This window comes from Camarhynchus parvulus, chromosome 9 (genome assembly GCF_901933205.1).
Source record: "Camarhynchus parvulus chromosome 9, STF_HiC, whole genome shotgun sequence".
NCBI lineage: Eukaryota > Metazoa > Chordata > Aves > Passeriformes > Thraupidae > Camarhynchus > Camarhynchus parvulus.
The window spans coordinates 7,115,240-7,187,328 of record NC_044579.1 but is presented as its reverse complement, the minus strand read 5'-3'; positions in this window follow the sequence as shown (position 1 = coordinate 7,187,328).

The following is a 72,089-nucleotide window of genomic DNA, read 5'->3' as shown; positions in this document are numbered from 1 at the left end:
ATGCAACCCATCTCTATGAAAGGAGGACTTCTTTTGGACTCCCTCATACCACTGGTGGCCTCTCTGCTGGAGATCTTCTCCTGGCCTTTCACCTCACTCAGTAACTGATTATGCATCTGGCACAGGTTCCTCCCTAATTGTCCTTCACAGCATGAACTATTGTCCTATTCTGCCTCTCTCTGCTGCCCATCTTTTCCCACTATTAAAAAACATGCAAGTGTAGGCAGGACTAGACAATTATTTTCCTCATGCTTCTGGGAAAAAAAAAGGAAATTTTAATCGAAAAACTGAAAGAAGAAAATAATTGATAGCTTTTAAACAATTTTTCTAGAAATGTGATATTTTCTGCAGTATATTTTACTTTGGCCAGAGTCCAATTTTCTGTTTGGGCAGGTTAGGGAGAAATCAACCAGGTATTGTCCCATAACATTTATAACCTATAATAACTATCTGTCCTTTTTCTACTCTTTTCTACATGGCTTTTTAAAATAGATGCAGAAATAAAGTTTACTAGACTGCCTAATGGGGTTTTTTAAGTTTAAAACAGGTAGCCTGCTGAAGTCCCAGGCTGAACACCTCTTTGTTCCTTTTGACCTGTCACACTGAGATTAACAAATCTGTGACCCATAAAACAAGGTTGCTTGAACCCAGATAGGGAAAACCAATTGCAACCTCTTCTTTCAGTCCCCAGAGAAAAGACTATTGGAAGACAGCCAAAGGTCCACTGAGCAACAAAATAGTAAAAGAAAATGTATTACTAGTTTTTGATACTCCTTATCTTTCTTTTCTGCTAGAAGCAGGTAAAGAAGCCACCCTCAGTTAAACACAGCTTTACAAAGGTATATGTAAAAACAAGACCTGTAAAAAGCTTCTGGGCAAAATATTTTGTTAACTTAGGTTCTGATCACCAACAGGACACAATAAATAAAATATTCTATTTTATTTTCAGGGATTTTTTTTCCTATTATTTCCCTTGTCAGCCTTGTTCACTGCAAGAAACGAATAGCATAAGAAAACCAGGTGAAGTAAGGGCTGGGAGCCAGCAAGAGAATATTCAGAGAATTTGGAAAAGCAGACAAAAGTTCAGGAGAGCCTCCTGGAAGTGCCTCCAACCTGCCACATGACAGACACAGATGTCAGAAGTACTGTCATTCAGCCACTGACAATTACCAAAACTGTGAGACAACTGACAGTATGACCATCTTTGATAACATGTGATAATTAACAGTATAACAGTTTCCTAAAGGTTTATGAACAAGTAGATTTCCTTTTAAGATTCACATTTTTTCTTGACGGATGGGAATTTTATAACTCAAAAAAGCAATTAGGCTCCTTCCAATCACCCACTGATATAATCTATCCCTTTTCACCTGAACACCTCTTCAGTATCATTAAAAGCACTGAAACAATGAAGCCCAGAGGGTTATAAATGATGCACTACAAGGGTCTTCCATGAATCAATATAAAAACTAAAAATCCAGTTCAGGATTCCCTAGCATTTGCATGAGGTACCTATAGCACGTATAAAATTCCAAACAGAATATCTGAGCTAACTGAAAGCATAGAGATCTTCCATATAAAAATACATAATCATATTTTGTTGTTAGTGAAAAAAACAGAAAATTTTTACCTACTTTGAAACCTTGTCCTTCTCAAAAACAACTCTGCAAAGAATAATGAGCAGATGACTCCTTTGAAAGACAGAGTCCTTAGTTCAACTGCATAGACTTGGTGTCCACTGAATTTCACAGTACTCAAAGGTTTACTATAAAAGCTTTTCTCAGAAATAAGTTCAAGGTTGCCTTTTTCTCCCTACTTTAAACCATTCTTCTAACTCCAACTGGTGTCTCTAATATCTCTTAATGCCTCCCCTTTGACACCTCCCCAAATGCATCATTTTCCTCAATCACTCTAATGAAAGACTTTTGACACCCTCATTCTCTTTCTGTTCATGATTCTACTTTGACTATAAGTTCTTCAGGTCAGGGTCTATCTTTTTATTCTGTATTTGTCCATTATAATAAAAAGGGTCTGGACTAATAGCTAGAGCTTCAGACACTGATATAATAAAAATACTAATAATTCTTGTAACAAGTTTCATGTTCCTGATTACAAAGTTTTAGCTTTCAGTAGCCATTGTGAGCTTTCTGCTCACCCTGACACTTCTCACCACTGTCCCAAAAACATCTATTTAGAGAGACTACAGCCTAACAGAAAGTGTTAGTGAAGCTGGGACTTGCATTTTTCTTACGGGTTAGAAAGTGAAGATTACCTGGTTTGGTAAATTAGTGTCTATTTTTTAGGTGTGTGTGATGATGAGACAATCAGGGTGGCAGGGTTAGAGAAAAGGAAGACAGAAATACAGGCAGTCATTCTGCTGTTTAGAGGAATCACTAACTTGTACACCTGGAATAACACACGTGATTGGGGGCTGGCACATTCTGCTTGAACTAGAAACAAAATGGGATGGTGATGCTATTCAGAGGTTTAGAAATGTTAAAAAAAGTGAATTTCCATTACCTTCATGTAAAAAGTTAAAGAGGACATTGTGTACAGCAAAATACATGTAAAGGCTCACTTAAATGAATATTGCTTTCACTAGTCAATCTTTGTTCCAAACTGAAAGTGGTCTGGAAGTAAGAAAGGAAATGTTTGTTAGATGTAAATACTCCCTTATTTTAATGATTTTCATAAATCTTTCATGAGAAAAGTATTGTGGGAAATTCTTCACACAGAACCACAGCAAAGAGAGATACTTCTACACCTAAAACAAGCCTGAATTGGCATCTCTCCATGCATCAATATATGAGTTGCTTTTCAGCAATCTGGGAAAAAAACCAGAAGGAAGCAAAAGCCATCCTAGACTGAACACCCAGTAGAATAAATGATGCTGCTTAATGAGCAGAACTAAGTGGAGAGAATGTACAGAACATATTATGGAAGGGAAGGCCTTAAAAACAACCAGGCAATGTTCACTTAGCATTTTAACCCTGCTGAGTGAGACTTGTGCTCAGTTAAAACCTCATCTTCATCCAGGTATTTATTTCATGCAGCCTCACACAAGCAACAAATGATTGATAGGCACCAAATCAAAGTCTCCTCACTATTCACGATCAAGTTTGCTTTGTGTTTACATCTTGCCCTTACTACACAAATTTTTAAACTGCATGTGTTTAACACTCCCCTCCTATCCCCCTCAACTGTTTGAAGTTATGCATCACTTCCAAGTTTTCTAAAATTTCTCTTCATATGTTCAGGAAAAAAAATTCAATGTTTCAATACGTTTTAATGTTCAATCAATTTCTTCCCACTAACTTCTTTATACTCATACATGTTATGATGCACACATATACTGAGTTTTAACCAGTAAGTTGGGTTTTCTAAGGAAAGAACATATCATTCATGGCATCACCTGGGTATAAAAATAGGAAAATGATGGAGAAAGGAGGAAAAAAAAAAAAAAAAAAAGGCAAAACAACAAGAAAGCAAATATTTTTTCCTATTTTCTAACTGAACTGTTAAACAACACACTGAATCCAAAACTCTGTGTACATACATCAGTGACTTAACCTTGCTGTTGGAATCTCATCCTTCACAGTTTGTAGCTTTTTATTAAAGTTAACAATATAACCATTATACATGGGTTGTTTGCTTTTAGCAGGAAGAAAAACGTGCTTGTGTTTAATTAGGTTTGACTGTAAATGGCTGCAAGTAGACTGTGAAGTGCTCATTGTGGAGGAGGTGATGTAGGAACATGGCAGTCCCACTTCTGCTGCTGTTATTGTTTGTCTGGGGACACCTTTCCGCAAGACTAAATTCAACATGACAGGGTGTCTGTCTGCACTGTGACATCTGTATCACTGCCACGGGGAAAAAAACACAAATTCTCTCTAAAATCAAAGCTAAAAACATGTAGAATAGTATGATCCAAGGAATACAGACATATTTTTTAAAAAATCTCTTGCTTTTCTCCATGTTTCTGTAGAACATTATAAGTATATCCAAATTTGTTTTCAGAAGTTCAGTAATTTTCATCCTCTCTTCAATACTCATTTTATGAGCTAGACAAATAACTTATTTTCCAGCTTTCTTTTTTTCACTATTTTTACATTATTATGAAAAATGAAATGTTAATATTTTATTGAATATCATACATTTTGCTTCAAATCTGAGATTCCTAAACTGTGTTTAATCAAAGTTGAGATAATGTAGTAATTTCAAATAAAAAATAATAAATATTTTAATATTAATTTTTAAAATGCTTCAATCTTTTTAATGAGCAAATACCTCTGTGAAATAGATAAATCAAAAAACAATAATTTAATAATAAATAACAAATTCATCAAAAAATATCTAAATTTCACTGAAACTGCTGCCCTTTTTTCAATTTTAACTCTCAGTTTGGTACTTCTCCTTTCAGGGCAATGCCTGTACTATATTTCTTATTTTAAAGCTCTTGTGGCAAAGTAAACAAATAGAAGGGGTTCAAGGTATGGCAATGGACACAATAAATTTTCTTTACATCAGGCAAAGGTCCTATTCCAGCCTCCATGTCCATCCAGTCTCTCAGTAGCCTTTGCCATTGGCACACATTCACTCTGGTCCTGGAACTCTCAGCTTGCTGTGGCACCCTGAGTGACAAACGTGCCAGGTGTGACTCAGAGTGCAGTCAGTTTATGGCTCATTAATTTGACATAAATAACTTTTCATACCCAGACATTTTTAGGAAAAAAATTAGTGATGAGACTGAAGGACACATGGGTGAAAAATACGTGTCAAAATAAGAAAGGGTTTAGTGCTTCACATGAGGGGAATTTTGTTTTAAATTTCTAAGTCCTTAATAACGCTCTACAAAAATCTTAGAATACAAAACTCACTAATATTTATGATTTAAATATGGAAAAAAAATTATTTCCCCAAATTAAGCCAAAGGGTCCATTCACAGGTGATTGTGCTTCAGGCTCCTCCTTTACAACTGAAACAAAAACAATCCTTGATATTGTATTTCTCTTCATACAGAAAAAAGTCAAAAACTTTTTTCTGTTTATTTCCTTCCTCTACAAAATGTCCCAAAAGATTTTTTATTTCAACTTTCAAATAAACCATAAAATATTTTAGCTGTGAGCAGAAATCAGTTGAGCAATATTTCTTAAATAGCTGAAGTTTTGCAAGCTTGAAGGAGATGAAAGCAAGGTGCCACAAAAGCAACTTGCAAACCCTGAATTCTTAACTATCATTTACAGGCTTCATTAGAGTTAAGAGTGAGTTTTATTCCATTGTTCTGCTAAGGAATGGAATAACCTTCTGAAAAGGGTTATATGAAATCAACAGCAGTGAAAGGATTTGAGGTAGGAGTAGAAATTAGTGGAAAATTTCTTCAGCTGAGTCAGATAATTTCACTAAAATATGAAAGATATAGAATGTATTTAAGAATCAACAACTAGTCCCCACTTGTCTGTGAATGTTGCTCTCCAATAAGTTCAATGAATTAGAACCAGTACCAGTGAGAATAAACCTAAATATTAGAGATTTGCCCTCTTCTTTTCATTTATCACATTTTGTTTACTTGGTGTATTTTAAAAGGGGTGGTATTTAGTGAAAAATTGTTGCTTCTCTACTTTAGATGTACTTCAGTTCCCACTTTGAAATTAAATTAAGGTATATCAACAGGTAACTGACTTTAGGAACTACACTGTAATTGTAAATATTCACTCCATCTTAATGCTAATAAATCACTCATGACAGTCTTTAACTTCAAAATGTCTCCCACTGATGAAGAGATACAAGTCTATAATAAGGTGACCTAGCTTAAGAACTAAGGGGTGTATTTTTACATTTACGTATGAATATTTTTTAAATTTAAAATTTGAATTTTTAAGACTTCTTCAATTTTTCCTTAATAAGCAATATAGTAAATCAGAAACAAATTATTAGAATTTCTGATCCATTCATTATCAAAATACAATTATTTACATTCTAAGCAATAGGTTAATTAATGAATGACCCATATTTAAAATCTAATAGGTTTAAAGTTTCCAGTTATTTTTTCTGTTTTTAAGGTAGACCATGCACAGCATCAAATAATTCCAAAACTCTATACTATTCACTTGTTTTATGAGTAATATTTATGAAAGAGATGCTTGCTGATTTTGTAAATTAAATGGCTATAGCTCAAAAAAAGTAAAAAAAGTTACACTTGTATCTGTTTTCACTTTCTAAATTTTGAAAAATGGAAAAGACATGCCATTGTAAAATATAGTATTTATTCTTTTAAAAGCTTTCAGAGAACATAAAAATTGGAATCTAACTTGTGATTTCTTTGTAATTACAAATGATTTCATTTTTAGGTTAAAACACAGAAAAACAATGCCTTCAAAATCATAATTGCTAAACTTCTGCTTACGTTATGCAATGTAGAAATAAACAAACCAGTATTTTGAACAGGTGGACCTTTAAAAAAGATTCCTAATTATTCTTATACTGTTAAAATTATTTCAATTTTGCATCTCAGCAGATACACGTTTGTACATCAGAAGCAGGTGTTCATCAAAGTGATGGTAAAGAGATTCTGCAGCCTAGGCTCGAAACCCCGCCTGCATGGTGCAGGGAGAGATAAATGAGAAAAATCCTGCAAAACATCTCTCCACACTTCAGAAGGAGATTACACCTTTTTAAAGAGGCAAAACATGCAGTTCAATTACTTATTGTCTTGGCATGTGGTTGTGATGAAAGAAAGAGTCTCAAACATCAATAGAGCTAAACTAACTTCCCAGATGGGCTTCAGAAGAGGGAACCCTTCTGCAATCCACCTGCACATAAAGCTACTTCTATTTGAAATAAAATCTATGTTTTCCAACCCCTCTGTTCAAATCATCCCTTTATCTTACATGGCTGTTTGATATGCACCTCCCTGTCTTTACACCTACCTAAATGAAAGAGGAAAATCTTGTAGAAATAAAAACTTATTGTCCATGGGAACACTCCAGTGAATACCCATCTATTTAGATTCTAAGCTTCAGTAGTATATTTATTGTAAATATATATTTTCATTTCACATAAAAGGTAAAACACTTCAGGTTTATCACTGAAAATAACCAATAACAAATTCAAGAGGCAGAGTGATAACTTCATCAAACACCCATATACCCATGTTTCAATATTTGACCAGACTATGCTTGGTAATTATCTGCAATAGAATTGTTCCTGGAACCCTGAAAATCTGAACTGCTGCTCTAAATAAATGAAAATTATTCACTAATGTGTTCAACAGGTGTAACCTGAGACATGGTGTGCGCTGGTATAAGCACCACAAATGAAATGTGTGCATGAAACCAAACAAATTACCAGAAGTTCTTAAAGCTTTGTAGACAGAAAATGACCCCTAACCTTGACAAGTTTTTTTTATAATTGATGATAGAGATAATGATATGAGAGATGGGAAATAGAAATCCTCTTCCTGTTGTCCTAGAGTCTGAATCTGCTACTCTAGCTATTCTGATTTGAATATGGAACACTTTAGGACACTGTTCAAAGGGTGGCTTTACAGCCCTCCGTAGATGAATGTGGAACAGCAGGAAAAAACCTTCTCGTTAAAAGAACCATGAAGAAAATTACACTTCTGTTTAAATTAATATTTCTTTGTGAACTTTCAGGTTCAATACAGAAGTTCCGGAGCAAAGTTCAGTATCAGCACCAGTATCCTGCAACTGCAAGATGAGCTTGTATATTACTGTTACAGGTGGCCACCAAGAAGGGAAAAAAGGAAAAAAACCTGTATGCAATGTCTAAAATTAAAGCAATTTTTTCTGTTAATTTGTTATTGGTTACTTTTTATATGATACTTTATGTATTGTCAGAGTTGACAAGAAGGAACCAGATCTTCACAATATGAAGTGGGCTCAGTAAGTGAAGTGACAGACACAGGTTAGGTCAGATCACCTCATTTTTGTATACAGAGACTATTACTGTTGTTGACACACTAAACAGAAAGAAACCAGTTGGAATTTTACATTTCAAACTAGCTTGTCCTGAAATCCATGAACAAGAAGACTACTGAGGGGTGAAACAAAGAGAAGCAGTGCTTTCCATTGGATTCATAATTATTATAATATAACACACCCCCCTCCCCAAACACTGGTGCAGGTACCAGGAATGTTTTACTCTCCAATTCTGAGCTTATCTGCATGAGCTGCAGCTCTGTGTTAAAGAGGAGCTCGGCAATAATCAATGAGATTCAACCCTCAAGCTCCAGACAAGATGCCAACACAGCCCTCAGTTGGGCAAAATTTGGATGCCCTTGATTTAAGCTTCCTAAGCCTCTATAGCTCCAGTTCAGAAGATTAATGTAATTCCCTTAGCTCATACTCCTTAGAAGATATTATATGTTTCACCATATGATTAATAGAACTGTACAAAACTCAGCTGTCTTGGTTCTCTCTGTTTCAGGGAATGAAATAAACTTTTATGCAATTCTCATTAAGCAGAACTGGAGAGACTCCAACAATTTACTCCTGCTTAACAACTGAATTTATTAGTGGTAGCATTTCACAGGTGCTATATCTGTGTACACCTACACCCAGATAATGCAGCTTGCTTTCTGGGCCATCAGTGTGAATGGGAGTGTGAAACTTCTCCCATATTCACCCGCTCCTCAGGACAGTCTGGTTAGTTTTCCTGCATTGTTGCAGACAGGTATGTTACACCCCTGCTTGTCTAGCTCCTTTCTTCCATTCTAATACTGATAGAAACATATTTCTAAGTAGCTTTCCCATGATTTTTCAGCTTTTCACAATGGTACCCAAAGCTATTATGGGCAAATTTAGTCTTAATTCACTTGGTAGCAATCCACATTGCCAGTCAGCAAACTGAACTTTAGACAATAGATGGATATTTTCGTTCTGTTAAGGAAATTTAATTGTTGGGCTGGCAATCCACACTGCCTTTGCTTGGTGACCATGTCTGTTTCTGACCACAAATCCCCGTCTTCAAATAAGCTGGCCCTTCTACACCATCAAGTTCATATTTAAAAAAATAAAATAAAACAATAAAATTCCTGCTTTTAAAAAAGTTTGAGTAGTGCTTTTAATCAGCCGAAATTATGGTAATTGCGTGAAACATCAAACCAGAGTAACACCAGTTACAGTACCTTGTCATACTACTACTCATCTGGTAGAGGAAAAAAACAAACCAAAAATGCCAGAAATTGTTGCACATTTTAAACTACGTGTGTGATAGAAGGGATGAATATCAACCCATTTTTAACAAAGTTTGCTAATCAGTACATTTATCTTAATAGGAAGCTGCAAACAACCCTCCAAATATCAATCTGAAATAACCACTGTAAATTTTAAATACTGTGATCAAAAAAAGCTTGGCCTTGTACTCTTCAGAAAATAACTAAGTCTTGTATTGATCAATTTGAATATTAAAATATTCTCATCTCTGCTTATGGCTGACATGACTGAGAATCACACACTTTAATAAACGAACAAACAGGCACTAAGTTTACTCGTGGAGAGAGGCAATGGCTACAAATGCTGTTCATCTGCATTATTCTTGCTCAGTGCACATGTAACTAAAACAAATAACAGCCAGGTTTCTTTAAAAAAATCCTGATAGATGAATATATTCCACCTGCCCAGCTTCCCAGCTCCTCACCATTTTCAGAAAAATTGCTTCATCTGTACTAAGGCTGCATCACACCATATGAAATGAAAAATGTTATTTATGAATATTATTGGATGGTTTTGAAAGTACTTTCTTGCTTCATACATAATGGAACCAAAAGCTGTGAACATCACAGAAAGTTGTGAGTAAATTTAACTGACATTTTGCTTCAGCACCTTCAGAACAATCCACTGGAAATCTCTGCTCTCAGTCACTTGTCACTTGTTTTAATCAAATGGCAGAAGCAGAAATTAAGAAAGAAAAAAAGAGCACTAACAACCTAATACCTGCTGATTTCACAACTGTAGCAGTTAATATGTGGCTTGCAAAAACCCAGCCTACAAACAGATGCCTTGCATTCACCAGATGTTTCTTTATTTGCCAAGTCTTTTACAGTCATTTTGCCTCGGGCAGTCTCTTCATTTTTTTTCCCCTTTCCTAAACTGTTTTTTTCTAGGTATACTTGTAGCTATGCAGACTTCAGATTAAAAAATTCCTTCTCTTTGTGGAAAGAGAAACTTCAATTTTTCTGTGAATAATTTTCATCGTAACAGAGGAAAGCCTCTAGTCTGGAGTTTGTGCCTATTTCTAGTTTTCTGTGGTTTAATGTTCTGGCAGTCTCTCAAGTGGCTTATTCCAAGCTTCATGTATCTGATAAAACCTCCATGTTTCTTTGGATGATTGATGATCTCAAGAGCCTACTTCTGGGTTTTAAAAAAGCAACTTAATCGCCTGCTATTTTTAGGAGCCCAAAAGAGTAGTACAAATGTTACACATTGACAGGGACATTCCTGCTCCTCTGCCCAGTGAGGAGCTGCTCAGAAGACTCTGCTGATCAGCAAAAAGAAGAAATGAGGCAATAGCCAACAGCAGAAACCACATGCCAAAAACTGAAGTGGAATGGGGTTTGGAAGCCCTCTGAAGCAAAGAGAAAGTAAGTATGGATCAATTTCCCCCTTTTTTAGAGTATCTGATGAAACAGATGGAGAAGAGATGCTTTTTTCTGAGGAAATGGAATGTATTTTAAAAGAAGATGTAAAAATCAAGGAAGGAGGGAAGAGAAAAAGAATGGAACAAAGTTTTAGGGAGGTTTTAGGTTAGTCAAAAGTGATGAATTTACAAATCCATGCATTTGCTAGGGTTCCATCTGTAGAGAGCTAATTACATCAACAGGTAAGGGAAGCAATTTTGTTGTCTTTTGTTGATCTTTGGGAGCACTTTTAACTCAGAAATCAATCTTCAAATTTAACAGATGCCTTCTTTGCACAGCAATTAGGCATTTTTATATCCCTATTTGAAGCTACTATATTTTTCTCTCTTTCTGTACCTTGATGCTCAAAGGTGCAAAAAAGTATTGCAAAATGAAACCATATGGGAAATAGCTTTAATCTTGCTTGAGAAAAATCTCACTGTAAACTATCCTTCATTCTAAATCCATCTACTGTGTTATGATTCTCCACTTTCTTTCTGCTATGTGTTACAAACAATGTCAACTGTCTGAGGAAACAATTTTTCTTAAAGGAGTTACACACCAAAAGTTGCACTGAATTTTATTGCTCCATGAGGGATTGGAATGCCACATTGCTGTTAAAAGAAATCCCACAAGAATCTAGAATCCTATTTATGTACTGCTCCTTAGCCATTGGATTGCTTGAAAATGTTATCATTTTTATGATAACATAGATAAATTTACTGATTACACAATCATTTCGTAAATTTGTTTTTAAAAATAATGTGTGCATTTGGAAATATTTCTGTAATTTGGAAGGGCTTTTGCCTTGTGCATTCATACTATAGATGATGGTTAGTTTTGATGTAGCTTGTTACGAATTTGCTGCTGCTTTAAGGAATGTATTATTTAACAGAACCTTAATTACACACACTTTTAACCTTATAATGGCAAGGGTCAATTAATTTTACCCTACAGCTTATAGGATCCATGCTTGTTAAATAAATAAAATGAAAAAAATCACCGAGTTGATTTGAAAAGGGAAATGGCAATATAGCCTCATAGGGCCAATAAAATTACAGCTAATCCTTCTGGGAATCCAAATGGCAATAAAGTGAAAGTGAGTACAGATTAACACATTGTAAATCCACTTACTACCCAGAAATGTTTACACAAGGATTTGCCATTGCCTGTTACCATTTGATCAAAATTCAATTGCACAGTTTGCCAAGATTTTACTGAAGAGGCTACTTCTATTTCCCACAAATATAATTCAACTCCTAGAAGATCCCAAACATGTTTTAATCAGGGGTAAGAATATGTACTGACACCCTATGGATGACAGAAAATGGGTGGGATTCTAGGGTTTCGTACTGATAACTTGGAATATGAACAAATACTGAAATATCTAAGGAAATGCTCACAATGCTTCTGTGTGTTAATATTCCTGAATTTGAAAGGTAGGGAAGTGCACTTTAAAAAAGATTTTTGTTTGAGTCCAAACCAGCTTTTTCCTTACTGCTCACTTATAATACAAACTGCACTCACATGGAGGCCAACAGCCAGCAAAAACATATTTCCATTTTAACGCCTTTAGATGATCAAAGCATCAGCTTAATATAATCAGCTCAAATCCATTTACCAGTGAGCCTACCACTGTGCCCAGGGACTGTTTTCCTTTCCAGCCCTATCTATTCTGGAACAGGTGCTATAATAGTAAATTAATTAGTCTGTGGAGATGCACCTTGTTCTCCATCTCCACAGGCCTCTTGTGGGTCAGGGCCTTGAGGAAAATGCCATCTGGGCAGAGTTTCCCCCAGAGAAACAATCAAAGCCTACAGATTTCAGACTACAGAGGAGGGTTCATATGACAATTAACCTTATTAGTCTTTTTTTTAAATGGTTGATAGTGTGTCAATGTGTTGGCTCTATAAATAATCTGCTTCTCAAAATCATCATTGCAACCAATTCAAGGAAATCACACCTATCTAAAAATCTTCCCAATACAGGTCTCCTTGTACTGAAAATATAAATAAGTCTTATAAAATAACATACAAATAGGAAGCTGTCACACAATAGTTCTAGAGTACTTAAAACTTGAACATACTTTGAAAGAGTGACAATTTTTACTGTGACCAATATTATCCAAACCCTGAGGGACTTGTGCTATTAATCATTTTGGTTCTCTGTTCCCACCACGGTGTTGCCCAATATCCAATTATCAACAGAATCAGAACTAAATTCAACACATTTCACAAGGGACATCAACATTTATCTTGGTTAATCTAGTGGGTATTTAAGGTTTAACTTAAGGCCCTAAAATCTAGGGGGGGAATTTTAGATTTGTCGAATTCTTTTCACAAACAGCACTTTAAAACAAATGAGAATTTAGGAATATCAAATGGAAGGGGATATGAAAGCAGGATCTTTATACAGTAAAATTATTTGCATATTTTCACTACAAATTTGAAAAACTACAGGAATTAAGATGACAAAGCAAAAAGGGCCTCAAGTTTAATATTTCACATCATTAAAATACAAAATACATGTAAATTTATAAGGTAACTAAGACCGTATTTTTAATTCACGACTTCAGTGAGTAACTTCTTCAAACATATTTGAGTCAGATTAAAACCACTACATTTGTATCATACTAAAAAACAAAACCAAGTGATCAATTCCTTTAATGTTTTGATGTCTTCTTACTCTGCTAAAACACAATTTTCATAGAGAAACTTTTATTCTGTTTTCTATGTCTAAAATTTGAACAATATGTGATTTTGATGGTCAGTTTGTCCTTGTTCCCCCCACAAATAAGTTTTCAGTGTGAACATCTAGAGTTTTCATCTACACATCTAATTCTTTAAAAAATTTAAATTCCATATTTTTTCAAGGAATTGGGCAAAAATTGATTTGTTAACATGAAAAGTATAGAAATAAAGTCAAAGCAAATATTAATTGAAAAGTAATTCAAGTATTCACCAATATGTAATCAGAACTGTTAACTGGTATGCATTTTACTGTACCAGACAATATTTAGCATAGTAAAACAAAACAGCAAAAGATGATTACTTACATTTCTGAACACCATTTACTACCAGAATTCTTTCAAGTACTGTCTCAGCTGTCTACATCCGTAATAGTAGTTACCTGACATGCTGTGCATGTAATTGCTCTTTTCATTTTATGTATTTCCATAAAAAATTTTTGGAAAAGATAGCTAAATCTAAAAAGATAGCCTCCAGTCCAAGTATTTCTAATTTTAAGTTTTCCTAATTTTCTCACAGAGGTGAGGAGAGAGAGAAATATAAGCTGAATCGGTAGGGTGCTCAACTGGACAGTAGAAAAACACCTACATTTACCTTTAATATAAAAGCAAAGTGAAATGATAATTAACAAGTGCAAATATTAAATATTTCACTGAAGAAGTGTCATTCATAGCTGTGAGGAGCCCTTCCTCTGTACGTTAGTGAGCTGAAGGGGTGGGAAGAGCAGGATGGAAGATGAACACAAGAGGCACACTGAGGGAGCTCAGTGAAGCAGTCACAGGAGATGAAATACAATGTGTGTGCTCATTGAAGCAGCTGAAAAAACAATCTCCAAGGGCAGGAGATGAGATGCACTAAAGGGACAAGCAAAAGCCCTCAAGCACTTCCCTCACTAAAACACACAAAAATCTCCCTCCCTTTTAATGTCTTCTCCCAAATAAAAAAAGCCCAACAAAATAAATTACATTGAATTTCCTAGTTGTCACTATTGGGTTTTTTTTTTCAGATCAGGAGAAAAAAACATGTTCAAAGATAATAACAAGTCTTATTCTGACATACTTGATCGCAACATGCTGGAATGACAATTTGCACGCCACAAGAGATGTTTAGCACATCAGTATCACTGAATTCAGATAGTACAACCCACAAGTTCACCTATTTTTTTTTCTAGGTGTCAGCACCTCCCCTATCCTTGTCTCTAAGAGGATGAAAGACCCGCTACATACACCCCACATCCTCCAGTAATGATTGAATGTTTTAGATGAACCACTCTCACAAGAATGGGAAAAAAGAACACCAATATTTTCTTAGATCTATATCAGGTCATAATAACAAATGGAACTGACAAGTCTCAGAGACTTAAACCCCAAAGGAACCCAAATTTACCTACAGTGGGGTCAAGGAGAAAATTTTAGTTATTTATTAATTTTGCATATTGCTCTCTCTTTTTTTTGTGTACGGTACTCTGAAATGTCCCACAGTGCTCAGAGTTGCTAAGATAGCTTTCAAGATGCCAAATAACTATAAAGGCATTGTGGCACCCAATGAGCACTTGAAACAAATTGTGAATCTTCTCCCTCACATCATCACTATGTGAATTTTGGACGTTTACTGGTACTTGGGCTGTTCACCTTCAAACCTGAAATTCTGAAGCTGCGATAGAGTTATAACTTAGGGCAAAATCTTAGAAAATTAAAGAAAATGAAGCTAAAATAGTTTTTAAATTACCCAAAATATTTTCAGAACTTAAATCAGTAGCCATTTAAAATTTCTAATTTTATCACTACTGGAGAAACCTATGAATCAAACTGTTACAGTCTCAGAAAAACAAACAAAAATGAGAACACTGTTTGCCAGTAGTCAGAGCCTATAAAAAATGAGAAACTACTGCCTCTGGAAGGCATGTCTGTTAAGACAATACCAACACCAGTATTAGCTGCTTTCCTCCTTAAAGTCAGAAATAGTATTGGAAGAAGGAATTTTAAAGAAACTACTAAAGTGATGCATAGCGAGTTTCTAGAATGACAGAGTTCAACCAAGAGCTCCAAAAAACTGAAACATGAAATTACTGAATTGTACTCTGGGTTTCAATTCAAAGCTCACCTACCAGCAAAAAGGCAAATAATATTAGTAATCACTAGCAAATGAACATGAAAGAATATAATTCTGCTGCCACATGAAGCTAACATGCACCCATGGCTTGACCACGCTTCACATGGTGGAGAACAGATGAACCAACATATAAAGCACCTTCTGTCTGGAACATTTTGACCTCGCTGAGATCAGTATGGTCATGAACCCTGGGGAGGAGGGTTCTATTAGCCACTGTTTCTCATAACACAAAAAAGCAAATGCGCCTTTTATGAAAATATCAAGCAGCAGCTTGGGAACACACAAAGAATGTGTGTTATCAGTCTAACTAATCAAATCATACAACTGATCTCCTCAAATAAGATCTGATTTTCAAAAGGGAAAAGTGACTTGATGCAATCCTGAGAGGTGTTTGCTATTATATACAACAGTCTGGATATGGTGCTTGAACCCCTTGTTACTCCAAGGTGAATATCATGGAAAAGGCCACATATACCTCACCTGTGTCATACATTCTCTACCCATATGCTGCCAAGTGCCAGTGGGCACACGATACTGGATGGGGTGGGGCAGGACCATATTTTGACCCAGCATGTTCAGAAATATGTTACATACCTGAGTTAACCTCAGCTGTCTGTGCTCCTCCCCTCTCAGCTCTTGGGCAGTTTGTTACCCGTTCTTACGTGTGTTTGCACTGAGGCACCCCCAGTACCCCAAATAGATCCTGACCTGCCATGAGTCCATTTTGATGTGCAAGGTTTGCTCCCCAGCTGGAGCTGGGGGCAGCTCCTGACCTGTGCCCCCAGAGGCTGCCACCCCATCCCCATGTTTGCCGTGTAAACCAAACACAGTCTGTGCCTCCCAATACTACAAAGATGACAGGAATACTTCAAGAGATGTCAGGGGGATGACTCACGTGCAGAAGAGGAGGAATGTATTCACAAAGGCTGATCTCCTACACACACTTGCTGTGGGCAAAGGAAGAAGTTGTGCTTTTCTAGAGATGTCCTGGAGGAGCCTCTCACCCCCTCCTCACTGGCAACACAAGAAGTCAAGGCGTGCGAGTATCACTAGCCTAACCCTAATCCTTGGGAGTAACCCTGTATGCAAGATCCCTTCTCTATAATGATTAAAATACTTTGCATATCTCCTGACACCTTGCGCTAATTCATTTCTTTCATTTTCAAGGTAATGTTCTGTGCCCTTAACACTCAGGGCAAAATATCAGCTCTTCCTTAACGCGCTGTTAAAACTATTAGCATATTCTGTGTGAAGCAGCTAACCAGCTCAGCATTTGCTAAAAATGAGATTGTTTTCCCAAATCCAGCAACTTCTCCTAAGCTCAGAGATGCAACAGAGTTACTAAAAGGCCTGTATATATATTTCAGTCACTTTATCAGGAGAGGTAAAGCACAGTGTTCTCTTTGTCTCTATAGTGAATGATGATAAATTTTTTCAAAATTACGTTTGTGTGATGAAGAAAACATAGATATTTTAACTAAAAAAAACAGCAACAGAAAGTAGGAAAGAAGGAAAATTTCTGTGTTTTATTCCTCCATTCCATAATTCTGCTTCTCTAATTTCACACATATTTAGCATCTTGTCTAGGGGGCATTAGTGTATTTGGTGATGAGATGAAGGCAGCCTAATGCAGGCCTGGCAAGAACTCCCTGTCACCAATCCTCCTGGGTCCGGAGATCAGCGTTCTTAAAACACGAGGATTTGATAGAGTTAACGCCATCCCCTCGAGCAGATGGTTGGGAACATTCTGTCAACGCTGCCACCGATTAGTGCAAACAGCTCCTCGTTACACTGATAGCCCCTCTGGGAGCCCGGCAAGCTCTGCCTGACCTCGGCTCCCAGGTGCCAACCGCGCCTTTCCTGGGGCGAGGGCGCACCAGCCTCCCCCAAACACAGCCCCTGGTTCCTCTGGGCTGCAGCTCCACACCCCACAGCTGCTCCCGAGGGCAGTGACAGGTTTTAGTTTGTTACGTTTTCCACTGCTTGTGGTAGACTGCTAAATGTATTTTCCTTTTTTATAGAGTTGAAGCTGTCACAGCTCTGGCTTGGGGAGTGCTGCTGTCCCTGGGGTAGCTTCAGCCATCCTGTCTACTTCCATGGCAGCAAAACACTCTGTGCACTCACAGACTATTTTGAATATATGAAATATGACCTTATGTATTCCATATTCATTAGTAACGTTTTCTGCGCTTCCTGAATAGGTATGAGTCAGACTGGAGTCACAGTTAACACCACAGCAAAAAGCTTCTACCAACTTGCTCGAGTTTCTCTTTAAAGTAATGCCTTGTACATTAGCTTTGTATTACCCAAAATATTAACTTAGCTCAACACCAATAGCCAACACACAGCTTTTATGGATTCACTACTGCAGTGTTTTTTCAGCACTGTAAGTTTAATTCAAATTTTTAAGTCTCTACTTTTCTTCTAGAAGAGCCCATCAGAGTTGCCAAACTGCTCTTTTGTCCTGATTTTGGTACATTACACTACAATATATACTGGTAACACAGGAAGAAAAAAAAGTCCAATTTATCTCTCTAGCTGGAGGTCATTCTCCAAAGCAACTAACTTCTTTAAGCAGAATATGCACTTGGAAATAAAGATGAAGAACTGGTCTGAGAAAGAGAAAAGAGAAAAGCTGACAAAAGTTCTCTCCCTCATCTAGAGCTTGCACAGAACAGTTGGACAACTCATCAAATGAAACACCAAGAGACTTCCTCACTCCAGTCCAGCTGGGTTTGTATCAGAGACAGCACATTCCCATCAGCTGCTGGCATCTCAGCTTCCATCCCGGAGGTCACAGCATCACCTTCGTCACCTTCCTCGTGCCAGGTACATGCCTGGTCCAGGCACCACACAGCTCTGTGACACAGCTCAGAGCTTCCTTCATGTGAGACCCTGAGGAGACTCCAGCTGCTTCCGAGACCTTTCAGAAGCAGATGGTCCCACTGACACAAAGCTTAGGTAGATCCCATAGGTTACACGGTTGTTTGCACAGCAATTGTGCAATTGAAGGTATTTTCAAAGAGAATTTTTTGATACCATCAATTTCACCCCAGTACTTCTAAGAAAAGGTGTGTCCATTTGACTTGGTGCAAGATTGCATTAACTGCAAGCATTTGGACTGGAGATCCTTGTTCCCTATCCAGAATTAGACAACCTGATAGAAAGGGCATCAAATCAGTGGAGAGACCAGAATCTCTGAATGCCGCTGTAATACTTATAAAACCAATTATCAGTAGAAATATCATTAAAACTGTCCAACATTATTTCAACAATTCTTTTTCTTGCTTCCCCTCCAGCAAAACCATTTTCAATTTTAGCCTGAATAAAGATATCACTGTTCTGTGGATAAACTAAAAATTAAAGTTCGAACAAGCCTACAATTTTTCTCCAACACATGGTGCATCTATGGTTTATATTTGGGGACTTTATTGGAAGAATAGTCCAGGAGGTTACAGGACAGCTGGTATCATAGCTTGGGAGAATGAGCTTTCACCATCTGAGCAGGGTGGGTGACAAGTTACACAGCAACACCTGCTGGCAAATCCACACAGGAGGAACATCCGTGTCCCTTGCAGGAGCTGCACTTATCTGGAGAAGCAATAGGATCATAATCACCAGGGACCCGATCCCACAAAGCCTCACCCCAGTGCCTCCTCACTGGGTAATCTTGATAACGTGCTTGGATTGTGCAAGAATATTAAAATGAGAAATAGAAACAAAGAGGAAAAAAGGGTTTGAAAGAGGAAAGATATGCAGAAGGAAACAGGAATATAAGCAGGGCCACAGTGGCAACACTCCTGAAAAATTTACTAATAAATCATTGTAGGATTTGGCCTTGTGATTTTAATTTGTAACAAAAAAGGCAACGTTTTTCAGTCGTATTAGTGTGGGCAAAGGCTTTCATTAAAAAGGGTTACTGCCTCTTCCCCATTACATCCTCCTATGGTGCTCAGAACACCTGTGCTATTAAGCTTTTTTCCTTGGATTTTTTTGAAAATAAGAAAAAATTAACAAAGTAAAATTTGTTGACAGTCTCCCCAGTCAGCGCAGTGGGTGTTCTACCTATGGGCTGTCACATTTCCCATGTTCATTTCTGCAGGTGCTAAATGCATGCTGACAACAACATATGTTACCAGTCTTAAATGTGTGGGATTTTTTTTTAACCTTGTAATTAAAGAGGGCTCACAGCTTGGGGAAGAAAAAATAAAACAAAACAGGTGAAAGCTGATTCTGCCCAATGTATTTAACATTCACTTACATCCTCATTTTGTCTCGTGATTTGGGTATTTCCCTAATGATGCATAGAAAGAAAAGCATGGGGGTGGAAGGGAGAGAGAAAGGATTCTATCTTCCAAATAGTAGTTATTTAAATATGATATCAAACAATTTTTGAAAATATCAGCATGCAGAATAAGCTTTGTTTCTCTCTAGAATCACCCTTTCCCCCGAGGTCTCCTCCTCCTTGTATTTCTGAGCTTTCTTTTTGTTTATTTCTGTCTCTTATTTTTATCTCCTTAGTCCTGCCAAGCATGATACACTTGGTCTCCAAAGGAGTGGTTCCTATACATTCTGTCATACAATAGAACTCACCTATTTATCTGAATAAAAGTAGGATTTGCCCTATTAATTATAGTATCATTATTTTTGGCTGTTTAAGGCCTCACACCATTATTCAGTGAAACCTATACACTGCTCCTCAGGGCAGCACACTAACAAACTATACATATATTTTCAGGGGAAAAAAAAGGTGTGTTTTAGTAAAATTTATCAAGTAATTTTTTTATATACATGCCCAGTACAATATGCCAGAATTACTTTGGTCAGCTGAAATAAAGTTATATCATAAAATCAATTAGAAATCTCTCTAAAAAGTAAGCTTGATTAACTGCATATCAAAAAAAAGATGTGATGGAGTATACTAAGAGCAAGTAATAGTATTTTATGAGTGATCAAAGTACTACACACCAAAACATATTATAAAAAAATCAGTGCTATAGAAAAAAGTAATTTCTCAGCCTGTGTTACAAATATGATGCAAGAGGTATCTGCCATGCTACTTTAGTTCTAACCAAGTTTGAAACATCAAGATGTAAAAAGCATTTCCTTGCTTTCTCTGCAGAATTTCAACCTTATGATAAGATTAGACTTCCTTATTTGGGGATAACAAAAAAAAAAAAAACCAAAACCAAACTGAAGGGAAGGCCAATGAGTTTGCAGCATTGAAGCAAACCCAAACCGCTGTTCACTTCCTCTCCCCATGGCTCTGCTGCAGTGTGGAGCAGCACAGGCAGGAACCTGCCTGCTCCAGGAAGGGAATCACAAATGCCCCCAGCCCTGGTAAGGAGAAGATGTAGCAAGAATCATTTTGGCACAGCACTGCTGCAATATGTCGCAGTTGGGCTGAGCTTTCAGAGGTGCTGGGAAAATATTGTGCTGCTCAGTTCTAGGCATTCCTATTTTAGCCAGTTAAACAACAAACGTGAGCAAATATGCCAAATATTTGCCTTCATTGAGAAGTAAGCCAAAGAAAACCAACATGATAAAACAGCCCATCTGTGAATTGGCTGTGCAATGCAGAGCAACAGTTCTGGGGCTGCTTTATCAGTATTTTTCCTCAGACTCAGAATGGCAATACTTAGTCCAGACTTAGAACTCTAACTCAAGTCCATACTGGAATACAATTTAAATAAAATTTTTTAAGGAATTATTAAAAAAAATCTTAAGAGTGACTCTCAGACAGTAAAAAGTCTTCTTGCTCACAGAATACATTTCCCATAGCACTGTAATGTTGAAAATTTTTACTTCAAGGCTGGCTTCCTTCTACACCAGGACTCTGTTCCTCCAGCTTAAAAATAATCCAAACCTACATACTGCATATATGAAGTCTGACACTCTATTAGACAAAAATGATACCTGCAAAAAAAAAAAAAAAAAATAAAAAAAAAAGCTTAAAGGAATAGCCTGTGTCAGCCAGGCACCAAACACACAGACTCACCTTATTAAGCTCTGAGAGTTTTCTTAAGTGTTAGCTCCTAGTCCAGCCCTCATAAAGGGTTAAAATACAGATGCTGTGAATGGAATGCATAATCCTTAAGGCCCTGGAGCATTAAGACATATCTGCTCCTTAGGGTCCATCTCTGTCCATAATCAATTTCTTCCCTTGGAGAACATTAATTGTCTCTAATGATAGCTTTCCATCAATACATCCTTGATCTTAAAAGGCCTGTACAGCTTCTTCCTTTATTCAATCAAATCATCTCTACAATTGCCCTCCTTTAGTAAGATAATACCTTTTAAGCCTTGTATTTTAATATAAAAAAATAAGAGGTAGCAGCAAATTCTAATGGAAGTGCTAACATTTGAGAACCAGGATGATGGCTTCCATTATCCTAAATAATGTTTGAAGATTACGGAAAGCACTGTGTTTCAAAAGGTGGAAACTAATCCCCCACTTTCAAATTATTCCTTGTACAAAAATCTGCTCTGACATTAGGAATTTTTGTGCCCCAACTACAACACAGTATATTTAAATATTTGAATATGAAAGATAATTTTCAGCTCTGGAGGGGAAAAAGCAAATAATTACTATTTATAAGCAGTAAATGCTGAATAATTTAAGAAATTGACAACCTTAAACAGAGAAGCCCTTTATTTTTTCATTCTCTGGTACAAGGGTGGCTTAACTGTTCACTCAAATGATTGCAACTCCAATCAGAAGTTCCTGAAATTAAATAATTTCATGATGGCTCAAAAACTCAATCTGTTGGTGACCCCCTAATGTGTCTTGCTTTTCCCCACCCCCTTCTCTTCCATGTACATGCTTTTCAAAAGGCGTGGAAATTCAATTTTTTGCCATTCAACTGATTTGTTTCCATTCAAATACAGGATTTTTCTTGCACTTCCTTATCTAGATTGCCCAGCACCAATCTGTGTTTTTACCCATATTCCAGCACAGTTCTGTGTGAAATGGCACCACTCCTCATAATGGCTCAAGGACCTCAAAATGAAACATTGATGGCACAAAAGACCTTGAAGTTTTAGAAATTTTTGCTTGGTATGTTTTTTTTTTATATCCAGTAAGAGAGTGACAGAATTTTGGTGATGCCTATTTAGTTTTATTTTTATCTAAGAAGGGTCATGGAGAAGCTTTTCCCACGATTGACTATCATCCACCACTGAGTGCAATATTAGAGCCCTCCTCTTACTCAAAAGTCATTACACATGCACAAATAAATACACAACAGCAGGAGATTTACATCAGGAACATCGTGAAAACTCTAAAAAATATGTATTATGCAGATTTTCTTTTCATTCTCACACTAGCACACATACTCATGACGTGCACTTTACTATTTGCTATTTTACAAAATATTGATGGCAAAAGCAGTAGGAGAAAAAATAATGCCAGGAATTAAAAAAAAAAAAAAAGAAATATAGGCAGGTAGATACAATCAATCTAGAAACTATCAAGCCTAAACAAAACAAAACAGGGAGGAAAAAAAAAAGGAGACCAGTTAACAACCTAGATAAGAGATGAAAATTGCCAGTGAGGCAGATCAAGTTTATTCAATGTCCTGATAAGCACCTATTTGCTCTTCCCCATAATGCTCTCTCAGTATTTATAAATTATCATTTAATTATGCTGGCAAGTGGTAATTGTCAAATAAAGCTCAGATAGGCATAAGCCCTCAGGCTGCACATGACAGAAAAATATCTGTTAAAGCTGGGCTGATTCACACGCTTAGGAAATCATTTCCTTTCTTCTTTTTATCCTTGCCAACAAATTATATGAACTGGCACTTTGTGCTTTGTAGGCATTTTGAAGTCTATGCAGATTACAGGAAAGAAAAATTAGTTGTTTCAGTATCCACCATTCCTAAATTATTCTGCTGATTTAAGACACCATGTTCTGTTTCAACAAAAGAGTGCCAAAGATCAAGGAATCAGAGCCTTCCTCTGCTTAGAATTTATGCCCAGGGTCACTTTCAATTGGGTAAATCAAGATTTGGGGAATTATTGAATACTGTGCATAATAGATTTGATACAGAGCAATAGTTAAAATATGACATTTATTCCATTAGTATAGAAACACTAGGCAATATTTTTAAAAAGTCTCTTACTACTTAGATTCAATTATAGACCATTAAACATTCTGTGATATACACACACTGATACAGATGCAGGCACCCACAGATTTGACGGATTTCTTAATGTACAGAATACATACCCAACTATTTAATTATGTAGAAAAAAATAAATGTGAAAGAAATTTAATGCCAAATAACAGTGAAATCAGGCTCATGAGAACTTTGACCTGGAACATGAGTCTGAACACCAGAAATGCTGGATTTACAGCACATTGCTGGAACATTCACTATCAATGCCATTGCAAGATCATTACTGCCATAAAATGTACCAGTATTCTCTTTTTTGTCTGTACAGCTACTGTCAGACAAGCTCAGGGTGGCAGACAGCTGGCATGAGCACATTAAGTCTCTTCCCCAGCTTTCCCATGTACCTTTGTGCATGGTGGGTCCCACCTCTGTGAAAGGCTTTTAGGATCCTTTGGGGAACTGGAGGAAGCCCCAAGCAAGTCTCAGTATCCCCTTTCTTTTTACCTCAGCATATCTGTATTTTTTCCTCTCCTTCATCAGCAGAGTGCAATAGAATTTCTATCTTATATTTACCCATGCTCTAAACACAATTAATTTATATTCAGATCTGAGCTGTTATTAGTTAGTTGACGTCATATATGAGCCTTCTACTTATGATATTGGTACATCCTGCATTATCTCAAACCCTTCTGAAGAAGCCACCAAGCCTCATGAATCTTTCAAAAGCAGCTTTCTGATAAAATAGGTTAGAATTAAAAAAAAAAATTCTGTTCTCTTTTCAGGCTATCAGTAAACCCCGCCAATTACCAAAGGCAGCATACAGTTACCATGCTCTCAGTGTACAGTTAAGAGCAATAGTAGTATTTAGAAGAACAAGAAACATATTGCAAATTCAACGGCATAACTGCCAATTCTTTGCTTCCAATTTAAGTTTTCATGGCTTCAGTCAATGTGCATGGACTGCATCACACAGTTCCTGTTGCTTCAGAGTAGCTGGAAAAGCACTGCTCACTGACCTGCCTTTTCTCATTACTGCAGTGATCTACCGCCACTGCCCCTGGTCTCATGAAATACATCATCTTCCTCGGGAGACACACAGGGAATTAGTGCCCCAGGGGTTAGATAACACAGAGCTTGGCCAAGCACTGTAATTCACAGGTTAGACCAGATGTTCAAGCAGCAGACAGCCAGAAAGCATTTACTGGTGCTGCTGCAGCCAGAACAAGCTGGTGTCTCATACCCAGCGTAAGCAGCAAAGTAGATAATGTTTCTCATAGGAATAGCTTTTAGCCTCATTGATCTCCCATAAAAGCTACTGTACAACAACGTGGCCCCAAACACACACTCTGGTTTAGCCCTAACAATTCCCAGAAGCAGATGCAGGATTGTCATTCTATCAATAACATGCTTCACACAGCAAAGAAGGAAAAAAACCCAACAAACAAATCGGAACATTTCTTCAGATACAGATCTTGCATTCAGACATTCCAGAGATTAATTCCTGCCGCAGAGCATTGCAGCCTAGTACCAGGGCTATAGGTACTGTGAATCAATGCCCAATCAGAAACTTCTGCTCCAGGAGAGAAAAATCTGCAGAACTTTTGCCTTGACAAATTTGCTCCTGATCTTTAGGATCCAACTAATACATTGGCCGCAAAGTCATGAAGACTGAACATCACTGAAACTATCAGCATAAAGGCTTTAGGATCTTGGACGTGAATTTGGTTCTGTTTCTTTTCCTACAAGACTATAAAACATATAAATTTGTTTAGCTGTGTTTATTTCAAATAGCAATTTATGAAAATGAATTCTATTTTCGCTAATTTGTGAACTGAACTTGATATCAATTAAAGAGATAAGAACTGCTTCTACAACACCCCTCAACTAACTGTAAGTGACTATTACACAGATGACAGAGAAAAATGCAGAAAATTTTGGAGAGCTCTAATACTTGTTCTGAAATAGTTTTGTGCTGACAGCTGGCCAGAAAGTTTTTTTGCTGGAAATAATTTCATACTAAGAATAACCTTCATGAAGGAGTTATTTTACCAGAGGCTTTTGCAACCTAAATGACTGTATGACTCTAAGATCCTAAAGAACTATGTGACAAACTGGGGGGTGAGAAGGGTCTTCTCCAGAAATCAGTATTATTTCCATTCTCCTTTAGCTAATTTGGGTTTTGCAGGTCTGTCCAGATACATTTTAGAGCCAGTAGACATTCCATAATCAGGAAAATAGGAATCAGCTCACCTTTTAAAAATAGCCTGCTTCTCCACACATAGTTTTTGACATCTTTAATCACAAAGTTGACTGGAAAAAGCATCATACTGCATAATAACAATGCAGGGAACTCAGAATGCTTCTGCTCTAGGGGAAATCTGCAAACCCACAATCTTTTCTATTAGCAAAGAGTAGCTGTTACTGTCACAGTTCTTATGCTTATGAGCCTTTGCTTGTACAGTAATATTTTGTTGCATTTACACAGCATGTGACATTATCTAAAGTTACTACTGTAACTCCATATGAAGAACAACTGGGTGAGGAACACAGAAATTACTGCTGAGACTGTTCAAACACAGGAATTGCTTGTTATGTAACAAACTTCCAACCTGAAGCAAAAAATACCTGCCAGCACATTCTGCTGGCCTAATCCAGCTTCCGCAGAAATCATCTTTTCTCTGGTCACAGAAAATAAAGTACCTATAGCTGCTGGGAGGTCTCTTTTCTGAAGCACCTGTAGTTACCATTAAGAATGAGAAAATTAGGCATGAACTAATAAAATATAATTTTACATTCAAATCTATATGGATTATTAAAAAGAGTCTTCTGTTTCTTTTTGTCATTTTGTACAAAACAAAACTCTTGCTATATCACAGCATTACTGACTTCCTGTACTTCAATTTGAAAAGAACAGGTCACATAAAAATCTTGTCATGATTACAAATTGACTTAAAATGATCCTGTATCTATAAAGTATGATAAGCCTTGAATGTTTGCCTATAATTAGCTTTTTTTCAAAACTAATTACTTTTTACTTTTCTATCAAGTTCAGTAGGACTTTCCCATATGTGATACCATAAATAATTACCAGAATTCAAGCTGCTTGATTTTACAGCCTCAAGTTCTCTTCACCTTTAGTCCTATCCTTTGCACTCTATGCAAGCTTTAAATTTTTAGTTTTAAACCTGTTTTTCAATATGTTGGTTCAGTTTTCATTTAAATTTTCCAGACAAATTAAATAATGCTAAGATCATCTAAAAGACAGCCTCACACATCCCCAAAATTTATTTATATAACTCATGAGAAGATAATGAAAGGTCTTCCTTAAAAATCGTGATGGATTGGGAGATGTGGATTAACCAGTTCTAAATGCTATTTCTCAATAACAGCCATAATTCCCTTCCAATGAATTTTCTTTTTGAAAAGATTTCATCATATACATCACCAGGGATGTTCAGCTTAATTCCACTCTAATCAAACCACTACAACACCAAGAAGTTGAAATCATACTAAATGCACATGCCTTGAGAACACATAGGATGCATCCAGTTCCAAGCAAAGTCAGACCCGTGTCCTTCTGTGAAAATCCATATGTGAGCTTTACAGCTTGAACCCCTCTCATTACTGCAACAGCATTAACAAGGTACTTCTCTACTTTCCATATATTTCCTGCTGACTTCCCAGGTCAACCTAATAACGCCTTCATGGTCTCTATCATGAGAGCAAGAGCAGCAATATGGGGTTTCTTTTTTTTTATTGGTAATTTTATGAAAAAACCGATTTAAAAATGTGAAGCAACATGAAGACATAGTATGAAACTGCAAAAATGAAAACATCATTTTTCTTTAAAAATTGTTACTCTGAAAACATTCTGAAGAAAAATGTTTCCTATTCACAAGATAGTATCTTACTCTTTAGGGGCACTTTAGGGAGAAAGATTTTACTACAATAATAAGTAAGTATCTTCCTTTTTAATCCCTGTTGAAAATTGGGTTATTGAAAAATGGATTTTAACTAGAAATTTTTAATTTACATTGATTAAAACCTCAGCATGTAAAAAAGTGGCATTATCAATTACACTGGAAGTACATAGTAGAATATCAGCTTTCCTAGAAAGAGCAGGTATTTTGTTGTATTCAGCACATACACTGTAATTTATGTAGTTTCCTTGCACATGGAGAAACTAATTATTTTTCCTTAAGATTTCATTTTTTATTTTGGTTATTGATGGCTTCCATTATGGCAGTCCAAGCTCCCTCAGACTCTTGAAGGGCATTCCCAGGAGGCAGAAAAGAGCATGTGCCATGGCTACAGCTAGAAAGCCACTGGCTGGCCACTTACTGCCCAAAAAGGCTGTGAAAGCTTGCAATCTGCCCAGATTTTAAATCAGTTTGAACTTATTTGCTCTGCCAACAACTTTCACAAAACTTCCAGGAATACATGTATTTTATACTGCTACACTGCTTTCAAATCTGAGTTTAGCCCACAAGTGTCAAAGGACACGGAGATGTGGGGAGGCAGCATCACAACACAACAGTAAACCAAGCTACTGTTTCCTAAGAGGGTCACATCACGACATCTGGAATCAGCTTCTTACCTTGTTATTTATTATGTGAAGATTATTCATTTGAATTTACAAAGCGTGGAGAGACCCCAAGAAAGAAGATGCTGTGGTAGTAATAAGCATGTTTATCAGTCTGTTCTTATTCAAAACAGAGCATCCATAAACAAGCCAGGCAGTGGAGGCACCCTTTTATGAGCCTGAAGCTGGGATCTCCAGCCCCTCTGCAGAGCTGTGTCCAACAGTTACATCCAGGTGAGGTGACCTGGACAATGACCTTTTCCCATCACGGGGACAGGTGCCATTCAGGCCAGACAGCAGGCTGGGGGCTGAGGACAGGCAGGATATTCAGGGAGTGTATTGCACATTTCTTACTGTTTCAAAAGATTTAAAAGCGCCAGTAAAAAACCACATGTTCTCCTACAGAGCAGCCATTGTCTAATCCCAATCTCTGTGAAGGGCCTTGACTTCATATGGGTTGATAAGGATAAGCTTTGCTTTAATTTTAGACCTTAGAAAGTTGCATTGATTTGTGTAAGGTGTGGCCACGTGGAATTTAGGCAGCACTTCAGATGCTGCTGGCATAGCACAGCACAGCCAGCTGGAAAAAACCATGAGGGGAAAGGATCTTGGGCAAAGGTGCAAGACAGCCCCAGAGGAAGAGCCTCCAGAGAAAGCTCACGAGATGTGTGAGTGAGGCCATTTGGGACTGAAGCTCCCTGGTCAGGTTTAGGTTTGTTATTAACTCCTCAGAGAAGTTGCACACCATGAGGACAAGCTGGCTTCTCCCTGTGAGGATTACTGGAGCTTCATGAACAACAGGAAAAACCCACAGATTTCTGATTTTTGCTATGTGAAAATATGTAAATTTAAAGACTATTGTTTGAACTCTACAAAACTTACTTTGCCATGTTTCTTCCCTTCATCCCTCTATATATTTTTCACATAATCTAACACTTTTTATATTTTTATATTATTCAGAAAGGTATGTGTGACTATCCTCTAGTCGCCACAAACTCAAATTATGAGAATACATAATAAATATTTAGTTAGGAAACAGTTACAATTTTCAAGAATCCTTGAAAGAGAACTACTACAAATTGGAAAGTACTGGAAGGATAATACAAAACAACTTCCAAGTGAACCCAAATTTTAACAGCTACTTCCAGTATTCTCTAACTTATATCTGATATTTTTTCATTTAAAATTGAAAAAGACTTTTTCCTCCACATTTATGCACTAACAGCTACATGGAAAACAAAGTTTTAATTTACAATTAATTTTGAAACTATTTGGTTTATGCAGGTTTTTTTGAAACTATGATAGAAAAATTATAGCAGACATTATGGGCATATTGCTTTTAATATTCCACCAGAAACCTTTACTTTGTTGCCAGCAGAGCAGCACTGAGGAAACTGCTGAATTTCTAACACTGCTTTTTCGGTTTAAGAAATACAGAATTCTGATATTTTCTCTACTATCTAATTCTATTATTACTATATAACAGATGTTTATTCATGTTCTTCAAATGAATTCTGGGCTGAATTCTCTCTTCAATTAAATATTCAAAGACATTGTTAAGGTCAGCCAGTCTGATTTCTTCTATAGTCTGGGCCATATAATTTCAGTTGTTCCTGTACCGAGCCAAATGATGTGTGTTTGTGGCTGCCTCAGCTCCTCTTTCTGGAGAGAGTGTATTTTCCTTTCTTTTCCAGCAATATTCTGATTAATATATCTTCTTCTCTCAAGTTTGGATTTCATTGTGACATATCATTTTGCTTCAGTAAGTAAATATATAAACTGTATATCCAAAGTCAGGTTTGAAAGCCATGTAACAACTGACCTATTACAAACAATGGGTCTTCTACAGTGGGTAGCTTTTCCAGGATTAGTGTGTTTCAATGAGATAATCAACTATGCATTTTGTGACCAGCTCACTCACATCCTGGCAAAATGATCTTGCTGGGAGGCAGACTGCATGCTTCACTACCAGGAAATGGACAATGACAGATAGTCTGCATTTCCATTTACACGTATCCTTAATTGTTGTCACTGAAAAAGACGTGCCAGATACTGACACAACAGATCATTCAAAATAAGTTATGTATTCATGTTAAGCGTTATTTATCCAGACTGCAAAGGAAAACAAATATTGCTCTTTCTCCCCCCCTTCCTAATTAGCCAATTGTTTCAAATGCTTTTTGTTAGGAATTCAGCAATTTATGTTCTTTAAGCTTGTCATAAAGATAACGCTTATTATGAACTATGCTAAGAATACAGCCCTAATTCAGCTTCCTTTCTTTTCTGGCTACACCATAATGAAGATGTTTGCAGGATTCATTTATTTGATTCTGTCCAGGGAGCCTCATGAAATGTATTTAAAAATAAACACAATGAAAAATCCACACTCAAAACATCACTGGCGTTTTTTTTGTGTGTGTGTGTGACATCCTAATAACAGTGCTATGGAGTCCTGTTAAAATTTGGTAAAAGAAAAAAAAAAGCTGCATTAACAGATAGGAAATTGGAAAAGAATAGTCTAGCTAATGCTGTTTAAGAAAAGCTGAAAATTATGCTATAAAACAATCTCATTAAGGCAGCTTTTTAAATATAAACAAAAGAAACCCCCAAATCCCTAAAGATTAGAGACAAAAAAAAGTAACTTAAAAATAATTTTATAATGAAACGTAGCCCTTTCTAACACTGAAGACCTCCTGAATAAAAACAGTGTAGAATATAGTTGCTGTCATTATTGTTAGGATTATTAATAATAACAAAAAGAATGTTGGTCTTTAATTTCCTAAGAGAAGACCACTCCTCTTGGCCACATCATGAAGTGCACAAGGACTTCAGTGAAGGAAAAAGGAGCTTCTCTGGGTCCCCACACACCAATTCTCAGCCTCTGCTCTGCCCTCTTCCAATTTCTCAGTGATCTCAGCTTCATCAAAAGCAAAAATTAAACAGATTTTACTGAAGATCCTAAATTAGAGAAGTCTCACCAGACTGAAGACAGATTTAAACTGTCAGTGCATAATGCATAGAACATAACATAGGAACATGATGTACAGAAAAGACCTGCTCTGAATTAATCAAAGTCAGTAAAAGAAATAAATCTCACTCCTTTTATAAATATTATCTAGTTTCAATACATATTTTCCACAGTTCTGATTTTATACTGTATTTCTAGGGAAAATCACTTTTCATGACAATCAGTGGAACAGCCTATTTCCACAATTCCTTACAGCCCAGCAGGCAGGCCTACCTCTACAGCCTTGTTAATTATGAATCCTTTCTGCAATGCTAATAGATTATTCCACTTTGAATGAGCATCCAAAATTATTTAGTAACACCTTGTTTAATATGACAGTTTTGTGATTTTACATATGAAATAATTAATTTGCTTAAAAAAGTGTAAAAAATATAAAAGAGCCTTCACTTGTGCTATCATCTCTTTTACCAGCGTAAGTAACACCAGGGGCAAGTCATTAATTTCTTTGTGGGGTTGGATTTTTAAAATATTTTTTCTAAATTTTGACAATTCAGCCAACATCAGCTTAACTAAGTGTCCACCAGATCATTACACACAGGTACTATGGATATGACAACAGATGGCCCTACAAATGAATATATATGCAATATATAAACACAGTCAGTGTCAATCGACAACAGGTTCCATGCCTGAAAAAGTAAATTGTTTTTCATCTTTAGATTGTGAAAACAGAATGCAGATTAATTTGGATTTGTTTTTATTTCCCACAATTTTTAGTTTTGACTGCAAAACCCTTAAGTCTTTCACTACAGTTTATGCTTAGAAAATGCTTAGTATCTACTCATTCTTCAACCTTTCAAACACCAGATTTCTTATAAAAGATTCAGACATTTAACTCCATGCACATTCTTTTTGATGCACCAGCCAACTCCAAAAACAACAGCTTCCATAATGGACTGTTGCACTGGCTAATCCAGTCTCCTTCATTGGCATGAAGCTGATTGTGGCCCATTCCACACTACCTGGAAAGCTGCAAATCCTTTACAAGGATTTATGCTGCATTACATGGTAGACTGAAAGGTTTGTAAGTAAAATTCTTAGAGAAATGAATTATGGCACTAATATAAAAGCACAAGACTCAGACTAGAGACTGCTGTATTCTCATATCCATATAGCTACATTTTGCACTTTTGTTACTTAGCAATCCCATTTCAATGAAAGATGCAGGAATTAAACCCTCTCGAGAACCGAGTCATTAACCCTTGCCTCAGTTTACCCACTGTCTTATGGTCAAATACAGATGTATTTTACCACAAGAGTGCATTGAAGAATTCCCTATTTTTTATTGTTCTATTCTAGTATTATGGAAAAAGCTTTTGTAGAGTACTCAAACATACTCCAGGAACAGATAAAGGACTTCCTAAATTGGTCTAGACAAACTTATTGCTTCCAGCTTATTCACTCCTCAAGGGGCTTCAATTTCCTGTGCCATTTCAGGAGTAACCTCGGGAAGGAAGGAGGAGTTGGTTGAGCCATATCCCTGGCACACCCATGTCACTCAGCACTCCATACCAGGTGGTCCCTAAACTGTTCAGACAAATTATCTGTAGACTGCTACCAATAGGCCAATTTCTATTTACTAATTTATGCAGTCAGGTATTTCCTGATGTCACAAACACTTTTAAATAAGCTAAAGATAATAAAACTCCACAGGAATTGCCTTTTGTCCATTTATGGGTTTGTGCAAAGATCTTTATGATGTGCTAGCAAAGGATGAAGGTCAATGGACAGATTTGCATTTTCCCACCTTTCTAGAACCATTAGATCACGAATTTGCTGCCCATGGACAACTTCACTGTAGAAGAGGAAAAATTTTTCACTTCTATTGCACCCAAAACAGAAACAACCCAGTAGCACTTTGACGTAAGAGTGTTTCTTTCTGCCACAGCCCCTCTTGATCCCCTGAGCTAAAGCAGATTGCAGGACACAATCATCACACGCCCCTTTTTGTCACAGGTTGTCAAGAAGGCCAATTAATGGCACGTTATTGCAGGCCTGATATTCCATTTAGCATCCAGCTGCATGCTGATTACAATATAGTTATGACATTAATATAATTACACATTCTATATATAATAGGCATTGTAGAACATATAATAACATAATATTGCAACAAAAGACAGTCTGGAGTACAAGTCCTGAAAGTATGCACAGCTATTTCTTAATTTATTTTCCAAGCCTGATTTTTTCTCATTTTAGCTACCTCCATTACACTGAGGGAAAAAGCAACACTCACCCAGATGAGGTCACAAGAGTCCTGTGTGAGCAAACAGACACCCCAGCCTGGATCACACCTGGGATAAAATCCTCCAGCAGAATCACACAACTCTTCCCCCGGTTGAAGGGCAGACAGCACCAGGAAGGTGCAAGCCTCCAGACTCCTCAAACCTGAGCCTGCTATCTCTGCAACACTCTCGGGCTGACTACATTAGAAACAAGAGAACAACTCCACGAAACAAACTCTGGTGTAATTCCTCACATCATTACTGATGGACTAACCAAGCCACCTCAGAGAATTCCCCCGTTCGTGTAGCTTGGCGTAAAACATCCAGCCCTTATGGTGCAAGAACAATGCAAATGGATAATCAGGGGTATTGATTTCATAATGATTAATGGATATTGTACAGTATCTTTTTGCACTCTGCTTTCCTTGCACAGCCAAGGCTCCCAGTAGCGTCACAGGGAGTTTCTCGAGTGAAGAATGCTGGACTAGGTAACTGGTTTTGCGCTTCAGGGCATCCTGCTCCGTTTGTTTTGTACATAATAAAAGCTCATACTTGTACAGTAATTTAGCATTTCTGAATAAACAGAAATTGTGATTCATAATTCTCTATCTTGTCCTCATTTCTTAAAAAAAAAAAATGAGTCACTGTTGTTTAATCCGATAATTATGCAAACACTAAATCTTACACTGGAGGAGAAAATGTTAACACATATTGAAAAACCAAAATGCGTAGAACTATAATCTGTATGATAAAATGCATTACTCTGTTTAAAAGGATTGTTTTACAGAAGCAATTAACAATCAGCAATCATAGAGTTCAGCCCGGTGTTTTGATGCCATCTGTTGGAGTAAGGCTTCACATTCCCTCGAATGAAGCTATAATTTTCCGTTTATGATTTCATTAGATGCATAGAGTGTAACAGCTACAAAAAGAACGAGGATTTCACCAAACACTTTCATTTTAGAAAGAGCTGCTCTAAACATTTCTGTTTCACACAAATCTTCTCCCAAGAGGACAGGAAGTTGGCAAATTCGCAGTCATTTCCAGAATTCAGTAACACATTCTAGTGCTTGAAGAAATGTATCAGAATCTTTATTTCCTACCAACAAATTTCTGAAAAATTTATTTTATAAACATGACATACTTCATTTCACTCAAAAAACAGCTGTAAAAATTACTCAGACAAAAAAGATTTTTTTTGTTAATTTCCAAAAACTGTAGTGATGTTTTTCCAATGGAGCAAGTTTGTTTTTTATATGTCTTACAAAAATACATTTTCCAGTTTTATTAATTCATTAAATACTTGATTGAATCTTTGGGGGATTTTTCACCACACTAGGGGGAGCCAGATCACTACATTGTACACACAATTAGCTCTAAGTTTAACCCTCTAAAAAGATTCTTTTAAAAATAGCCTTATAAACATCCCCAGCTGACAAACAAAACATCTCTATATGATAGCACTAACACAGAAGTCCCACAATATACCATGGAATATTAAGTAAATAATAAAAGCCATAGAAATAAATTAAAATTACTCTTACTTACTTTTTAGTATTTCATTGTTATTATTAAATAGTCTGCTTCAATGTATGCAGGGGAAAAAAACCCCAAACATCAAAACCCCAAATCGATCACATGAAAACCAACCTAAAATAATTCTGTTTTTCCTCCTAGTACCACATATCATGTAGATTCACCCCTATAATGTTGGCCATTATATTATTAATTCAACAACAGCATAAAGAAGGAATGCTACTACACTGAATGCATAACTATTAAATTTCTATTTTGTACTGATACTCACCAGTTATACAGAATTTTTGCTAAGAGTAGAAGGAATATATTCTGGTTTTAATTTTCATGTGCCTATAAGTTTTAGTCTTCTAAAATACAACCATTTGTAAACCTTTCATTTTTAAAGACTCTAATCAGTTTTTTCTGATAGCAGGAAAAATTCATTCCTAAAAATAAATTTTAAAAACCCCACTTTATCTGGTAAATGACGACTTTAATTATTGATTCCTTTCAAGCATTATGGTGAAAACTGCCCACTCAGTAACAGCTTTCAAAAAATCAAGAACAGACAAATGTACATGGCTGTAAAATAATGCCCAACGGTATGGACTTCAAAAAACCCAACTACCCCACCCATTCAACTCCACAGGTGTCAAAGAGCTTCCTAGAAAAAGGTAAATCTACTTCTGGATTGCTAAAGGACCCACAAAGGCAGATGCCAGACACTGAATTACAGATGCTGGAAAAGAATAAGCACAGTGATGTGATACTATGTGAATCTGCTATATCTGAAAACAATTACTTTGGTTAAAAATAGGTTCCAAGAAATACCAAGGGCCTCTTGCTCAAACAGATCTGTTTATTCACTCCAAGAAGTCAAATATCATGCAAACCTTTTATGTGACTGCAGTTAAATTAATTATATGTAGGAGAAATTTAGCAATTAAATATATGATTGCAAGTAGAGCAAGTAAGAAAGAACCCTAGGATCCTGAAAAATTGTATTCTATTAATTTGTTTGGCCTCTTTCATTAGTATACTCAATTATCTTTGGGGCTTTTGCTATATGTTTGTCTTACAGCATTAAATGTCCATACTACCAGGTTTTTCTAGAATACATTTTCGAGACCTGGGTATTTGATAAAAGTGCATTCTTTTAAAACAAGGAATTCTAGTACTAAAAAAGTCTGATAAAGGTAAGCATCAATATTTATCTTAACAAAACCAATTTCATCCTACTATTTCACTACTTCTTCTTTTGCCTCCCCTACTCTCCACTCATCATCCATTTTTTCCCTTACTCCATCCCCTACCAGTGGTTGAGCTGCCCTGTACATCATTTGTCATTTCTATTTCCAGTCAAACCTCCAGTACAAATTCCTGGACGTGGCTTTCAAAGATTATTATTAAAATAATAAAAGGAAGGGGAAGGGTGAGAAGGCCCCAGGCTGAGGTCCATGGAACCTGGTCTGGTTTGGCCATCCCAGAATGGTGAGGACAGAAACATCAGTGGGAACAGGAGTATAAATGGTTGTGCAGCAGGTGCTGCCTCTGGCTTGGAAGCAACATTTTACCAGGTTGATTTCTGTATAAACCCATATTCAACTCCTATGTGAATAATAACTTGTATCTCAAAATGTGACCCTTAAAATCTAATGAAAATTAGATTTAATCTAATCTGTGTTGTCCAGAAACAAATCTGATATGACAGTGAGATGCTGGGAATATTAAAGAAATAATACAGCATTTCATTCATGAATATGAATCAATAGCTATGAGAGAAGGAAACTGGATCTTTTAAGGGTTTCCCTGGATAACATGTTTCCATGGCCCCTATAGTGTACTTCCATTAGAAAGTACTTTGGATTCTTTTGAAAACTTCTTAAACCATATAATGCTACTATCAGTACTCTTCCCAAGCTGCAAATACCCTTCACACAGTCATACCAAACAGCACAAACACATTTTACACTCATTGCTGTCCTGTCTTCACTCTTCTGCACTAGAAGAAACTTTTCTCATCTTCCACAGGATGCACATTTGCATTTTATTAAATTAAAAAACTAGAAATTTTGACAGAAAATCGTGTGCTGATGGCAAGGGTGTAAAGAGGCAAATGCTATTTGAGTGAAGTGAACAATATTTTTTCCTGTTCTTACTCTTGTGCAAAAGGAGGTGTTTCTAATTTCAAGAGATCTAGTGACTGATTGAATCTGTCACCTGTTTTCACTAAAAGAAGACTAAAGTAATTTTCATGTCTTAGTTGACCAGCAAAAGTCAGTAATTATTGAGTATAGTGAGCCATAGAGAGCTTGCAGTAGGGACCACTACTTCTCATCTTTTATTAGGACAAAAATGCAGAACCTGTGAAAACTGGTCCTACACTGAAATCATGCTTCTTCCCGGGAATTTATAATTCTGTGAATTACTGAATGAGCTAATCACACAAGTGTTACTGGTGCAAGATTTTATTGATTGTATACCTTATCCACCTAGAAACAGCTCAGGCATGTTCTACCTCTGTGGAAGAGCAAACCTTGCAGGGAGGTGATTACTGTCTATTGTGATCATGTTTTACTGCTGAGCTACTCAGAAGAGTAACTCAAGCAGTTCAAGTTCTTGGATGAAACAAAGTAAAGTTTTCAATTTGCAGTTCCAGAATTAGGAACTTACAGATCCAGAATAAGGAGCATGCTCTTACAAAAGCTATTTTGAGGTAAGGCTTGAAATTATGGGCGTAAAAATCACTATTGAAAGCATATTTTGATTATAGCCTGAATTTCAACCGAGTTAGAACAATAGCCTGTGTTTGTTCATCATCCTTTATCAACAGTAACTGTTGTTTGTCAGCAACCTTCTCCCATGCAGCTTATTACATCCTAAGTAACAACTTGACTTTTGGAGGTAGGAGAAGGATAAATTAAAAGATGAGACTTTAAAAAATCTCATATTGTGAGCCAAGTTAAAAAAAAAACAAATAAAAAACCTGCAAAATTCATCCAAAAACTCCCCAAACACAACTGTATAGAGCACTACAGTAAAAGTCTTTCTAAGATCATGAAATAAATGCATTATTAATTCTTTAATGCCAGCACTGTTTGCCTGCTGATATATCCAAAGGTTATTCTTGATATGTTTGCCTCCACATTACACTAGGAAATCATGTTTTGCTGCTTATTTAATATTAATGTTAAGTATTTTTGGAAGAAATGCTTCCAGGGATACAGCCCTGAAACTTAATTTCTGGCCCAGAGAAATCACTGTTTTGAAGGACCAGTAGTGTACTATCTCATAATGACTCCCTGCACAAGGGGAAAATTTTGGTCCCAATTTACAAACTTCTACTGCAAATGCTTTAATTTGCAGATAGTTCTCTGGATTTCTGGGTTAACAATGAATTACTTTTGCCTACCAGATGAGGAAGAACAAGTGCATAAGCTACTGCCAGAACAGGCACATTAGCTTCAAAGGCAATGCTTGATGAACAAAGGAGCAGAGGTTCATTTGAGTTAACCCCCAGTGAAAGCCACAGGTGTGGCACAAGAACCTGGCACTTTCTGCTCTCCCTGTTCCCCTCACCCTGGACAGCTCCTTAACAAGGACAATGGTTTGCTCTAGAAAACGAGGTTTCCAAGCAAATTCACTTGTTAGATGACGATTATGACTATTTTTACTAATTGAAGAAAAAGTGACAAGAGAAAGATAAACTTTTAATATTCCATTAAAAGAAAAAATACAGAAATAAACTACTCAGGAGGTTTCACAAGTTCTAACACCAAATCGCACTACAGCATCCTGATGCTCCAACACAAGCAGTCATTTAATCTTTTTCTAAATCTATAACAACTCATTACTAACCAGCACTTGGTTGGGCTCAACAGCTGTTATTATAAAGGACAGTCTTTTCCTCTGGCTAAAGCATGTGCAGTATCAGGTGGAGTTAACAAGTGAGCTCTTCACACAACCTAGGTCCTAAACATCTCCAGAGACACCAAGTATGACACAAGTGATATACAAGGGCCTCTAATTTTAGTTGAAAGCAAAAGTCAAGATTTCCCTTCCAAAATGTTGTAGTATCTACTTTGCACAGTTTGCATTATTCTGCCCCACAACCTCCTTTGCCAAACTCTCAGCTTGTTATAATTGAGCTGAGAGGTTTTATTCCTTACATGAACTTAATGCAGCACTATTACAGCCTATTAACCACCCACCCCAGAGTTCCTTGTCAGCTACCAAATATTCTTTTCTGGCAGAGTCAGTCCATCAGTATGACCTTAGTGTATTAATATGTGTCCAAGTCTTGTACCTGGCTTTAATTTATCTAAGGAATCTCTTATTTATAGCATGTGAACAACATTCAAAGCATGGCTAGGGTGGTTTTGTACTTCAGAAATTGTTAAAAAAAAGGCTCAGAGAGGTAGAAGACTAAATTCTATTGATTCAAATATTAGTGTAATTCCATCACTAAGTAGCTCCTACCATCAGTATCCTCTACCATTAATCATCTTAAATATCATCTAACATCTACATCAGCTGAAAATGAAATTAATTCAGATGCCTCAATCTAGTTCCTGGCAGGTACTCATTAGCATAAGAAAACTGCTCCATGGCTGCACTCTGATGATATTCTATGTTCACAAATGACTTAAAAATCAAAAAGATGCAAAACAAGGTGCAATTTTCAGAAGTCAGCTTTTCTACTGTTTTTGTTCCCTGGGTTTGTTTATTTGTTTTCTTAAGACAAACCCTCTCAAGTGTATTACAGCCTTACATAGGTAAATCTGGACAAGAAATTGTATCTATCTCATACACTCAGTTTTAGTAGACTCAATAACTGTTTTATCAGTGCAGAATTCATCTAAAATTATTATGAAAGACAAATATATTTATTATCTACTAAAAATATAATAAATAAATTTTAATGGTAACTGCTCTACACAAAAAAGAGCCTTGAAATCAAACCCCTAAATTTCAAGAACTATTAAGCTAACTGCTCACATGTACACTCTCTAAAACATCAAGTGAATATGCACAGTGAAAAATCTTAAAATATCAACAGAAGTGACATTTTAACCAAAGGAGTATGGAAAAGCTTTTATCTTCTGAATTTTTGCTGGAATACCTCAGAAATACATGTGATCAGTTATCCCAGAGAAAGGAAACAACAACAGGTTAGGTACTTGTTGAACCAAGAAACATAATCTGCCCTGTGAGTTCTTAGTTTATTAATAAACAAGCCAACAAACATGGTCTTAGAATACCTTAGAATATACTTCACATATCAGGCAGTGTCTGTACCAAGTAGTTTCAGTTTAAATTCTGCTTGTTGACCAGATGACTCACTTCTACAAAGAACAGAAAAACACTATTTACCTTCACTTTCTTTCTACTGGCAGAAACAATATCTGATCTGATTTAATTTCCATAGTCACTTAAAGCAGTCAATCTTTTCCTTGAAAACTTTAGGGATAAGTCAGTCTCACTTAGCAGTAAAACAAAAGAATTCATCAATAGGCACATAATCTTCTATACTCTGACATGAACTCAGGCAGACAAGATGCAAGCATTGCAATAAAAAAATCTTAGGAAATTCAGTGTTCAGGCTACAGTGGTCAGTCTGCTCTCAGTTACACAAAGCATTTGCTTACAACAGCATTTATTTAAGGGAACAAGACTCATGATCATCACTGGCCTAAGTAATGCCAGAATGTGGCACTGAAATTACATCTTTGCTTTTGGAACACAAGCAAGGCTTAATATACTTTTCAGCTGAACTTGCAGCTCAAACATGTTTTAACTCCCTCTCACAAGCTTTCCAGGGAAAAATGCAGACCAAATAGAACTCTTTTAAAATACATCACATGCATTCATTAATAGGCTCAACTAAGACATTTCTCAAGCTTTTAATTTTGATAAGAATATTACTAAGTTTAAAATACAATTCCCTTATTTGCCTAACATTCAGGAGACTGCAAACTGAATCGATGTCATCCCTTTCTCAAATACACACAGAATTCCTGCTGCAAGAGAATACGACTACTGCAGTACATCAACATTTTCTTCCCTCTTTAAAACATGAATATTTAAACAGAAGACATTTTTCCCCATGCAGAAGGCTAAATAGAAGCTCTTATCTTCAATAGTAAAAGCTGTTATTTTTTTTTCTCAAGAGGTTTTAGACTGTATAGAGATAGTTACATACACAGGCATCTCAAATGAGAGGGCACCATACATACATGTAATTGGTTGCCTTTTCTTTTTCCTCGGCAGTCTGTACAAAACGTGAAAATGTGCCTGCTTCTGACTAGCCATTAAAAGGCAGTGGTTGCACCATACTGTGATTTGGGGAGCTGAAGAAAATAGCCAGAACTGACTGATATCTGATAAACAGTAACAGGAGTCAGTTTATTGCACCAATCGTTAAATAATGGTGCTGATTATAAGGCTGCTAACTGCAGATGCTGTAATTGTCTGTCATAAATCTTAGTCATTTGTGACAGGAGCACAATGAAAGAGAGCATCTGCTTGAGGGCAAATGACTTCTGATAAATATCAGCTCTGCTAAAATGTACTTGGATGTGTCTCAATATTTTGGAGAGCCATTCATGTTGCTTCCACAAATGTGAAGTTATTATTGGTTTGTATTGATTTTGCCACCTTGGGTTTGGTTTTTTTTTCCTTTTTAAAGAGACAGTCAGAGAGTGACTCAAGGTTGAGTTGAATTGAATCTCTGCTCTTTAACTGATCTACTCATTCCTCTCAAATGCATGCTTGAGTGGAAAAAAAAATAATTGCACTTTTTCAGAAGATTGCTGTGCAGAAACACAGTCTGGAAAATTCAATATGTAGTTCAGATTTTTATTTTTTCTCTTAAAGCAGCTCCTCACTGAAGGAGAAGAAGTGCTTCAAAGCATTGGTTTTGAACACAACACTTTAAAAGGATTTAAAGTAGCTGAAGTAAGAGTCAATTAAGCTAGTTCTGGAGAATAATAACATGCAAATTAAAAAAGCTATCTGAAAGTAATTTTTTTTTGTTTTCAGAATAATTAACAACACTTTAATTTCCTGTCCAACTTATATGAATATAATAAAGCCAGCTAAGTTCTTCCACCCTGTCCCTTACTGCTTTAGTTCTTAATGTTATAAATGCTTATCATTCAGTGGGAGATTACAGTATAATTTCACTATCACTGAGAGTGCTGCATTCACATATTCACATTTAAATATGCATTCCTTTGTGATACTCTTTACACATCATCAGGCTTACACCGAAAACATTTTCACAAGTAAAGGTAGTAAACCTGAAATTCAAGATTGAAAATTTTACTGGTAACAGACCAATAAAACAGATAATGGCTTTCCCTTCCAGCAATTCCTTGTTTAATTCAATGATCAGGGCTTAACCTTTGCAACAGATTAATTTAGATTCTACTGGCAGCTGTTTCCTTCACTGCCCAATTGCACATGCTGCCAAAATAGGTGCAACTCACATGCAGCCTGTGCAGAACCTGTTGGAGGGAATCGATTGCAGCCGCCTGATGGCAGCCTGACCCCCACAGCTCCAGGGCAGGCCACAGGCCTCACAACAGGGTTGCACACGAACAAAAAGAAAAGTTGATGTTAATAGTTTAACAAAAAATTGTTTAATTGGCTTATTATATTTTTCCCCAAGGATTATTTTCATTTTCTAATTCATCTTTAGTTTCTAAAGGTATGCTAGACACAAGTTGACCTCAGGAAAGTTTATTCTTCCTTGAGCTGCATTTTTTCCCATCACTATTCTTTCTGCAGTACAGTGCCTTAACTTCTACCTCCAGTTCCCAGACAGCAATTTGGAGGTGAAGGCTGTGATGAATTCTGGATAGGCAACAGGAGAATACATTCACCTAAGTCTAATAGAAAACACGATCCTTCCTTTCTCTCAGTCAAATGCCCAAACAATCAACAAGAAAAACACAGAAAAGAACACAGACACCCCATTGATTTTCAAGTCCAAATGGACAGGGATTAGTCCATATTTAATATATAAGTACTTAAAATTATTTATAAATACAATAGTTATTAGACCTGTTAGAAAGGTTGTCTTGTCCTTGTTCATGGATCAACATCTCTTTTGCAACATGCTAGCAACAGGTTTTGAAACCTCAAAAGTATGAGATTGTTTTAAAAGCTAAGTTGACTTTCTTTGCCACTTCCTCAGAAACTAACACCATAGTGATTCTATTTCAAGTATAATAATTAGAATGCTTGTTTTGATCCTTTAACATTGACTTTTTTCCTCTGCAATCAAGAAAGCTGAGATTCAGGCATAAGCCAAGTGCCAGGTAGGTAGTCTGTTTCCTCCCATGTGAAATTAAAGACCAAAAGGAAATACTTCAGCTTCTTTATATTCAGCAGCTTTCAATCCCTGTCAGGTTATGGGTTGATATGCAAGCTGCCAGAATATGAGAGGATGTAGTCTTAGTGTTTGTGTGCAACTTAGGACATCGAACAATGCCAAAAGAAGCTAGGTTCAAAGCAAGAAATGCTTGTGTCTCCTTTTTAAATCCACATTTCAACTAAATTCCTGCCCCTGCAGGTAAGAATTAGCCATGCTTTTACTATTACTGATAGATATCAATATTACTTATTAACATCCTCAGATTTCTTTAGCTTGCTGTTTGTAAGTTTTCTGTGCATTTTTAAGCTGAGGCTACACTGGACCTGCAGCCTGGGTAGAGCAGCAAGGCTGGGTGAGTAAAGTCCAGTGGCAGAGGTGGATCTACAACAACAGCAGAGCAGCTCCTGGATTCAGCTGCTTCCTGGAAAAACCATCAGCAGAGGAACCTTTTCCCTGAGGCAAGTCCAGCAGCAGACTCAGCAGCAAAACTTTGCAGCACAAGTTTCGTTCAAATGTATTCAAGAAAACCACTGCTGGTAGAGAGGACTAGAGGAAATTACATTACCCAGTTAGCCTTGGGGCTGAAGCAGTAGCTCAAAGTGTAAGTTTATTTCAGTTTGAAAAGAAAACCTCTAAATCAGTGCCAATGAAGGTCTTCCATTAAAAACTACTGTCAAGGAGCAAGGGAAAGCAGTATTCAGACTTGAAGCTGTTTCCAAAAAATGCCCGGAGAGCTTTCAAAAAACCCCCAATAAGATCACTGAAATTACTTTTTTGTGACTGTTGAACCAGATGCTTTTATTCCTCATGTCCCCCAATATTTAATTATTGGATTAGTAGACATCTACAGTAACTGTTCCTCAGGTTTTACCCAGGGTACATGACTTGTTGAAGGTACACCAAAATATTTTCAGGCCTGCAGACAACAGGATTTCTTAGAGATTCTTTGAAGACAAAGATGAGTGTAAATATTTTGTTTTAAGTTGAAGACAAAATCTGGATTTGGGAGGACATAGTTTTCTTGTTGTTTTAGAAGCAGGCCAAAAGAGTTATTACCCATGTGAACAAAAACCCCCCTGTGTGATGGATGTAAAACAACACCTCAATTTTTACTAGAAGATAATTGCACCATGTTAATGGATTTTTTTTCCTCAGGAAAAATCTGTATGCAAACTAATATGCTGAAAGAGCTTAATTTCAATTAATTATTGCTTAATTTTGCAAAATTAAAATTTAAAAAATTTTTGATTAATTTAAAGCAATGTTAAAAAAATGCTTAATTTCAAATTCAAACTTAAATAAATTTGTGAGTTTGAATTATAACTCTTCTTTTCAGATTAATTTATTTTCTCATTAGGTCCAAACAAAGAAGTTGTAGCCTCGAAGTTTCTCTGGAATGCGAATCAATCCATTGATTCTCTGCCTGTGCAGCAGCCACTTGCAGCCCCTCCATCCCTACTGAGGAATGCCAGGGGATCAGCAGGATGCCAGGCTGTGCCCAGGAGGCCATAGGGGCATTCCTGCAGGAGAGCAGGAGCCTTTCCCAGGGCACTCAAGGGGTTAAACCCGCTGCAATATGCATTAAGCACATGTTCCAAGCCAGCAGGGTGCCAGTCTAAGATGTCCTCAAAGCCTAATTTGATAGATATTATGCCATATGCTGCTGCAAGTAGTTAGTAATAAAGAAAGTAAAATTTTTATGGATGAGCAAAACAGGAGCTCTTATGGATGGAGTGGTTTTAAATCAGGTGTATAATTTACGTACCGTCAGACCACATGTAGAGTGCATTACTCAATTGAACTTACGAGCAGATAGGAAGGCAGTTTCTTTTAATAAGCACTTCTTCAACTTATTGGCTCTACAATTACTTGCACCAATTACCAGCAGCTGCTGCCTGTTTGGTGTTTTATCTTAGACAAGGAGTTACATTAGTTTCTAATCAACAAACCATTCAAGGACTCTTTAAAAATATTTAAATTTAATTTCCCTATTTATTTTGAATTAACTGAAATACTGGATATTTTCATTGTAGTACTTTGGTTCTTCTTAGGTTCTTCTCCAAACATAGATTTACTGTTGTAGCATTGAAATTTAAATTTTTATAAAGCCAAGAATATACATTATAACATATTTGATTCAGGCATTTACATGCAGCATCAACATTGGCCTTATTGACAATATGTAGTAGTTAATATACAGGTGATTTCTTGCCATAGAATTCATTATACTCCAAAACCTTTCTGACATGTCCAAGTCTTTCAACATTCTTTATTATTTACCTGTCTGACTCACAATTAATAGAGCACTGGCTAATGTAGCAACAGAGGAATTATTAGAGAAAGCAATAAAAAAATGAAGACACTGTCATATGAAGGAAGGTTATTTTATTTTCCTTTATCTCTAGATTTTCAAAATTATAGTTCTAGAAATTTCCAAGCAACTTAATGGCACTTGAAAACCACCTTCCCCTGCTGAATAAATGCTATTACTTTGGTAGTTCTTCTTCACAAATATCCAAGGGAGAAAGAAAGGAAAATAAATCATTTAAAACCGTAAGTATCAGAAAAACTGAGTTTTCAGTGAGCTGAAAACTAAGATGCACTGCAGTATCAGACTTAGGGAGTTTTTCAGAGAAGTAATATCTGGTGGTAACTTGAGAGGCTGCAGGGTACAGCTGCTGAGCAGGCACAAGAGCCTTCCTGACAGAAAACTCCTGGGAGACAACTGCCTTTCTAGGCAGAAAACTCTGTCTGTTCTAAGAAAACAGGTAAGAATAAATAAATGAACAAATAAATAAAACACCTACAATGAGACCAACCAAACCACACCACCACTTTTTGCATTTCCATATTATTGATTCCCAATCATCATTTTTGAGTTCATTTTCTTAGGCATGGGGACATCCTTCACAATCCCCACGAGCCACATGCTGGGAACTCAACATCTGGCCAGATGTCATTGGGACAGGCACCATTAGTGCTCAATCCACTCCAGAGAGAGCATCAGCCACAACAGGAGAGAAATCTTGCACAAGAAGCCAAATTTGGGGCAGTTACCACAATTCCAGGTTTAGCACTCAGGAGAGAGAGAAGATGACAATTCAGTGAAGTCTCTCAAATCCATTGGTACAAAATGATGTAAGTTCAAACCCAGTAAAAATATTTCAGTTTCCCATTCACACTGTTTTTAGTCATACATTTTAGCTGTTTGAAGGAAATGAAGAAAACCCCATATTATTATTAGTTTTCTGAAATCACACAGCACATGCAAATCCTGTACTTTCTTAAAATTATAAAACTAAACAGAGAGCCAACAGTAATCACAGAATAAATCTGGTTACACTAAACCTTGGGAAGTTATCTGACCCAACCCTTACACTCCCCAAAGCAAGGTCAACTTCAAACTAGGTCTTGAATTTAATTACACTGAAAATGCTAGCAGAAAATGGGGAAAATAATTCTGCAAATAAAAAAAAAATTAGAAAACTCATAGCGAGCATCAGTAAAAAATAAGTAATGAATCAACCTTTCCTGTCTTAGAGTTACTACATGTATACCCTTCCATCTTGATCTTCTGCAAAACATGACAAAAAAAAGCTCTGAAAGGATGGGGTCATTTTCTGGGATTTTAGAGAACAGAGTTAAATAGTCAAACCTTCTTCACACTTCCAAAAAAATCAGTATTTTCCACAAAAGAGGAAGCTCCAGCCCTCTGTCCACCATAGACTTACAATTTAGTTTCTCCATCACACTACCACTGTATTAAAGCCACCCAAGATGATAAAACATTTTCCTATTAAAGTTTAGAAACAAAGACATTCATGTTTTTATTGCAAATTCCTTTAACTCCTGCAGTTAAATTACAAATTATCCATCTTTTAATGTCATCTCTCACAGCTGGGAAAAATCTAACCCTCTCAGGACTCAATCAGATATTCACATCAATTTGTGTAATTAACACTAAGCTTAATATCTCCGTTAATTATGACTGCAAACACTTTCTTAAAATAAATCAAACTCACTAACTTACAGAAACACAACAAAGAAACTGAACACCACTTAAAAATTACTCACATGAAGCTTTGAGAAGATTAATTCAAAACCTCTTAGGCATTTAGAAGAAAAAAAAAAGAAAGAAAAAAAAAGGAAGATCCATAAAACTTGAGGTTCAAATCCAGAAAGGTCTGCTCAAGTTATTTGCTTGTTATTTGCTTCAAGGTGCAAGTACTATACCAGTTCACCATGTGCCCCTAAATTTATATGAGATGTTATTCCAGTCGTCCCATGGGTATGTCCTATTCCCACCCCAATGCACATGAGGGATTGGATAATATTCTTGGAAAAACCCACAGGGTTCTCACATGTTTCCTGAAAGGAAGGTGGTCCATCCCACCAGCAGAACTGAAGTCTCCATATATATATTTGGCTACTCATAATTTACATTCCACCTGCTCTTCTGATAATATCCTGAGGAATGACATTTTTTAAGCACAGACACAGAGCATCCTGCAGAAAACACACACCAGGAATGTGGCTGCTGGTGTCTCTGGATGATACATGAGGGTGCTCAGAAAATTGTACAAGGATCTTACCCCCTTCCCTGGATCAAACCTCTAAACTGCCAAGCACTCATTATGCACAATCCTCTAAGCACATCAGTCATCCTTGGGAATATACACTTGGAACATAATGAACTTCAGACATAACTATAATTGCACAAATTATTGTTGGGTTAGAGTTATGCTTGTAGAGAAGGTGGACATTCCTGTAAACAGAAGGAAATCAAAATCTCCCTGATCTCTCACAGCTCCACGGCAGTACCTGAGCACTGGCATCACCTTATGGCACAACACCCCTCTGGTTATTGAGTTGTGCACAGCACAGACACTCAAAGGCACAGAATGAGCTGTGCTGTGTGGTGCACTACAGACAGTGTTTCCAGCTGAAGGGACCCATGGCCAAAGCAAAGCTGTTCAGTTTAAAGCAGCTGCATCCTGCAGCCTCAGGCCTTGCTCTTGAGCAGGGATACTGAAGCCTGCAGCTAATTAAAATTAGGGACTTCGTTCTGCGAGCTCTTTGCCTGCCATACATCCAGTGACCAGCAACACCTGAAACTATAGCAATACAATTTTCTAGACCAAAGTCTTTCCCTGTGGAACTTCAAAGGCATAGAGATTTTTTTCAAAATTAAAATCAATTTTGAATACTTCACTCCAGAAACAAAATTCAGAAATGACAGAAGCACCACACCAGACATCTGGAGTGGGCTCCCACTTGTCATGATCCTTCCTCTTATCCATTTAAACCCCAAAAAGAAGCAGTAGTTGTTCAATCTGCTGCTAATTTTTCACATAGTATACTTGCTTTTATGAGATAACAGTTATTTAGGTGCTCCTTACAATGGCACATCAATTTTTTGTCTCAATCATCTTAATGTGGATAGAGGCAAAGAAGTTATATCTTTTAGCAATGCCCAAGTGCCAGATAATGTCTGGAAAATAAAACGTAAAATCCTTTGCTGTTTTAGTATTACTTGCCATCTTAAAAAAGATGGATTCAACAACACTAGTCACTCCTTCCATTATCCTAAAATTGGACTATTCACCAGGACCAAAAAAAAGCCTTGCTTTCAGTTATCCACACAAAATTATTTGATCTCTTTCTAGACCATAATATCTTCACTGGTGATCCAATAAGACAAATTCGAACAGTAGAGTATCCCATTCAATTCTCAGCCACGAGACTTAAGACTCAGGCTCCCAGAACTACCAGAGCTCCTCAGACAAACTCCTAAACTACCAGAAGACCACCAAAAACTGAGCCCCCAAAAAGTCCTCCAATTTAGTACAGATGATAGTGTTGAGGCCACGAGACAAGAGATTAAGAATTTTTTGTGTTTCTCTACAGATTTGACTTGGGACCAAGATCAAGCCTACTGGATCTCATCAAGTAACTGTGCTCTGAAAGGAAACAAAGAATAAAAAGATCCCTCTTTTATTAACAGAAGGGGATATCCAGCTTTAAAGAAGTCTCTGTTCATTTCTGTCTCATTCCTACAAGCTCTCTTAAAACACACATCTCAAACTCCCCAAGGAAAGGAAAAACCCAAACAACAAAACCGCTCACAGCCCTTCAGGACAGAAAATATTTCTGCATGATTTTTTTTTTTTTTTTACAACAGCAGAAATGGAATGCTCATTTCTTCTACAACAAAAGTGTTTTTTTCTTTGCTAAATGGTACCTTTGCAGTTCATGGAACCACTCAAGGTGGGCACCTCAGTGTTCACTGCCATGAGCAAAGTTACTCAGTGTCTGCAGTAACTAGTACCCAAATGTGGTAGCTACTTTGTGCTTTATTTCATTTCTCAATATTCACAATTTAAGGATTTCAGGACTTGGTTAAATTCAAGGTGATTCTTCTCACCACTGCCTTTTTCTAAAGCACACATCTGTGATTCTTCTCATTGCCAGAATTAATGAGCACTGCCTATAATGTGTTGTAAAGCAGGCATCATTACCACCTCCTACTCAGAGCAATTTTAACCACAATCTCAGTATTTGGGTAGCTCTGCTAATTAACAAACTACTATTACTGGAAAGATGGGATTTGCACATTATTTCAAGTCGGTTTTAACAGTCTTTGAACAATGAATACTAAATTTGCTAGCAGTTTGCACTATTTTAAGAAAAAAAAAAATTACATTACTTTTCAAAAGTCTAGAAGCTAGGAAGATATAGAATTTAATAAAAGCTGCATTTATATAAAGTTGGTTTTAGTTAGGTTTTTTTTTTTTTGCTTGTTTTCAAAATAAATATTTGGCCATCTCCCTAGACTGTTTGCAATAATTGATTCTGGGTTAGAGCACCAGCATTTTGCCACTTCTCCTCACCAGCCTGTTGAAATGCTGCAAGGTTCTGCAGTCAGACATCCTGCTTCCCATTCCACCTAACACCTCCCATTTACATCACCTGCTCAGAAAAACAAGCACAGGAAAGTTTTCTTGTGAGGACAGCCAGGAATAGAAATTCATTTTTAATGAGAATATACCAAGTGTGATGCATTTATATCAGGGGTATGAGCCAGGGTCTTTGTTGTCACTGGATTCAGGCTTCCCAGTAAGGTTTTAAGAAAAGTAGTGAGATATTATTCAGTATAAAACTAAAAAAAAAAAAGTAAATAAAGGTAGTCTTTGCTTTATGTCATAATAGCTGTCATCACGCTAAATAAGTACTTGGTTCATCACCCAGAGTTCCTCTAGGAACTCCCTCATCAGAATGGATAAATTCATATTCTGTGCTGCACAGGCGAGGAAAGACAGAAGTCAGTGCACACAGAAGCATCAACTGATTGAAAAACTGGACAAATTGCTTTTACCTGTGCCATTCACACACCACCTTCTATAAATACAGAGAACTTCTGCACCTAAAAATAGGGTTCTGATATAAAACAAACCAAAACCACTTTTGTTCTGTCCAAGAAATAAAAGGGAATTTTGGAGAGGTTTATTATACTCAGTAATGTTTGTCAAAGTTTATCTAAAGCTGCATTCCTAGAGCAATTCTTAATTCTTCAGTATGCACTGGCTAGTGTCATAAGAATGGCAAGATCAATTTTTTTGGCATAAAAAATAAAGGAAAACAGATTCACCAATTTCATATCAATATCAAATGAATTTATCATTTGATAAACTCATCCTGAACAAAAAAAACCAGATATGCTTAATATTAAAATACATTCAACTCTGCTATTTCTCCTTGGAGGGCCCCTGAGTATGAGAGAAGTCTCATGGAAGAGTCGATCCCAATTCCTGAGGTGAGATACTACACGAGACATAAATTAGCTTTTCCTCTTGCAGGCAGATGAAACCTTGCCAAGCCACACATACCCAAAACTCCCTCCTTAAAGTGCTCCCTGCATCCAGGCTCCTCTTCCTATTGAAAAGAATGACCATTCTACTTTTTGTCTGCATCAGCTAAATGAGTTACTCTCTCCTTCACTCACTTCAAAACCACAGCAATATCAGAATTCTCAAACTGTTTCTGCTCACGTTTAGTTTTTAAAACAACACGGCCAGCCTGGATGCCAGGCAGCAAAGACCAAAGCAGCTCATTAATATTGCAGATATTCCCAAGCCACGCTATCACTTTGTTGCAACATCTCCACGTCGCCTGGAGTCCCCAAAGGTAAGCAGGACGCACGGAGCAGTTTAACAAAGCAAACACCGGGTGCAGCCAGGAGGAGAATGATGAAAAAGCGAAGTTTCAGCTTTTCCCCCAAATCCCGGTGCCCGTCCATGTTACATTTGCCAACAGCGCCACCTGGTGGCCGCGCGCGGCCGCGGGCTGGACATTCCCTCCTTCCCAAGGAAATCCTGGGAGCAAACGGCGCGCCCCGGGAATTCTGCAGCGTTTGGTGCCTCAAGTCAAAGCGAACACGATGTCACCTCAGAGTATTTATGAGATAAAGGCTTTGCGAATGCAGCAGGACTGGGGCTGCAAAGCTCCTTTGGTTCTTGCTTGCGCTCCAAGTTGTCCAAAATGAAACGCTCCGTGCAGGAAGCTGGGACATGAGCTCGGTGCAAAATTTCTGCAACTGCACATAATTATTTTCCTCAACTGAACTCGTGTAAAAAGCAGCCATCCACAGTAATAAAAATGCAATTATTCTATAAGGTTTCTAGTAGATGGAGATAATTGCATAAATATTGTTGCTATTTTTAAAATAACAAACATCACGAATACTCTTTTTACACTAGTATTTACCCACTAAAGTAGTTAAGGTGTATTATCTTCTTTTCATACTGTTTTTAACACACAGAGTTCCATGCTATGTATGGATCTTATGCAAATGCTCTTTGATTTCAAATGAGACTTTGCATACTAAGGAGTCTATTTTCCCATCAATGCAGAAGAGATTTACGCACATAAGTCCCATTACCATTAATGGGACTCGCCCACATAAATCCCCTGCACATTGATAGACCCTTAGGATTTACATTGAAATGGGTCCTTTAGAGCCATTACAATGTCAACCTTTTGCCAGGATTTTGAGTATTAACAATACTAAGCAATACGTGGCAATCTTAATGTGTAAAATCCCAGCAAAAGGCACAACACAGAATGATATGAGCAGAGCAAAAAAATTCTCACTCTTATGCTATTTAAAGATGATCTCTAATTATTCTTTACCTGTCCATATTCCTATTGGTTGTTTTCCATAATTACTTTCCTTTTTAAAAATCCTACTTTCTATTTTCCATGACTGTCCTCTTTCCCAAACAAGCACTGCTCAAAATCTGCCCTAAAGCATCAGGGAAACAAAATGTTTTTATTTTTCAGCTGAACAATTTTTTTCTCCCATTAACTTTCCTTTTAGCTTGTTACAATATCTTGGCTTCCTTTGGGGTTTTTATTTTCTTTTTTTAACTGGTAAGCCTACATTATAAATGCAGTAGAATAAACCCAATGGCTTAAGTACAGCAAATAAGAGAAGACCAAAACAGCAAAGTAGCAGTACTATATTTGTTTGCATGCAGGGAGGAGTAATTCTCCAAACACACCACAGTATCAGTCAGTCCCTCAAGGCTATAGCAAGGAAATCAAGGTCACCTACATTCCCACAGGTTGTTAAAAACAACCACATATCACCAAACTAAGTTCAAATGCCGCAAAAAAAGCAACATTTATCACCTATACTCAGAAATACTTGAAACAGCTCAATTTTCCAACACACAAAGGCAGTTCAACTCTCAATTTGGTGCCTAACTTTCCACAGATTGATGTGAGTGCTGTGGTGCTTAAAGAGAAATTAAAACTAAAATATTTTTACAGAACTTTATCTACCAGTAACTTGATTGCTGAGAAATCTACTTTATATAATGACAAGCTCACATGGCTGTTTGCCCTCCCCTTCTTGCCACTGTGACATGATCAAGAAGCAGGAGGCTATACTTGATGCACATCAATAATTATTTTACTTTAAAAAATCTTAGGTGTGATTCTTTTATGTTTTGTCTTAAAATTATATATAAAAATATATTTGTGGAGTTGGATTGCACTGGTAATATTTTACTATTCAGCAGGCACTAAAGCACTGAATTGCTAAGTGACAGCAGGAGAGCCACATCATAAATGGGACCACCAAGTCACTCCAGTCCTGAAAGTCTTTCCCCTCAGTACTAAACAGAAACTCCTCATTTAAGTTATGCAAAACTTAACATCCAGGTAACAGGTAATACGCTGCCACTGTTTTTGGAAATGTACAATCCCATAATAAGATGGAAATGGTGATGCAAACAATAATTATTCTACATTAATAAAGCAAACAATTCTCATTTTACAGGCAGGGATGTTGAGGTCAAGAGCCATGCTCTGGGTGACCAGCAGCAGCTCCAGCACCCGGCTGCTTCCTGAGTCTTATGGATACATCACTGCTGCAAAGCAATGAACATTATAAAGGCTCCTGCCACTATTTCACAAAGAAAATGGTTTTACACTGTAGGTTTAGGATCTGTCTTCCACACAGCACAAAAAATGTAAGTAAATAAATAAATAAATAGAGAGAGAATGAGCACGAGAGAGCACACAGAAAATAGCGGATAAGTAACCATGGTGATTCCTGATCTCACACACAGGACAGAGAACCTACATTGTGTGTGACCTTATTCTGCTCCACACATGAAGTAAGACTCCAGCATCAGGACTAGGATATGTCATGATTCCTACAGGATCAGGCTCTTAGGACCAGATCTCCAAAGTTAATTATATTTTTAGGAAAATGACAGTAAAGCAGGCATATATCTTTGTGAATTTGACTCTCAGTGAAGAAAATCGAACAAGAACAATAAAACCCCAAAGAAAACCACACCACAAGCAGGTACTATGGTCCAGATGCACAAAAGAACCAAATCTCTGAGAGGGTTTATATGTAATTTAAAAGCCATACAACTAAAACCTGCAGAAGAAATCCCAGCATGTTTTCCCCAAACTTGGCAAATCATCTCTTATTTCTCACAAACCAAATCAGGGCAGAACTTTCCTTATTCTTCAGCAGGCCTAATCTGGCTCCTGCCTAAAGAACTCTGTGGTTAAATCTCCCTGCTTGTCAGTGGCATGTTCAGAGTGACTAACACGCCTACAGCTCAGTCCCTGTACTTTGTGATGGAGCTCAAGACACCCTCATCCCCTTTCATTTCAAGAGAAAACACAAGATGGTGCTAGAGGTGATGATGCTCCTTTTAATGCTGAATTTCCCCCAACAGAGCCCTGCCCAGATTTTGTAGAAGTAGTCATCATTTATTAGAGGAGTTTTACACTTTCCTATCCCAGATGAAGGGTCTATAATCACCTGGTAATGTGCTAGCTGGCAGTACCACCCATTTAAATTTAAATTGCTCTAATTTGCAAATTTATCATGATTCAGCAAATGGAAAGTGTTCTCATGGAAGGGGAAAGGCCTGGTGTGGGAGGGACAGATCAGGTCCTGAAACCTCAAAATGAGAGTTTACTCACTGGCTGAATGCAACAGGAACAGGACAGCTCAGAACTGACTCCCAGCACTTGACTCAGCTGTTCTATATCGTAGCTCAACAAGCCCACAAATTCAAAAAAACTCAATTAAAACAAAAAATTCAGGTTATAATGGTTTATTCTTGCGTTTGCCAAGCAGCTCTGCTTGTATAAGAAAATCACATAATTGACACTATCCAATTGTCCTGATTCAACAGAGCTTTGCACAAGCTCCTTACAGACCTTTACTTGCAGATTGTTGGGGCTTGGAGTTCAGAAACCCATTGTAAATCTTATATTCATTAATGTCTGCTCATTTTCCTGGCCCAGAGACAGGCCAGCATTTCCCTTTCCCAATTACCCACCTTCACTCAGCCCTTGGAACAATATAATTTTACCCACAGTTGGATCAGGATGAAAACTGCAGTTTCAGTCCTTGAGCCCTTTCCTCCTCTTGATGCTGGAGAGAGAAGACAGAAAGGACAGGGACCAGCTCAGAGATGGAGAATGGGGCAGCCATCCTGAGCTATCAGGTTTCTTCTGTCCTCTCCTTGCTTTGCAAATGGATCCAATTCCTGCTTCCTTAGGGGGAAGCACAGGAGTCTTGCCTACAGCCTGAAGAGCTGCAGCACTCAAGGAAAAAGCAGCCAAAAGTGCTCCTTTGGCTCATTAAAGGGTGCATTGCTCCCCCAGTCTGAAATCTCCAAGCTCTGTTCAAAGCAGATCAATGAGAAGAATTTGGGATTTAACAGAACAGATGCCAGTGGCTGAAATGCCATTGCTCAGGTTCACTTGTTATCACTCATGATAGGATCTCCTGTAATCAGCTGCTTCTATGGCCAATTTCATCTGTCCCTGATGACCATGTAACAGCAGTAATGGACATCTCTGCTGGTTTGTTTTTTGTGTTTTTGCCACAAAGCAACCTTGCTGTGATGTCACAGACTATATTTAGTTCCTGCTCTGTACTAAAGTATAATGCTCAGCTAAAAGTTTTTATCGTCTGTGTCATTGTGTAATCTATATATAAAACTTAAAATACAGTTTCTTGCCAAAAGGCAGGAGGTGGTGATATTTCTGTAGCTATAGATAGTAGTTACCATGTACTCAGAATTACACTTGCATTTTAAAAAATGACACACATTACTGTTGCACAGTGAACTTCTATGATTTACATGTCATCTTCCTAATTTTACTAGTCAAAATACATTTTTTGCTTTTGTTCCTCAACAAAAAAAATGTATATTACTAATGCTAAGGTTGTGATGTGAAGTGACAGAAGCCAGGAAAATTCAAAGTTACATCTGACACTGTATCCTTTACTCACATCGTTGGGTTAAGACAAGACAATGGCTGTCTACACTTTCAAGTTCCCAGGCTTTGTTAAGTATGTATCATAACCTTCACATTAATTTAAAAATTGTCTCCTCTTCTTTCCTTAAAAAAAGTATTTTAAAAGTGGTTTTGTTCCTTGATACAATTTGTAAAACATTGAAGAAATGGAAGAACAAGCAATAAATATTGCTTTAAAATTCAGATATTTTATATATCATTTTAGATGCATATTGCACCACCTTAATGATATACCAGGTGCAATTCTGCACTGCAGAAAATCCAGGCTTCATGTTTCTTCCCAGTTCTTTGTGTTTTTGTGACATACAACAATGGGACAGCAGCAAAAGCTTTCCAGCACCTCACAGGGAGCCTGAGATGGGCTCTCCATGGAAGAGAGAAGAATGGATCAGAATTTAGTGCTGGGAGACCGAGTTGAATTCACTCCTCTCCTCAGATGTTTTGTGATACATTAAGGAAAATCCCCTGGTTTCCACATCCAAGGACCCCACAATAAAATGGGAAGGTGGGGCACAGCAAGCACAGGCACAGACAGTGAGGTGCCCAGGTGAGACAGGGTGGGGAACCAGGTAGGAACAAACATATCCAGAATAAAGTGCCTGGATGTGGAAAAGTACTGTTCAGTTTTATATTCTGCAGTAGCTAAAATCTTGATCATTTATACAACACTGTTATCCTTAGGTTTTAAATATTTGTGAAATTATTTATTTATTATCAAAACACTACCAGTATGAGACACGGTATCAGTGGAGAACAGATAAAAAGCAAGTTGCCCATGGCCATTAAAACTTCTGAGGGAGAACAAAAGAAATTGAAACAATTTCTGCCCCTTTTGGCCTGCAGCTGCTAAGAATGAAAAAACTGAAAGAATACAGGACTTTTATGAAGTCCTTTGATTATATTACAAATTTGATCAAAAACATTACAGGAATAACCTCATGAAATTGCAAGCACACACAGAGGGAGCTGATGGAATCAAGGTTTCCTAACACACTGTAATCCTTCCTTTCACAAGCAAAGCAGCACCCACAGCAAGTATTTGCTATCTACAGTGACTGTGTCAGTATAATGCACATAACAGACCCTAAGTTTGGAATCCATCAATGTATTTTACTGCATTAATATATCCCAACTTTTACACAATATCCCTTTAAAATTACTATGTCTAGCTCTTTATTTTAATGGTATGATGTGACAGATCTTAAGGAATCTGTTCCAACCCAGTAACTCCTACTTTCACTCCCACCCAAACATTCAATCTGTGCATTACAGCTACTTTTCATTTTAAAACTCCTCTCTTTCATTTATCTGTAATAGGCTGAATTTACACGGCAAATTCCTGAAAGCAAGCTAAAAAAGATGTTGTGCATTCTGTTTTAAATCAAATTCATTTTAACTTGGCTCTCTGCTGCAAATCCATTCAGGGTTTACACTGACTCAACAATTTCCTATATCTGCTTTTGTATGCTACTAATCCCCCCATGCATTCTCTTGCATATGGAGGCTATGCTTTTTCCATAAACAAAGACAAATATACTTGACTGGAAAAAAAACCACTCAAAAGAACTTTTATCTTGCAACATTTTTAAGCTGAAATTCTTCAAGAAATTTATACAAAACCAAAATGACACCTCAGGCCCTCGCCATGTGCATTTAACAGGGGAAAAAAATTAGAAAAGTTTACAGCTTCTGTCGCTTATTTTAATTTTTCCCCGCTTCAAATTCCACAACACTTCCCAGACATTATTTAGTCAGTTATCTGCATACCTGTTCTACAAAATAGCTTCCAAATTTCCCTTTGCTGCCCTCACCTTTGCTGCTTCAAACTGACTTGCACTGAAAGCAGCAATCATCAGAAAATTCACACCTACCTGGCCTGAGGGACACCAGAGAGGCTGCACTGCAAAGCTTCCATGAGAAAAAGCCCCAGAGATGCTCAAGCAGAGGAAACCGGAGGCATTAGAGCACAAGGGCTGGTAGAACAGGCAGAGCTCTCGCAAGGATTTGCTTCCTTGAACTGTAACTGGGCATTTTTTGCACAAGTACAGGGTTTGTGCTTTCTAAATGCATAAATCGATGAAATTCACCCACCTCCAGGTTTCTGACTCAGGAGGCACCAGCACACAGTGTCAGGTCTATCAACAGTGCAATCATGGTGGAACTTAGGCTAATATTCTTAGTCCATTACTTTTTATTTTTGAAACAAAGAATGATGAGAATTCTTATCACACATTTTGTGAGCCACAGAACGGGCAACAATGACCACTTCACACAGCAAACAAACATCCCAGAAATGGACAAATACAGTCCTAGAAGTGGACAAATATTTCCCAAGCTCTTCACACAGCTGTCCCACCTCCCCTTAGATTCAGAAGTATTTACCGACACTACAAGATTAAGTTCACAGATCTGCAAGGTTAAGTTAGGAAAATAGTGCTGTGTTAATAATTAGCACATTTCCACAACACTCAAGACTTGCATTAGCTTGATAAAAAGGTCTTTAATTTGTTATAGCCCATGAGTCTACCCTGCCTTAATCTCCTAAACTGAAATAGAACCTTTGACTGTAAGATTGCCAGTCAGACATTATTATCCTGGCACAATTATTTCTATGCACATACACGAGGCCAGTATAAAAATACTGTTCTGCTTTCACAGATAAAAGGCACAGAAGCACCTAGAATCTCCAGTCAAGAACTGGGTCTGTTACTGAGTATATAAACAGACACCAAAGCCATCAGTCAGTGGCCTAGAAAGCTCTCAGAATTACACAGCAGTAAAGACAAGACAGTGTAGAAAAGGGATATAAAAAAAAGGAAAAAGTTAAAAAAACCTAAAAGACATATTCTTAGCACATCATAACATTCTTCAGTTTGAAATAAAAGGAACAGGAAACATCCCTATAAACCCCTGGTCTAGAACTTTGATGATTTCAATCAGATTCTACCCCCTAATATATAAAAAAAGAATATTGCAAACGGGAATCTAAGATGCAGTTATATATATATCAAATATATAATGTGCATAAAATCCAAAATGAGCATGACATGTTATGATCTCAAAATTAGTTATGGGGGTTATGACACAGAAACAGGGAAAGGACTTCACACCATCAGTTTTTGTTTGCCCTTTACTTTGACAGATAGTACTTGTCCCAGGCTCAAAAAAATATATTTTCTTTGACTAGCTGAAACTGCTTGTAGAATTAGTGAAATTCAGCTATAGCTGTCCCACCCCATGCATGAACACAGCAATTCAGCACCAGGTGCACTGTTTCAAACCAAGGGGCTCCACTATCTTATGCACAGCTAAGGAGGTGGATTAGGAGGCTACTGGAACTCCAGGAAGATGCTGCCACTGCAGCAGGACTTCCCCTGCTGCCTCTCAAAGCCCCTGGCTCCTGTTACACAGTGCCAAGGAACAACAGCTACAAGTAATCTGCACCACAAAAAACTCCTGCCATTTTCACCAGAAACAGATATTGCAATCTGCTACAAACTGCCCTCGTGATATGGATGTGAGAAAGCAACAGCATTTGGGATCTTTCTGCATGTAATTCACTACCAACCAGAATTAACCACAGCTCAACTCAGGATTTTAAACCACTTTCTTCCCAAACAGGAAGAGCAAGCATGTGAAAATATTTTTTCATAATTATTCAGGTTGAGTGGGACTGCTCAGAAGATGGGATGGGCAGAGGTGCCATTGTGGCTTCTCTGCACATCATGGCACAGGGAATGACTGTCAGGAGCCTGAGGTATCACTGTGAGCAGGATACTCATTGGAAGAATGAATGATATCCAAAAAACCACAGTGTCCTGTGTTCTAAATATCCCACCTTTAACAGACTGGCTGTAACAAAACTATTTTGCCCAGAGTTATGTTTCTAAGTCAGGTGGAAGGGATACTCTCCAGTTAGAATCAGAAATACCATCCTCAGGGCTACCTGCACTTGATACTGAAATGGCCATGCCTCAGCATTACAAAATGAGTGCACATCCTTCACTCCCTGAATCAGTTAGAAGGAATCACAGTGGAGATCTGAGGTGAAAAGCAGTTTAGCAGTGTGAAAGCCTTGCAGCAAATAGTAATTTTATTCTGAACCCAATTTCAGATCAAGTTTTTTCAGAGGGTGGTTAACAGACAACTTTCTGCTGTAGTTCTGCTCTTATCTTCCAGCTTTCTAAGTCTAAGGACAAATTGTAAGTAGAGAACAGTCTCATGTTGCTGCTGGTATGCCCTTAAAAACAGAGCCCCTGAAGAAATTGAAGCCACAAATACTCATCTGTGTGTCTCCCAGGTCTGCTTTATTAACCAGGAAAACAAAAAAGACTAGAACCCCTAGTATCATTGTGCAACAGATTTTATGACCTTTGAATAAAAAATTACAGCTAAATAGCAAATGGTCAGTTTAAAAATGTCTTCCCTATGCAACAAAACTACAAGAATAGCATTGAAACCTTTTTCTCCCCAGTTGGCAGGAAGGGAAGACAAAATATTAAACCAAGCACTATTGTTGGGGGCAACAGCCACATTACTGCATTTACTCCCTACAACAAATTCCAGTGCTCTGCCCTCACTGATTTTGCTCCACTCAAATAAAAGGATAAAACTTGCAGAGAGTATTTTAAAGCAGTTATCTAAACCTCACTACTCTACAGGATGGCAACGTATCCTACAAGAAATTTGCAAATAAAAAGATAGCTTTCAAGACTTGAAATGAATGAAAACTTTTTATCTCTAGTCTTGTTCATTCTTAGTCCCTGGGTGGATTACAATGGGTTGCATAAAGTAATTTATTGGACTATTTTGTAGCGAGAAATACTCCCCAAGAGCACCTCTTTCTGTATCACCCTTCATATAACATGAAATGTTTGCTACACACAATCAGATCTGATTAAAGGGAATGTCCTTCTAAGTGCTCAAATGCATCAAGAATTTTCTGAAGTATTTTGCAGGTGTTCTATAAAACCACAAGGAATAAGCTGTTTAAAAATTCCATAAAAAATCATACAAAACCCCCCTAAAACACACTTTATCACACAGTTCATGCTGAACAGCAAATCCTGTATTCATTACAGACCTGACTACACCAAACTCCCAATGTATTGGAAATGTCATTAGTACAACAGTGCTAAGTGACCACATTAGCATCTACCTGTACTTAAATGCATTGATCCTGCTGTCCCACCCCTAAATTACCATCAGAATTTGGGAAGTATCCTGAGATATTTAGGGATGGACCTCATGGACTAAAAGGGAACGCTGTGCATGTTACTTTACTTTTCAGAGACCAGCACTGCCACAGTTCCCCAGCTGGGTCACTGAGCAGAGAAACGGAACCAGGATTGTCCAGCAGCACTGCAGGCAGAGCCTGGTTTGCTCACCAGTGCCTGAGGAGAAATCTCACTGCAGCCTTTCAGAGGAGAAGCTTGCATTCCTTTAAGGTTCACACAGTGTGTGGTAACAACGGTGAGAAAAATCAGCTTTAAAAAATTGCCCTTTTTAGGATAATGGGAACACAGACATCAATTTCTACTGAATGCAGCACTCAGCCCTAGGACAGTCAATCTAAACAGTGGTCAGGACCCTGAGGAGAAGACCTGAGCACAGGGACATGGAAGGGTTAATGCCCTTTCCTTCCCTCAACAACATCCACCACTCTCAGAATTTCTCTTATCTCTTCCTTAACACTCTACTCATTCCAATCCCCACATATTTCTGTGGCCTTTTTTTCCTTTATCTCTCCTTCAAGGGACTCCCTTCAGATGTGACACTGCCTAAATCTGCATTTTCTTACAATCTTTATGAGAATACAGTTTGCATAAGCTGCTATGTATATTCACTAAGGCTGAGTTCACTTTTACTGTTCAGTGACAAAAATTTACCTGGAAAGAAAAGTGTTTCTTGCAGGCAATGCAGAACCTTAGTGGGCACATGAGACCCAGGAACTATTGTCCTTTGCTCCCCCCTCTCACTGTTTAAGATGATGAAAAAAATGCCACTGAAAAGTTCATTGAAAATTGGAATCCCCATCCAACACAGTCTGATTAAACACCCAAACCATCTGATTAAACACCTTAGGTGTGGGCAGCAGAATTATTGATTGTTTTCAACAGTCACTTCAACAGACACAGCAGCTCACCCATGGTGCTGCTAACCTGTCACAGTGTACGTTTCCTTGTTCAGTTTATGCTGCACTGGATTATGTTCCCTAACAGAGGAAGTACTTGTTAACTCATTAAATAACTTCAGTCCCCCATTTTATTGTGTCATTACTGTAAACTCCCCTCAAGGATTCAAATCAAAGACTATAAAAATTACACATATCAATCAAGTATACATTTATATACATCCCCAAAAAAAGTAGCATTTGTTTGTTGCTATGAGTCTTTCCTGCAATAAAGCCCTCCCAACAGATGATTAAAATGATGAAGACATTTATTAAAAAAAATTACTGCAAGTAATTTATTATGCTAATTCCTCATACTCTAATGCAAAACGTGCTTGAGCTTGAAAAGTTCAAACATAAAACTTGGCAGCTCAAAATCAGGCACAGCTGAAGATTCTCCTGTAAAATCCAACCCATGTATAAGAGCCTTGCAGTGGTTTACAAACATTCAGCCACAAATGCAGTGCTGTCACTGAGTGCAACTCCACATAGGGAAAAGTTTAGAGAGTATTCACAAATGCACATAAATACCAGTGGGCAAAGTCAGAGCTCCATTCAGCCCTCTCATCCCAATTCAAGCCATTTGTACTACCTACAGAGCTCATGAGAGGGAAAAGATTACATCAAGGAAAATCTATATTCTCCATGTCCCATATAATTCTGAACACTTATATTTGGATAGGTCACAAAATCTCTTGAGCAGGCTGGTGCTGCACTGGGGTAAGAACACAGTAAGAAGAGAAGCTTTGATACACAGATAAGACCATGAGAGACCTTATCTTGCTTTTTTATTGCTTCATTTGTTAAATAATCAATTAAACCCCAAAAGGTTTGACTAAGTCTTTGCTGAAGACTATGTCTTAAAGTTTAAGAGGGCATAAAGGAGAAAGAACAGAAAACTAAACAAAGATTAATTACGATTTTTAAATGAGGGGGGGAAGGAGACAATTATTTAACCAAGAGAAGTGCCCTACAATAATGGAATGCCAGCCTGGGAAAGCAGAGATTCTTAAATTATCTAAATGACATGATCCAAACAAAACAAAAACAACCACTTGTGTCTTGTTTCCCCACTCAGCCCTAGGAAAGTTTCCTGTTAAGGCATTTATTTATCCTGCATTTCTCAGGGTGGAGAGTTTGATGTTCTGCTAAAAATATCCCAGAGCAGAATCATTAAAAATTCACAAATTTCTTCATCAATAATAAATACATGAAAAAATGGTAGATGATTACAAAATATACAGCAGTGACAGCTCCAGAAAGTTTTTTGGAAATTTTCCATGTTTGCTGTTTTATAAGTCAGTCATTAGGAGGCAGCAAATGGCTCAAAACCATGTGAGAAAACAAATCCTGAAGGAAATTGAAAGTGAATAGGACAGTAAGAACTAGAAGTGGGAAATTAATTCAGCCACAAAAGTAGCTTTTTGACATTTTCCACTTCAATCAGATGTCAGGGTATGTAGAAGAAAATAATTGGTAACCTATTTGCTAAATAATTTGGCATCTAACTAATGGAAACCACACTCAAACTTTATAAGGTTGACTTGGGATTTTGGTAACGTTAAAAAGCAAAAGACTTATCCCAGCCTGCTTTCCTAGTGTATGCCACAACATTGTCCACACATATGCATAAGAAACACAAAATAAATCATGTCTCATCTCATTTCACTTAAAACAAAGAGCTTACAACAGAAATTTCAGAGTTCTACATTATTTACGAGCTTTGCCTTTCAAAGAAGAACCAAAAAGCCTCTGTGGTTTTACCAGTGCTTCATTAGCAACAATAATCAGATTTAAATCAGTAACATTCATACCTCTCTCTTCCTATCATAATACAGCACAAGTCAAGGTAAAAATAACATGAGAAGCTTTCTTAAAAATAAAAATTAACCCCAGAGTTTCTGCTGTAAGTGCCAACATTTCTGTAAATTGCCGGTCATATTTTATATTGTGCAGCCAGGAAGCTGTTTTTAAATGCATTAATATCCTGAATCAAAACAGAATTGGAAAGGGAGAAACATTTTTGCATTCTAAGCAAGCCTGTAAATAAGAAAAGATTAAAAATGGGCTAGGCTTGCTCACATTATTGCATACAACATGTAAATTAATTTTTATTTCTCAAGCTATTTTATCTTCAGCACAGGACAACGCACTTATCTCTATCTCACTAAACGTTTATAGTAAGTAACAGAGATGATAAGCATTAAACCACATCAATATTTCTCATTCATAGATTTATACAGCTAAATAGCATTCTTAAAATACTGAATATGCAATTAATCATCTCAGCTTTTTCATATTAATCATAAAATACAAATAATAAAGGCATAAACTTACTATTTGTTAGGTGCTCACACTGTCCTGTGGTCTGAGTCAGTGGGAAATAATTACCCCTAGGAAATCTGGTAAGCAGAAATACAACAAAAATAAACATTAGCATGCCAAAAAGAATAAATTCAGCTTTCCTGCAAGTATTTTTCCTCATAATACTTCACAGGCAAGGTTAAAAATAAAAAGGAAAAAGAACCACAAAAAGCAAAGTTGAAAAAATATATATACACATTTAAAACATAGTCCAGCAGTGTTCAAGGATCCTTGCCTCTCAAACTTTAAAGCAGCACAGACAAATGTTGAGATGCCTATAATAGAACAAAAATCCAAGTTCTCAATCACTAGTTACGCAGTATGTGTCAGTAAGGAAGACAATTTCCAAAATAATGATTAATGTATTATCCAGATTTTTTCCTCTCTCTCTCTTTTCCCCTTCCCATTCAGGTTTTTCTTCTTATAAAATGCACATAGGTTTTTTCTTCCCTGTACCCTGACTCAGGCCTGGCTTTGAAATGCATTTCAATCTCTCAACACAGACTGCTTTCACTGCATTTAGAGTCCCACCAAGGCCCAGCTTTAAAAGCTACTGATTCTTTTTTTCTTTAGCCTTCCTCACAAAGGAAGGGTATTTTGTAAATTACCAGCTCGTTCAGATCAACAAAAGGTACTTTCATAGAAAGCCCCATTTGATTTTGCTCAAATTTGATTACAAGGATGGAGAAAAGGAAAGGAAGTCAAAAAGAAAAACCCCAGATGGCTTTTTCATTCATCTCAGTGAATGAGCTTTATCTGTGCCTTTTGAAACTGTAGCAGTGGAAAAGCATTTCTGTTGGCTTAAAAAACTTGACAAAAATTATTGGTTTGCCATTTCTCATGTAACTGCCATTGGGAACTGGATGAAAAGACTTTTTCATGGGATCGCCTGCTTGGATCAAAATAATGGAGATTAGGTATTTCATTATAAATTACAGTGGGAGATAGAGCAGGCTGTCATATTAATAGCAACCTGCTCATGGCCTTCAATGGTAGCTATTCTCCTAGACAAAGGACCAAGGGGGTTGTCTATTGAACTTGTACTTTAGGCCTGATCAATTTTCTATCATCAAGGCAAAAGGTGAGGTGACTAACAAAAGAATTCACACATGACTGACCTCATAAGCCTATAGATAAAACAGCTTAAAGAAACAAAACACATCCTGAAATTATGGGTGATAAACTGTATAAAAGAAAAAGAAGAAGAGAAATGATAGAAAAAGGGAGAGAAAGAGCACGTGGTCTGTAATTCTCCCTCCCTTCTTAGGTGAATGGACATATTAAAAGCTACTTGTTTTCAGCTGCAGATAATTGCAGCCTTTGCTTTTGCCATGTTCTGCCTTAAATCCTTCCATGTACTTTTTCGTCCAAGACTCTTCCAGTGATTTCATTCACAAGTAACCACAGCACTGAGTTTAACATAGAACTTCCCAGAGCTGTAGCTGCACACAGGATTACACACAACATCACAGGCAGGAAGGTGTTACACAGGCATTACAATTATAACCAAATCACAGGAATAGCTTGGAACCTTTGGGTTGCTATCCTTTTATACAAAACCTTGCTAATTATGGGAAACTTGGACATCTGAGCTATATAGGAACAACACCTCACAGAGTTTGAAAGTCGTGACATATTTCTCTTTCACTAAAATGTCATGCAATTTTATACAGAGTGCAAAACAGCATTTAAAATGCTCATAATATATTTATGTACCCTTATAAGTCAATTATTTGAATTTTTTGCCCTGCTCCCTAGGAGATGGAGACCCTTCAGCATCAGCATTGGGCTTTGCTGATCAGCAAGAGATACAGAGGGTGAAATCTTCACTCTCCTGAAGACAAATACATGGCAGCAAAATATTCTCTGATCTCTGTCAGCATCAACATTCCCTCCAGTTCTTCATACAGGTAGAAACTCAACTACCCAAAAAACTTATGTATGGAACTACGGCTCTGTAGGAATCTTGACTCTGTAGGAATTTCCCATAGCTGGTAAAATTAAATTTGCTAAATAGGACAAAAGCAGGTATCACACTGGAAGCCTCATAGCCAGAATAAAGCAGGCATTGAATGCCATCTGAAATGATCTTTTTGCTTTACTTGCTTTTGATGGAGTACTGCTTAGTTGTGGACAATGCCTACAGATTAAAAGATGCAGTTAATTAGAAAGAGCAGCAGTCTAGAAAACAATCTGCAAGACTGAAATATTAGACCTTATTCTAAAAAAGACTTCATAAAAACATTATATAACACAAATATGCACTTCTATTATAAAAGTAGAGTTTTGAGTTAAACATTAAAAAAAAAAACTTTGCAGAGGTAAAGACAAATGTGCAAGGAAAATAAAAAATCCTACATAGCTTTGGAAACCGGTTAGAAAAATGTCTGCCAGGAATGGTTTATTTATAACAGATTTTGTATTTAAGACAATTTCTTGAATTTTTTCCCAGACTCTTTTCCACTTATTATTTTATCTTATGGTAATCATAAACCCCCAAAGTAGCTGAAAATATAATTTCATCAAATCCTGTGAAGACTATTAAACATGTCAAGATTTAAACTAACTTTTTCTCAAAATCTTATAAAGCCAGAACACTGTCTAAGCCAAACAGACTCAGTTATGTCCCTGTCCCATTTTTACTCCAAGGGGTAGTAGCACATGTTTAGCTCTCTCCCTAAACCTTCCTCTTTCCCTTCTGAACTTCCAGCTGCATCAACCAATCGTGAAACTTCATTGCATGTGCCTTTGAACTCATGGAATGAGAATTAACCTCCTCATAAAAGATTACTGCATCAGGTCAAAAAATCCCCATACATCATAAAAATCTGCACCAATAGCCTGAAGGAGTTATTCCAACACATGAAGATACAATGTGGAGCAATCCTAATTCTTGACAAGTATTAGATAGCACTTAAGCAAATGAAATAAAGATCCCTCTCTGAATAACCTCTGTCCATGTCAAACTTAAACCAAGAGTATGATCTCATGGTTATCTTTAATTGGAATTCTCTGTTCCAGCCTAACACAAGTGATTTCCACATCCTGACAACTGCAGGTTCAATTACCATGACAACACAGACACATAATTATACACATGCCTTGAAAGCCAATGTGGAGGAGCAGAAAGCATCCAGAGAACTTTGTGTGTGTTACCTGCATGCTAAACAAACACACATCCTGACTGGAGTGCAGGTCTTTTAAATGTATTTTTACAGGGGTTCATAACAGTCAGCAAAAGAGTGAATTAAATTTATTTGAATTCAACATAATGTGAGTTAGACAACAAGGTTGCCTCAAACTTCATTTTATCATATTCCATGATAAAAACCTCAAGATGTTAACAAAAAAAATTCCCTATGCAGTTCAGATTTTGAATAGAGATTTAATATAATTATAAATACTTCTAGGTTGTTAAAGAATGATTTGTAAAAGTTGTTTCATCCAGGAATTTAATAGCAAAAGATAGAAGTTGATTAAAATACTTATGCAATGACAATTACAAGTACTTTAAAATCTCCTTTTTTGTAATATAGCTTTCCTGTATAGACTTAATAAGCTTAAAGAATTGTGTCTTCTAGTTAAAGATTTATTTTTAGGACACTCTTTTTAAAAGAAATCCCCATTTTTTCCTTTATTATCATAGCTTATTCATCTCTGTTCCCTGTAAGATATTTCAAAACAGTTGTGAATAATTCTAATTTCAATCTGTGTGCCCATTTAGTGCTAATTTTTTATCCCTGTGGTGTTATCAACAAATACTGCAGTTATCAGCTATTATCAGCTGTGGTGACTTCTGATGTAATAAAAGATACCTTTGGAGGGCTGAAGTCACCAAACCCATTAAACAGGACACAAGTTGGCAGCTAAGCTGGGCATTAGTTTCAGCTCTTGAGCAGGGAGCAGAGTTTATTATTGCACCTCTGAGAAATCAGCTCAATTCATCACCTTATATCAGTGCAGTGCTCCTCACTGACACAGTGTTTTGCAATGCAGGAAAATTATATTTTTTGCTGTGAAATGTCAAAGTGAAATGGAGTTGTGCCTTCAGGAGGATAAGACTGGGCACTGACTGTTTTCCACAGAACAAGCACCCACCTCTTCCCCGGGCACGCAGCCTTTCACCTGTACAAGCTCTGATTTGTCAGCACATGGAATTTGGCCACTGCTCCCAAAATCAGACCAGAAGCTCCTTGCTGGTGACATTGAAAGCTCACCAGTGCATAGCAGCAGCTTTGACATTTCTGCTTTCCCAAATTGTTGTCCTAAAGGAGCTGGAGCAGGTAACAAACCTGAACCAGAGATAGGAAATAGCACTCTCCTCACTGATTTCAAAGAGCAGCACTTTATTAAATGGATAAGAGTATTCATATGCCTTACTTGTTCAGATGAATAGAATGAAGGTGTTTGACTGCCCTTCAGAAAATGATACAGAAAAGAAAATCTCACACAGGTATGAAAACATTAAACACACACTTCCACTGGGGGAGAAAAGAAGACAGGACATCCTGAGTTCATTTAAATGAATGACAATACTCTCCTGGACCTTTAATGGGAGCAAGATTTTATCAGAGATAAGAACCAAAGAGACAGAGTGAGCTAGGGTAAGAAAGAGGGAAGTTATTTCTGAGAGTAATGACTTAAAATAGACTTCATCCAGTCTTGCTGAGACTAAACAAGTGTCTTTCATGATACAAGAGAGAGCAGAGAGACAGGGAATCACTGAGAGTGCCTCTGGGACAGTGCATGTCATCACAGACAGTTTAACCCCCTCTAAGCCCACACAGTTCCCAACAAACCCAGTAGGAGACTGTGGAAGTTCTTCAAGGTGATCCCTCCAAGCCTCCCAAACACTGAAACAAATCCCTTCACCACCAAGGTAGGGGGTCTCTCAACATGTAGCCTTGGAGCACAAGAAAGATGTGTAGACATTTGGGAACAAAGTGCATTTTTTCCTTCATGCGGTAAGCAGGAATGAAAGTATTTCTGTTCTAACTTGCCTGTATAAACCCAAACAACTCAATATTAATATGCCATATTCACCAAATTTGGTAGGTAACACCATTTGACCAGGCAAAATATTCAGATCACAAATCAAGTTGTTAAAGGACTAAGCAAAAAGAGAGCATTAAAAAAAGTTTGCAAATGCCAAAACAGAACCAGTACCTTTGCAAGCAAAGAACCAAGATAATTAGCAAATATTTTAAACAAAATAAACAAATTAGCATCCCCAAAGCTGTAATATTGTTCAAACCTTCCAATAAAGTTAAGTAGATGTGAAATAATAGACAACAAGGTTTCAGTCTTACATGTTTCTGCCATGGGTAAGGCTAAGTTAATTATCATGCATTTCAAGGCACCTTGCATTACAAGGTACTTAAAGCTTTAGGTTTTTTCACCTGTATGTAATGGCTAACATGGGTAATTGTAAGCAGGAATTCTTAGTTTAAAAAACCCCAAAATTAATTTAGCTAAAGGGTGTATTTCTTGAGAAATATGATGAAAATAACACTTAAAAAGCTTTCTGTAAGTATAGGTTTAACAGTTTACAGATCCTTTGGAAATTTCTTAGATTACCAAAGCAAACATAATCCTTATGAAGGAAAAAGAAAACAGAACACACAAATAAACAAAACAAAACCCAAAACAGAGAAAAATCCACAAAAGAATTCCATTAAGCTTGCAGACTCCTTCCAGTGTTGAACTACATCACATAAGAAAACACTTTTTTTCCTTCCTACTGGCACTGTTTTTTTTCCCATGTCCTCTCTATGGAAATCCCAGCCAAGGAATGGCAACAGGGTCTGCAAAAGAAATTGCAAGGTCTGCTTTCATTTTTTTCCCTAGTGTTTTTTATTATTACCATTTTAAAAAATAAATTCAGAATAGAATTTCTATCCTTAGTATTTCTCTGGATCTTCAGCATCTTCCAAACATTTTCACAGCATGTATTAAAGAAATAACATATATTGGGATGGTTGTATTTATAGTAGAGTTTCAGTCATTATCATTCAGCTCTAATTCCTCCTCAAAGACTGTGTTAATGTTTCTTTGAACAATTTCATCACATTAATGAATTCAAAAGATTTTGCTTTTTTATAAGTTGTGACTGGAACAGCAGTTTGACATCAGAATAATGAATTTAACCATCTTTCTGATTACCATGCCAAATTTTACATCCCCTGGGCACCTGAGGTAATGTCTGCTCTTATCCCATAATCTATAAAGCTTCAGCTATTTCTGTTATTATCTTTTCAAGAGAAAGGTTTTGATCTCCAGTGGATTTCTGCACCATAAAAGAGGCCTGTTTTCCTCGCATGAAGAATTCAAGGGTTAAGAACAGGCAAAGAAATGTTTGATCTGAAGATCTTACACACAAGTTTGTTTTAAAATTTTTCAAGTACTTAAAACTTTTAAGGTACTTGGAAGTAGCATGCCTATTTATAATTATAGGCATGGTGTCTCTATCTCAAGCATAGAGACGGAGAAAATAAAATCATAGATGTTAGAATGCGCTCAGTGGGAAGGGACCCACAAGGATCACAGAGTCCAACTCGTGGCCCTGCACAGACACCCCAAGAATCTCACCCTGTGCCTGAGAGCCTTGTCCAAACACTCCTTGAACCCTGTCAGGCTTGGGGCTGTGACCACTTCCCTGGGGATACTGTTCCTATGCCCAACCACTCTCTGGGTGAAAAACCTTTTTGTAATATCCAACCTCAACCTCCCCTGACTCAACTCCACGCCATTTCCTCAAGTCCTGTCACTGGTCACCAGAGAGAAGAGAATGATACCTGCCCCTCCACTTCCCCTCGTGAGGAAGCTGCAGAGCCTGATGAGGTCTGAGCTCAGTCTCTTCTCCAGGCTAAGCAGACCAAGTGAACTCTGCCACTCCTCCTGCAGCTTCAGCTCTTTCAAAGACATTGGGATTATTTTTTTCCTGACCTCCTTTCAATATCACCGTGATGGTACCTCCTGCCATCATCAGCTATAATGATAATTCCCAAGGCCACGCCTCCTTCCTCTGTAGCCCAGCTTTCAAAATAAGCACTAGGTTAGAGAAACAATTCTTTTTCAGCTTAGGGAAGGAGAGAGCAGCACCACCTGTACAGAATTTGGGTGGTGAGGGCAGCAGGGGCTGCCTGGACACTGCTGGTTCCCACCAGCCACAACCAGTCCCAAAAATGCATTGAAGAACAGGCAGAACATTGCCTGGAGAGGTTTTCCTCCCAGCACTGAGAGAAAAAAGGCAGAGAAACAGCCCTGCCAGTGGACATGTCAGTGATAACTGAGGAGGAAGCAGGGCTGTGGGACTCCTTTGCCACCCTGGGGACACAGGGCTGTTCC